General features: G+C 36.2%; 2 protein-coding genes across 6 annotated transcripts; both read left to right on the forward strand.

Moving 5' to 3' along the window:
* Nucleotides 1-15,823: 15,823 nt before the first annotated feature.
* pot1 (protection of telomeres 1 homolog) lies at nucleotides 15,824-49,990 on the forward strand. Of its 5 annotated transcripts, XM_026202820.1 has the most exons (23): nucleotides 15,876-15,894; nucleotides 18,516-18,617; nucleotides 18,757-18,818; nucleotides 22,981-23,117; nucleotides 24,344-24,422; nucleotides 24,839-24,936; nucleotides 28,869-28,976; nucleotides 29,124-29,168; nucleotides 29,672-29,777; nucleotides 30,735-30,865; nucleotides 32,030-32,323; nucleotides 32,410-32,565; nucleotides 44,183-44,352; nucleotides 44,735-44,826; nucleotides 44,922-44,945; nucleotides 45,066-45,092; nucleotides 45,264-45,420; nucleotides 47,558-47,748; nucleotides 47,827-47,962; nucleotides 48,117-48,199; nucleotides 49,170-49,264; nucleotides 49,515-49,620; nucleotides 49,739-49,990. In XM_026202820.1, the coding sequence occupies exons 4-23, from the start codon at nucleotides 22,998-23,000 to the stop codon at nucleotides 49,843-49,845; spliced, it is 2,325 nt and encodes a 774-aa protein (XP_026058605.1). In that variant the 5' UTR covers nucleotides 15,876-15,894; nucleotides 18,516-18,617; nucleotides 18,757-18,818; nucleotides 22,981-22,997; the 3' UTR covers nucleotides 49,846-49,990. The 5 variants fall into 5 exon arrangements, with proteins under 5 accessions (XP_026058604.1, XP_026058607.1, XP_026058605.1 ...); XM_026202819.1 differs by lacking the exon at nucleotides 18,516-18,617 and having other exon boundaries at nucleotides 15,824-15,894; XM_026202821.1 differs by lacking the exon at nucleotides 15,876-15,894 and having other exon boundaries at nucleotides 18,516-18,651.
* Nucleotides 49,991-50,127: 137 nt separating this feature from the next.
* Nucleotides 50,128-55,623, forward strand: gpr37a (G protein-coupled receptor 37a). The gene is made up of 2 exons (XM_026202824.1): nucleotides 50,128-51,441; nucleotides 54,258-55,623. The coding sequence occupies exons 1-2, from the start codon at nucleotides 50,548-50,550 to the stop codon at nucleotides 55,080-55,082; spliced, it is 1,719 nt and encodes a 572-aa protein (XP_026058609.1). The 5' UTR covers nucleotides 50,128-50,547; the 3' UTR covers nucleotides 55,083-55,623.
* Nucleotides 55,624-65,575: the final 9,952 nt, after the last annotated feature.

A 65,575-nucleotide genomic window follows, 5' to 3' on the forward strand; every position in this document is an offset into this window, starting at 1 on the left:
AATGGTGGAAAGCAGCTTTGATCTTAATGCAGGCAAGTTATGAGGTGCTCAGAGTTATTGTTGCTTGACTGAAGGATCCTTGTCTAGACACCTAATATTAATAATATCAAAGCTTTAAAAAAATAAAAAAAACATGCTTCCCACCTGTTCAAGTCAAGTCACCTATAGTTATATAGCACTTTTTACAATACAAATAATATGTGTTAATAAAGCAAAAAAAAAAATAAAGCTCAAATAGTATCCGTGCAACCAAGGACTGCCGGAAACCTGTCCGTGATTACAATAACTGCTTTGAAGGAGTGACATTGGTTTGCTTTTTTATTTTATTTTCAGAAGCCAAGCACAGGTTTCGTATTTATTGTTTTGACGTTTTTGTTATTAAAACTGAATGGATGTAGATTTCTCAGTTAATTTCATGAATACTGGTTAAAACATATTAAAATCCTTTTTATATTGTAAATTGTTGGCATGTAAAGCATTAATAAGGTAATCTGAGGCTGCAACTGTACAGCAACTGGATGTATTGACACAAAACTTTCTATATATTATTATTACAATGCCTAAAAGGAGTTGATTTTCAATGTTTCCTTTCTCTTTGGAGTGTTACAAGCTCTTGGTGCATAAATAACATCTGTAAAGTTAAAAAGACTAAAGTCTCAAATCCAAATAGATCTTCTTTATAAAAGTTAAGAGTCAACTACACCCTCCTAAAATGGCTAATTTTAACATGCCCCCACATGTCTACATCACTATGTGGGAAGATTTGCATAACGCTGCCCAAATGTTCATGCAAAGAAAGAAAGCGTTACTTTTATTCTCGCTGTTGCCACCGTCGCCATGTTGTGGAGATGCTGTGTGTTTCATTATGAAAGAAAAACTACTTTGTTTGGCGTTCCGAAAGGGGACACAACTAGAAATCGGTGGATGAAATGTATTTACACTGTTTCAGAACAGTTCAAGCTAAATATACAGATGTGTGCAGGACATTTTACAGAGGACGAGAAAGGTTTCCTGAACCAGTAGCCTACAATGCTTCTGTGCTCAAAGGCTGTTATAAAGTGGGGCAGTTCCAACTGTGCAAGGACAGTCTTGCGCTTCAGACTCACAGCCTGTAAGTACGTTTTCATATTTAAAGAATTTGCTAATGATGACACGAACATGAGATTTGAGCAGTGTAGAGTAGCGCTTGTTGTTCACCGTTTCTCCGATCTCAAATGCAGACATGGTTTTTAGTCATTATAATCAGTAATTATGTCCCCACTGGATGCAACAAATGCCTCGTTTGTAATGGGTTTAATTGGTTTTGTCTCGTCGCTCGGGAATCTGCCCTGCTGACTATGCTGTTCGCTGAAGGCCATGAAGAAAAGCGTCCATGCATTTCATGGGGCAGCTGTGGCCTAATGGTTAGAGAATTGGACTTGTAACCCGAAGGTCGTAGGTTCGAGTCTCTTTGCTGGCAGGAGTTGTAGGTGGGGGGAGTGAATGAACAGCGCTCTCTTCCACCTTTAATACCCATGGCTTAAGTTAGTCAAGTTATATGAGCCCTTTAACTCATTTTTTATGGAGTCCATATTGAATAAAATGTTAAGGCACAATTTCTTTCTTAAGGCATAGCATGTTCTATAAAGTGAAAACCTTTTTAACCCTGTTATCTAAACATCTTGTTTTTTTAATGTTACCATTTTGTTTGGCAGTGGAGAAACAATTCCAATAACGAGTTTGAATTTGAGTTTTTATAATAAAATACTCGAGACTGTTTTACATAACATACCATATGGTTTGTGGTTCATTTTAAACACATTCATTGTCAACTCCTGAGAATGTTCTAGGAAGCAGCACCACACTGTTCAAATGTTCAGTGTGAATAATGTAACCTGTTATGTGGGCCTAAAATTACACAGCAAATGCAGAAAGTGTTAGATGATGATGTGTCTTTTATTTTCATTGAAAGACTTGCAAAGGTTTGATCAGCATCACTGCAGCACAAGTATTAGATTCACTCATACAGAACTCATTCACTTGTACTGTTTGTTTTGTATATTCCACCACTCTCCCTGGTGTTTCTGAATACTAATGAATCCTAATATTTGTTTGAAACTGTTGCCCAGTTTTGATTATGTGAACATCATTCTATATGACACATCATTCATCTTTATTGCTTTATTGCTGATGCATCAGGCTTCCGGAAAGTTTCAAATAATTATGTTAAGAACTTCAGTTCAGATAAATCTTGCACAAAATGTTTTCTTGTACAACTGATGACTTTTGCATTTTAAGACTGAGTATTCATTTTGTCATCTTTTTGCAGACCTTGGCCTTGAAGTTACTTTTTGTGCTTCTCTATCCGTCATTCAAACCTGTGTAACCTTTTACCACAAAAGCATTCAGAAGAATTGGAAGACAAATGAAGACCCATGGACCTTTCAAACCCTTGAGCGCTATGGACTACAGATGGTCTTTACATTAAAAAGGGGCTTGAATGAGCTCATGTATTTCAATACCACAGAGAGAAAGAATGGCAGATGAGATAAAGAGGTCAATTCTTGCCTAAGGTAAGACAAATGGAAGCCGTTTTAAAGTTTGATTTGTCCTCATATGACAATCGCTCTGTGATTGAGCATATATGATTTTTTAGAGCACTGGATATTTCTTCAACCAACATTTATTTTTTTTTGGATTTCCAAAAAAAAAAAAAAAAAATTCTAGTGAATGTAAATTCTGTGATTCATGTGCTATCATTATGTTGCATCATTTTTAAAAGCACATGCTTAGGTGTAAAAAAGAATGTGTCTAAATTGAGGTAATTATCAATATGTGGTCCATAACTGGAGAGAAATGTGATTTTCTGTTCTATTTTTTGATGCTGACTCTGTCTGGAGGTTCTCAGAGCTTCAGTTCCCCGTGAAGAGATCACCTCAGGCAACCCCAAAACCAAGAGGAACATTGCTTTGAATGAAAAGGAGATGTTAGGTATAAAATCCCTTAAATGTGAAGTTTGTAATTCATGTGCCACTAGAGGCTCCAACTGTTTTCAAACAGGTGTCCTGAATTCCCCCATCTGCTATTGGTCAAATAAACCGATAGACCTGCCCCCAAACCACCGCCATTGGTTGAGTTAGTGTTGCTATGCTGAGCTAGACAGAAATTTCAAATATACAGAGAAATGTTTTTTTTTAAAACACCACAGAGACACACTGCGCCCATATATGTCAACTTCCTTGCTATATAGTAAGTGAAAAATAGTATATAAAAATAGTATTCTTTAAAAATTCATAGTGTTCATAAAACAGTAGGTAAAAAGTACCTGGATGACCTACTGTACTACTTCTGCCAAAATCCAGAAGTGTGCATCTGATGGATAATTTAATATCCCATGAGGCCTTGGAAACGGAGCTATGGATGGCAGTGAAGTGGGCACGACTGATGCTGTAAGTCACATGACTACAACAACATTGCAAATGTAGTACATCTATTTCATTCACACTACACAGAACATATTAACTGTCATAAAGTAAGTTCTTCATCGACTATAGTACCTAGTACTCAGACACTATATGCAATTTTGCAGTTAGACTGTTTCTTGAGGAAATCAACTTATTTATAGTTATCATAAGTATATTACACTGGGAAAGGAAAAAGTAATTTTACCTAAAAAAAAAAAAAAGAGAGAGATGAGAGCTAATGTTAATTAGTGCCGCTTACTTGTTTTTTGTCTTCGCATTAACCAGAATCACACACCAAACTTCATACATTTTGATTCAAATAAATGACTTCTTGTCTGCGCTTTGTGTTAAATCTAACTGAGCACTGGTACAGATATCCCACGCTTGTCTGCCTTGTACTGCATCAAGAACTATTGTGAGCACGAGGAGAATATATTTGCATGAAATTAAACAATTGGAGGACAGATCAAAACATATTACACTGCTAGCGGTTAGTGTTAGGTAATTACTTTCAAGAGGATGGGAGGGGGATGAGGGGCAGGTGGTTATGCTTTTAATTTGAATGAGACTGATTAAGTTTCCGTTACTTTAAATGAAATGGCTTGTTTAGTCATCGTGCAGAGTGAACGTATCAGTCAATGTCATCCCATATAGTCACACCTCAAAGTAATAATTACAGATGCTATACTTTACACACTCACGATCCTTAGCTTATGATGCTTAAAGTCAACATGAAACAATATTCACAACCAAGGAGGTCAGTAATATTTGAAGAAAGGAACCCAGAGACACTGGAAAATCATACCGGTGGTGACCTTTCTGCAAAGTTATTTTACGCTGTTTCGTTTTAGTTTTATCTGAAACTGATGAACATCTTGCCATGTTTTATCATGTTGATTGTTGAATGTATTGTGGCAGTTTGAAGTGCCACTCAAATATTAAAGTTTTTGAAAAAAAAAAAACATCCTACCTATAGTAACCTCTACCCTAAACCTATTGGTTAATAGTGTTTCACCGCTCTGCATTACAAGTGCATGGTTGTACCAGGTGCGCTACCAAGCAAGTTTACCTCATCAGAAAATCCATACATACTGTATATAGAGTTGGTTATGTGATGCAAATGTCACAATATATTAGTTTACAAATCATATACTTCTACAGTTAATGTGTTTTGAGATCAGAACATAATAGTGGAAATTTACAAAAATAAGTCTTTATTTAATAACCCCGTAGCCAAAATTAGTTTGAACAGGAATAAAGTTTTTGGTGTTTCGCTGCCGTTGTTCCGGTTGGATGCTGCAGTTAATTGTTGTTGTTGTTGTTTTTTTGCAAAAAAAAATAAGTATAGAGGCACGGTTTTCCACTGAGTCTTGGGAGAAAGTGATCTGTACGCATTCTGATTCATCTCAATGGGAGTTGCTCTGCTTGACACCTTGTTTGCAAGCAATTTTGCCTCTGTAATTTGACATATTTCTGAGTGAAACAGGGTATTCAGGCTGGATTTGATTTCATCCACTGGAATTTATTGCAGGGGTTTTCTAATGCTCAATGCTAATGACCACCTAATATCATGATCCCTTTGTGAGAGACCTCCATATAACAGGTGGTTGGAGGGGAGGGGCTGGCCTAAAAAAAAAAGGAGCTTGTTGATGTCAGCTGAACTGTAAAGTCGTTTCAGAGATGGAGAAAATGATTACATTTTAATAAAAGATTGTGAACACAGCTCTTTCATAATCGGACCAAGCAGGTGTATATTTTGATTTGATTTCACATTGACTTTGAATGATGATGAATAAGTAGGAACACAAAGATGGACCAGGGTGAAGCCATTTAGACCTTGTTTGGGTGGTATTAGGCATTCTTCAGACCTCACATTCATGATCACCATAGTTATGTAATGATGTCTTCAACATATTGTGATAATATTATAGCCCGAAAACGTCTTACATGGAAAGCACAAGTTAATTTTCCTCGCAAAGTGTGGAATAATGAACTAGTCAGAGATCTTATGTCGCTGAGAGTGATGCTTCATATTTTGTCTGTCTAATGGGCTCCTGTTGCTGTGGAAACAACATTCTTTTTATCCGGATGAATGGAGTTCCATTATATACGTCCCCTTGGTTAGAAAGTCCACCAACACCAAGAGAGAGGTTTTACAAAAAAAATAAGAAGAAAGAGAAATATGAAGAAAGGAATCGCAAGGTTGAATTCTTTTCTGCCTCACTAGCTAAGGCCACTGAAATATGTCAAAACAGGGCTATAAAACAAGAGCTACAAAGTGAAAAAGACAAGGACAAAGAAAACGAGAAAAACAAGAACCTATTGAGTCATTAACGCCAAGCTAAATATAAAGCGCTATATCTGTCCATTTTTCAGAATCACTTTGGCGTGGGAGCAAAGGTGAGTGAACGTGTAGCCGGGGGCATTCTATGAAACAGCTCTCATTTCAGAAATGAAAGGATAAATCAGTATTTCCTTTCTTTTTGTTCAGTGCGTACTCAGTTGAAGTTTCTCAAATCTCTGATGATGCACAAGGGTGAACGGCAGTAAATCATTATCTGCTGCATGGGGTCATTTAACTGTTGAAATGTTTTCACTACAGGTTTGATCAAAAATAAATATAGCTTGTTACTCATACATACATTACGAAAATTATAATGTACAGTCAACCGGCAGACTGAATTAGAATTTAGCATGGGAAGGTACATGGCAATGTAAATGTGTTTGGTCTTGGCAAAATAAATCTACGCTGCTGCAGCAGAGCGAGTACTGAGACTTGCTACTGCCAATACAGACATAGACATGCTGCTGTGAGCGTGTACTGTAGGACATACTGCTGCTGCATATATTTCATACATGAAATAACCCCCACATATAACATACATGAAATTATCCACAGGCAGATCTACACAAGTGGAGCTGGGGAAGGAGGAGGGTTTCTAAAGCACTCTGCAACTGCTACAGCAAGCACTAAAATAGCAACATCTGAATGATGAAGTGATAATATTAGATCAAGTTAGAACCTTCCGGTCTGCGCCATCTAGAGTTTTATGATCTAACTTTTCATAACTTTGCCACTGGAGACATTTTACCAGATTAGCAAACTACAAAACATCATCCCAAAGGATGGCATTATAGACCAGTCAGAATGGAGTATAGCAGACCGTTACATTACAACAAACAAAACGTAATGAATTATTGCCCTGCATCAATTGAACCTGATGGATTGTGCATACTTGAGTGTAAGATTTAACAGCTGTTAAGGGATCTGGTAACATGGTATTATAACAAGCATATTAAAATAACTTTGAGACAGTATTGACTGTTCATTTGGATAAAAATCCCAATACTGGTATTATCTTGTTGCATGAGTTGATTTGCGTGCAAATCAATAAATTTAAGGTAAGAGTAGATTTTTATGTTTTGGTTATATTTAAATGAAGTGCTGCTGTAGTATGGTTGTAATGTCCATTTTAAGCCAACTTTTCCTGGAAAGCTAATTTCACTGGAGAAAGCAATATGATGGATAGACGACTCATATTTTATCTGGAAGCAGTGGTGTGAAGTCAAAAATGCCTTGATGGATTTTTTTCTTACAAAAATGCAGATTTTCTGCACTTGAGTGGTGTGGATTACTCGTGGATTATTGTGATGTTTTTATCAGATGTTTGGACTCTCATTCTGGCACCCATTCACTTCAGTGGATCCACTGATGAGCAAGTGATGTAATGTTAAATTTTTCTGAGGAAGAAACAAACTCATCTACATCTTGGATGACCTGATGGTGAGTATATGTTCAGGAAATGTTTATTTTCAGGTGAATTGTGCCATTAAGACTTTTTAGAAACTATAGAATTATTATTATTATTATTTTATTTTATTTTTTTGTGAGTACTATTCTTTTAAGAGACTCGGGCTAATTGAACAAGTACATTTAATACTCGAGGCTTAGGATTTTGATATTCTAAACTGGACAATCAATACATCACTGACTTGCAAGTGTGAAGATAAATGTCTGATGGATTTGTTTAAACATGTTACCTTGATGTACTGATTTGAATGTTTTCGGAAAACCAGGTTATGACGTGAAGGGCATAAAAGTGCTATACATTGTTGCAGGGTCAATGTGATGAGTTTCCTCTGCAAGGTTAAGTAACATCAATAATTCAGTTGAATAGGGTGATGAGTTATACATTTTGCAGTGATTAAACTTTTAGCTTGAATAAAATATGAATGAAGCTATATTTTAGGGGTTGGCTTATAAAGGATTTTTGGAAATCTCCTGAGAGCCTCTGGTAAGGGGAAGCCTATCAATTACACTTATGAAAAGACTGAGGAATCATCAGGGACCATGAAAAGACTAGAATATATATTTCTGTAGCCTGTAGAACTTAATCTACAGTACATCATCATTAACATAAATTATATAACAGTTAACGTGTAACAGCTGTTGTGCTCTTTGGGAAGCTCGTGAGGTTTTAGTCTGGCTTGCATCCAGATTTTCTCTCATTGGATCTTAAATATTTATTGTACATTATAATGTGTCACACTTTTAGACATTTTGTTTTGTTAAATGGGGCATAGCCACTATAGCTAAAACGTCTTAATCTCTTCAATGGATAGAGATATTTTTGCCAAACTTTGACCACTTATGTGGAATGAAATGAAAAAAATTGTGGAGTTTGGCCACTTGGTGGCACTAAAACACGGAGGGAAAAACAAACAATAAAATGGCTATTAATATACATTATGTTAATCTGATTGACTTAAAAATTGGTATACTGTGTCTCTGTGTATACTTTCTTTAGTGATGCGTTTCGACACCATAGATCATGACATTGTCATAGATCGATTACAAAACTATACAGGTATTCAAGGACAGGTTTTAAGATGGTTTAGATCCTACCTGTCCAATCGCTACCGCTTTATTTAAATGGGGAGTCATCTCATTTAGTGCCACAAGGATCCGTCCTAGGTTCTCTTCTATTTTCAATATACATGTTGCCCCTTGGTAATATTATTAGAAAATATGGGATTAGTTTCCACTGTTATGCTGATGATACTTAACTATATTTCTCAACGATATCAGATGAGACTTCTAAATTATCTAAGCTAACAGAGTGTTAAAAATGTAAAAGTCCTTAGAGAGTCCTTACTAGGTCAAGAAAATTTTATCATATTACCCCAATTTTACAATCTCTGCACTGGCTACCTATTAAGTTCTGTATCAGTTACAAATTATCATTACTTACATATAAGGCCCTAAATGGTTTAGCTCCTGCGTACCTAACTAGCCTTACACCACGCTACAACCCAATACGCTCCCTAAGGTCACAAAACGCTGGACTTTTGGTAGTTCCTAGGATAGCAAAGTCCACTAAAGGACATGGCTCCCAAACTCTCGAATAGACTTCCTAATAATGTTCGGGGTTCAGACACACTCTCTCTGTTTAAATCTAGATTAAAAACTCATCTCTTTCGCCAAGCATTCAAATAATGCAGCTCATAATTTGTGACTGCTCAAATGCGCATTATTAATCTTTAGCTTAGGTTAAACTAATTCATTTTACTTTTTTGGAACAGCAGCTACGCTAATTATTTCTCTATTTGTTTCTCTGTTTTACCACGGGATGCCGAAGCTCCAGTCTGGATCCAGAACACCTGAGAAGAGATTATGCTAACCCTGAAACAACATACAGAGCAAATATTGTAATTTTCTGTAAAGTTGCTTTGCAATGATTGTATCGTAAAAAGCGCTAGACAAAAAAACTTGAATTTAATTTAATTTAATTTGTCCAAAAGGCCACAAGTGAGATCATTTTGCATCCCTCAAAAAAATCCCCATTACATAAGACTATCCCTCCACCCTCGGCCTATTATTTTTAAGCACCACGCAACTCAGTGTCCAAAAGCCTATCCTGAATGAAATAAGTTTCTTTCTAGCCCTGATTATGAGATAAAGCATTTTATGATCCAGACACACACAGTGTGAACTCATTATTCTGTAACTGGAGGGAGGTCTTGGTAAATAAAAGTGAATGTGTTTGAAAGCTATTTTCTTTCTCTGTTCACTAACTTTGTTTACTTGTTAACTATGTTCCAAGGCAGTGTGTGGCCTCTTGGTTGGGAATGAAGTATTTCTGAATTACAAGGGCATTTCTTCATGTAATAATTTCAGTAATTATCACAATCAGAAATTTTCTCGTTCTGCTCTCTTGTTACCGCATTGTACTTGAGATAATGACGAATTTAATTATGCCCTGCGTAATTGTATATAATTATCAAAGAACTGAACATAAGAACTGGCAGACTAAGCCTTAATGTGCCATCGATGACAGAAAACCATTCAAACTAGTTCTTGCAGCTTTTTCAACGTTTGTGTTCTGAGCTCAAGAGGCTGATTAAACACCCTCAAACTTCACTGTTTAACTAAAGTCCACCACATTTTATTATTAATTAGTAGATGCAGATTAGCATATATTATATGGAAGCAGGTCAGATTGCTGCCAAAATTAACATATTGTTTACTACATCTGTATAATAGTGTTGATTTTCTCTCTCCTTTATTAATGTTATGATTTTCATATGTTCAAACGTCATCCAGACTACATCTTATTTCGAGAAGCTAAACGGTTCGCACATATAGCCTATTGTAAGTTACACAAATTCTATGTTTTACAAAAATAGCTGTGGGGCATAAAAAAAAGCTGAGGGAAATAATTCCCTTGTTGTTCTGTCTAAATCTGTCCAGCCACATAAAAGCCCAGTCTGCATGAAATGGATCATTATCACACCTTCCTTCCAAAAGGGCTCTGATGCAGCAGATAATAACACATTGATTCAAATAAATTTGACAAACTAAATAAATATTATAAATGCAACTCCTTCATTGCGCCATGAAAAAGGAAGTCCTAATTAGTGCCACTGGAACAAACCATGAGCAGAACATGTACTTTCATAGTTTTATTATAGGGTCACAGGGATTTGGATTTGCACTGTGAAGCCCATTTTAACGCATGGGGGACAAGGGGACAACATTATTTTAAATGACTTTCTACATTGAAAAAAAAGGTTGTGTGTGTGTGTCAGAGTTATTTTAGTATTTATTTATTTATTTATTTTTTACCTCCATGTACCTTTAGGGTCTCCATAGTTTTGTCTGTATTTTATTTTTTTCTTGATTAGTTTATTTAGTTTTAGTTTAGTATTCAAGATCAAAAATGTGAAATGTTGCATGCAATAAAATCAATTTAAGTTGTTAAATATTTTACTTGAATTCAATCAACTTTTTTGTATTACAAGAAATGTTTTGTGGTCTTTGTTTTGTTTTGTCTATATATATTTTATTCATTTTTATTTATTAGTTTTAGTTAAGTTTGAGTTATTTTAGCACTTCAAGTTCAAACATTATGCTATAATAAAATAAGTGGATTAAAAACATTTTTATTTAACATTTATTTTATTCCATGCTCATAGATTTAGTTAACTATAATAACCTTACATTTTTGGGTGAACTATCTCTTTAAAATGTAGGCAGGTCACTTGTCTCCAGCATGTCTACCCAATCTGCTTTGGGAATCCTCCGTGTTGGCCAGCTTGGAAGTCAGAGATTGATCTGAACAGTATAGTGATTACAGCCTCATGACTCACGTATCAGTTGGGGCATTGAAAGATTGATTGTGGATTTCATTTAGTTTTTATTTAATCTATATACACTTCTATTATTTGTGCTGATTTTATTGATTTTATATCACAGACATAACATAAACATAACACCCCATAGCATTGTGGAAGCAAGTTTTACACATAAGAACCATTCACATTTCCCCCTTACATTACATCTTTCATAAAATTATTTTCACAAAATAAGAGCTCAGATCAAAAATCAAAGGTTTCTCCATGAATGGCCTTTGCTAATGCCAGCAGTAAACATAGCAGTTCAATCTGTTTGTATTATATTTTCTGAAGGCCAAGAAGTTCCCTGTTTATCTATGTAATGTGTGTGTCTGCGCCATCTGAATTTACTGTCCACAGGAGTCTTGTATCTTTTGTTCTCCTTCTTATTTCTCCTTCGGTCTCTCTCTTTAGTCTCTCTTTCATATTTGCCACATACACACACACACACACAAGCCCAACAGTGACAGATGCCTTGTTCTCCATGGGCTCATTATGACCCTGTCCACCATAGAGTTACTTCCCATAAAACATGTGGCATTTCATCAGGAAAGTGCTGGAAGCAAAGCCTCTGTCCAGGGCCTGCTTATAATAGGTCTCCAAGGCTTTGGTGTTGATGCTGTGAGGAACCCCAAGACATGCCATGCGGTCATGGGATGACCCCAAAATGACAAACTCTTCATTTGTATTGTTTTCGAGTAGGACCCGGGGTCTGTCAGGTATACTAATGTAGTTGCAAGCCATTATGTTGCCTCATTTTGCATGCTTCTGAGTTATCCACGAGAGAGAGAATAACACCTTAGGCTAATTGCCGTAATGGAAGGAAGTGAAAGAAATTTCAACTCTTATATCACATTTATGTCAGACTCCACAAACCCTCACTCACGGGCTGACTCTTTTCTGAAAATGGCCCCTCGACAGCCAGTAATAAACATTCACCTGACCACTTTTGTTGAATCAGAAGAAGCAGAAAGAAATTGCTGAGGAATCCCTTGTCAACTGCATGTCTAGATAATCTCGTGTTTTTAGATGGATTCTTCTTCATTCTGTGCATTGTTGAGGACAGAAAGCCCTGTTTGCAACAAAACCAGACGAGGTGACATGCTGACATTGTCTTTGTAAGCAAAGTCTGCTTCCACAGTTTTTTGATGCTTCTGCTCTCTGCTTCAATGCATCTAAATGGGACAAACAGTGTTTTGATCAGACAGAAGCTGTTTTTAAGTACCGTTGTGATGCTTTTTAATAGTTTTTCTATGTAAACGTGCCATATGGACGTCTGTGGTCAATCAGCACATTGCATATAAGTATAGTGATTTTTAACGCCATGTGAAGTTGAAAAGTTTGCTTGCAAATGTTTTGGTTCTGTATTAGGGATGTGCATATCCATAACTGATGCTGATGCGATATACATCTCATGATGCACAGCATAGCCAACAATATGATACATTAAGAAGCAGCTATACTGATGCGATGTGATACAATACCATATGATGCGATACGATACGATACAATTTGATTCACCACATTATTGCATTGCGATCCCATTTCGTATCTTTTCATCTCAATGTGATTCAATGCAAATGATGCAATGGAAAAACAATATGATGTTCTGCAATTCAGCATGGTAAAGACAGTTTTCCCCTGAAATTGTAAGTTTATATCTCAGAAACTATAAAAACAAGTCAGAATTGTGAGATATTTTGAGATAACTTTTGTAAGCAGAATGTGGAACTCGATTTATGTAACCAAAGAAGAACCAAAAATGGAAAAGGAAGCAGACTACTGGGAGAATTCTGAATCTTTTAATTGGTCCACTTGAAGCCTCACAATTGGCTGTGTCATCTTCAGTACTTTCTGACCTGGAAAAGTTTGTTGAGGAGGGACAAATAAAAGTGTGATACACATAAGATACAGTCATATCCCCAGTGTCTCAGCTTGAGGAGTGTGAGAATATGGGTACTACAATATATAAGTGTGAAATGAGCCAAGCCTGTCTTCACTTGTTTGTCACAAAGATTTATGTCTAAACACAGCACAATGTTCTGACAGACACACTTAGCACATGTCTAGTTTCTTTAGTACTTTTAATGATCTAAGACACATCAACCAAGGGCCTGTGTTGACATGCATTCATTGACCATGACTTAAATAATGAGATCTGAGGACTACTGAAAATAGTGTAATTATTCAATTATAGTGTGCTTTGTGATCTACTTATTAAATATTTGAATTTTTATTACAAAGAAATACCTATAAATGATGCATTGCCATTTTAAAATTTAGTTTCCTCTTAAACTGTAACGTCAAGAAGGTTCTGGTCTGATCTGGTCAACTATAAAAAATAAACACTAAAACCTGGGTTTTCAACCCTGCTCCTAAGGATCCACTGCCCTGCAAAGTTTATCCAACCCACACAAGCACATCGACCTGTGACTTGTCAAATGTTCCTGAAAACCTTGATTAACTGCTTCAGAGGTGTTTGATTGGGTTTCTAGCTAAACTCTGCTGGACAGTGGGTTCCCAGGAGCAGGGGTGAAGGCCTATGACCTAAAAACAAGAATTCTGTCTTAAAGGAACAATTCACCTTAAAATAAACATTTGCTGAAAATGTGCTCACCTTCAGGCCATCCGGTGTAGATGAGTTTGTTTCTTTGTCAGTCAGTACATATTTAGAGAATGTTAACATTACATCCCTTGCTCCCCAATGGATCCTCTGCAGTGAATGGGTGCCATCAAAACGGTAGTCCAAACAGCTGATAAAAAAATCACAATAATCCATAAGTAATCTACACCACTCCAGTCCATCAGTTAATATCTTGTGAATGTAGGTAATTTCTGACGGCACCCATTCAATGCAGAGGATCCATTAGTAAGCAAGTGATGTAATGCTAAATTTCTCCAAATGTCTTTTGATGAAGAAAAAAACTCAACAACATCTTGAACAGCCTGAGGAAGACGTATTTTCCTTTTTGGGTGAACTATTCCTCTAAGCAATTAATACGAATAACTTATACATTTACACATTTATAAAATGCTTCAATGAGACATTACTATAAGCGAAGTACTTTGCGTGCTAATGCCACTTTTCTTTATTTATTTTTTCTATGTATTCAAAAAAAAGTTGAATATAATGTTTAGATAATTCATCAGTGTTCTCTTGCACGTTACTGCAAATGAAAAAATGTGTATCTTTCATTTAACATGCATGCCTGGTCACGAAAGGGTGTAAATTACAAACACATCTGATGAAAAATTGGATTAGTGCACTGGAAAAATGTCTGATTTACACATTATTTGTGCCTCTTAAATGGCAGCCCCTTGTGTCCAGAATCTAACAGGATCATGATCTTGAGTCAGTCAAGGCAGCCAAGAATCTCATAGCATGTTCTTACGTAACCTTAATTTAGTATTGAGCAGGCAGACATCCTGGAGGAAGATCTTTGAGAATCTTTGCTCACTCATACAGGTATCATGTCGTAGGATCCTGCGGGATACAGAGGAAACTGAACCGGTATCAATCAGAACGCTGGAGGGCAGGCGCTTCCTGGCTGACATTTAACAGGATTTCACAGTATCTCTGAGTTTCAATGCATCCATGCCAGGAAAGTAACCAGAGGCGACATCATAGAGCAGCTTTAGCACAGAACTAATTCTCCACGGTGATGTGCCAACAAATGCACTGAAACATGGTTAAATATGGAGAATCCTCAGAACAGATGAGCCTCAGATAAATTACATAAATAATCAGAAACAGAAACAGAAGCAATCTTGTACATCAGTGCAAGTAATGAGCAATACTGTATGAATCATAAAGAATTACTTTACTGCAAGGTGACTAGATTTCTGAAATGTAAACCGGGCACATTTCCTAGTTCATTCTTAAAAAAAAACTCACTAGTTATTATCTATGAATCAAAAAATGAGGAAAATGCATTTGTGAATGTGTGTGTGTGTGTGTTTTTATTGTGGGTTCCTCAAACTGATTCCAACTCTTTTTATTACACAAAATCGCACTATGGTAGTACACACTAAAACTGTAAATGGTAACCACTGCAAATATCGGATTAAAACAAGATTAGGCTATATATTACTGTATATTATGACTTTACATTAAAACAAAATAGAACAGAATTTCACAAACTGTAAACACAAACTTTTTTCACTTTTCAAATGTCATTTTACAGGTTTGCTTATGTTTGTACTTTTGGAAATTAATCTTTATTGTGTCTAAATTATCTGATTATTTTGCTTTTGAGGCTAATTTTGAGCACAAATTAGCTTTATTGATAAAGGAATAATTGTTGAAAGAGTAATTGTTTAGTTTATTGATTTGTAATTTCACCCTACTTTGTGGTATCTGTGTAGTAAGTTAGTTTCTGTTTTTAAGTTTACATTTATTTATCTATTCTGAACATAGTCAAATTCTTTGATCATTTCGTAATTTTATACAATTGTCCGCATTTTGTATGCTATTTTGTATGTTAACTTTTCCCTTTTAATAGTTTATATGAAACAAAAAGCTATATGCTTTAAATATAGCCTATACTGTGGAATACTTTTTGCCTTTTTATTCCATACTACTGTAAAGCATTTCGTTTCAGTAAATACCATTGTCTGAAGGCAAACATTTACGTATAAAGACTAAAGAGTTTACTATTGCTCCCACGCGGTGAGATTTCCGCGGTTTTTTTTTTAAATACGTCAAACAGTGACGTAATGTCCGGTACAGCAAGCGCCTATTCAAACCTTCAGGAGCAGGAAGCTAAAGCAGCGTGCGGTGAGTTTGACATGTCAGAGGAATGCAATATTCCTCATCTGTAGACTGCAAAATATCAAGATGCACGGATGCAAATAGAGCTACGAAATAAATGCGCTAGACAGCTTGTACTCAAGTAACATAAGTGGGAAAGTTCGCTAGAACAGCTAACTTAGTTGTTTACCTCAGTTGTGCAGGTGTTTACATTGTTTTGCTGGCTCTGCAGAGATGCATGTGGCTGCATTCGATTGCCATTAACAAATGTATAGACACAAACATTTACTAACCACGATTAAACGTATGTTTATGATACATTCGGTGCATTAAATACTCATGCAGCCTCAGGACACTTAATATATTGACTTTAATCGTGCTTTTGTGTGAATAAGTGATAGTGTTTACTAAAGTTAGTGCAAAATTAAAACGCGATATGATTTCAGTTTGATGGCTCGTGTAGTACCGCTAGCATTGATATTAACGCAAGCCTGCAATGTATACATGTCAGTGTATAAACTCAATTACATAAAGGCCAGCAGTCATTGCATCTCTCTCTCTCTCTCTCTCTCTCTCTCTCTCTCTCTCTCTCTCTCTCTCTCTCTCTCTCTCTCTCTCTCTCTCTCTCTCTCTCTCTCTGTGCCTGAGGAGCTGTTTTCTCTAACATTTAACATTAGCTGTTGTGATGTTGGCATTATTACTGAAGCCTTTTGTTAACAGGAGCTCAAAGGGTCACATTACCATGTTCCTGAAGCATGCTGCTGTTTTTAAACTCAAATATATCAATTTAAACACAGCAGAGAGCCATAAATGTGTGGCAGGTTTGTTTGTCCAGGCCGGAGATGTTTTAGTTGTGCACAGCCGTGCTCATATCTTTGGGCATTTTTTACATAAGCACCATAGGCTACAAACCAATTTTTGAGTAACACAAATAAAATGTTTGTCCTTTGGTTAGTCTATAATGGGCAATTAATTAATAAATTCATAAGTCAGGGGCTTATTAGCCAGTCAGAGAAGTGGAAGGCCTTTTTTAATTCATTTTAGACTTTTTTTTTTTTTCATTGAAAAAAGATTTAACATTACCATATATTTAAAAAAAATATGTCCACATATAGAGAAGAGCAATCTTTACGTGCATTTAAGAGAGAAAAATAAAACATCAATAATAAAAACAACATCAAAACATACATTTATACAGCTTAACCATAGTAAACTACAAATTATCTTCATTATAGGACAAAATCAGTGGGGGAACTATACAACAAAAAAAAGCTTCTATTTCTAATAAAAATATATTAAATTTTGATATGGATTTCACTTTTTTTAAATAAACATACTATTTACCTCGCAAAATGTAAAAGTTAATTTCATGGCCTACTCAGTCTTTTCGCTGTTGTTTGAATATGTGTGAATAACATCTTTTAAAGAGAGCATGCAATTGACATTTCTTTGAACAAATTAAAAGGCACAAACTTTAGACCAATTCTACAAGACAGAATCACAATTATAAAACGACAGAGACCAGTCTTCCTTGTGTACTGTACAGAAAATGCTGCTATTGTCAGTGTCCATGAATTTAAAAAGATATTTTGCACACTGGCCAATTTTGTGAAGTATTTTCAAGTGTACCTCTTTAACTTTGTTCAAAACACACAATTTGTAAGTATTTGACCGAGATACTTAAATACCAGAAATTCTTGCATTCCAGTGGAATTTTCCTCTAGGGGAGATTTTATGTTTTGACTGAAATATTTGTCTATTATTTGTATTATTATAAGAGAAAGTAAATATTTCAGCACCATCTATTAACTCTGGAATTATCATTTATCGCTTCCAAAAGTTAGACGGCTATTTATTTATCAGCCCATTTGGAATAGCTTTAATAACTTGTCGAAATGCTTTAAAGGGAATGGGGAAGTTGTAAAAATGCCTGAAGTCTCTTCATAAGACAGAATGTTTCCACTATCATAGAACAACAGATCCATAACAAAATATATATTCCTTTCAAACCACTACAAAAATAAAGATTTATTCCTAGAGGCAATGCTATAATTGTTCCATAAAAGCATTTTATGTAAAAGTTCTGATGAAAAACTAATTTTCCAAATCAGTATTGCTTGCTGCATTGTGAAATGTAGATAATCTTCACTTAATACCTGCTGTACCTTTTTTATGTAGAGTTTTCTGTTCACTGTTTGTCCAGTGTTTTTAAAAATCCGACATTTTCTTCACAATTGAAACCTCTGTTTTTATTTTGCTAAGTGAGTGGGGTTTTTTTTTTTTTTTGGCCAGACAATCACTAGAACTCAGTAGTTTCACTAAAATCATCTTCAGGGAAAAAAAAACTCCTTTGCCCTGTAATATACTTCCTTCAGAAGATGCTAGTTCAAGTTTATGTTGTCCAGCAAGCATATTCTGATTATTCAGGATGCAGCTGGCTGTGTGTTATTGTGATGAATCCTAGAGTGAGTGTTTTGAGGTCCTGATTTTAGAAAAGAAAAAAAAAAAACATGATGTCTGGGCTTATTAATTCTTGTTTGGAGTTGAGAAATCCCTTCAGGAATTAATTAGACACACCATGTATTGATTTTCCTGTCTTTTCCTGAATTCTGTGCTTTTAACAGTAAAGCCTAATTCACTTTGTGCAGGCTTAGTTCCTTTCTGTTCCACTTCGGAGGTTTCAATTTCCTTTTCGGAGTGCCTGGGAGAAATGCGTAGGAATATTCATAAGCGCTAACAACATCACTACGGTTCGTCCTGATGCCCTGTGTAATGATGTCTTCTGTACGTCGTCTGGGGGCGAATAGCACAACTATATCAAAATGTGAAAGAAATACATCCGCAGTGCCAAGATGTCTAAATAAGCGTCTTTTTTTCTTTCTTTTTCAGGGACAGTTTGAAAATCAGTTCAGTCACCGCTGATTGCCACGCTTCTTTATTTCTGAATGAAGGTGAGGAGACACATGACAGAGTGAATTTCAGTTCTTTTAAACAACTCTAAGATTCATTCAGTGTGTTTTCGGTGATGTGTAAGCTGTAAATTGCTTGGTTTATCGGCTTTTTGTTGCGATGAGAGGTTGTGTCAGAGGTGGACTTTCCATTCACCCGTGGTTTTCATTTTGAGTGTATTTAAAAACTACTCTTCAAGGTCAGTGAAGATGGAGACACTCTTACCCATAAGCCCACTCAGTTTAGCACACTCGCCCAGGGGCCGCAGACTCAGATTACCTGGAGGCCACTAGTCAGGTGGTATTCTCCACAGATTCATCCAAAGCGAGTCCAGAATTACCGTTTTGCCAGGAGAGTTGAGGCTTAGCCCACAGTTTTGAAGTCCATTGGTTCCGCTTTCAGGTTGCTCTGCTGCTTTTTATGGCCTGTTTAGAGAAGCAAATATTTGTTCTGACATTTTCACTGTGATTTGCGTTTTGAAATCAGAAAATGGATAACTGTTCGGTAAGTTCTGATTTATTCTTAATTACCAAAAGCCTGGAAATACACTTGTGAAAAGTGTGCACTTCAAATGTTAAAAATCATCTTAAAAAACCCTATTTGCAGAGCATATAATGCTATTGAAAAAAGGACACTTAAAGTACACTTTTAAGTAACTTAAAAAGTGGGCTTTATAATAATGTCAAAATAAAATTTGTACTTCAAAGTACATTATAAATTGCTGTTTTAGTAATATTTTGTAATGCTTAAAGGCAGTACACTTATTTTGATGTGTTTACTAACGTATTAAAGCACATTATGTACTTGATTATAATTTTAACTGTAGTTTTAACTCAGTATTATATTGTAAATATATTTTAAATGTGCTAAATTGCAACTTCATAACAAATATATTTAAATACATGACATTTACCATGAATGCTTGATTACATTTGTCAGTAAACTTCAAATTATTGCAGGCGATACATCTGCAAAAATTAACGCAATATTGCGTAGCTTGTCAGTGAACTATTATATAATAATTGCTGTTAATAATGTCCACCGTCTGGTTGACTACGTCTTCTATTAATTTTTCTGAAAATTCCTGTCATATGCACGTAAACTGATAGTCTACTACCACTGATAAGCTACTACTAAATATTGTAGAAACTTAATTTTCTGTAAAGTTGCTTTGCAAGGATTTGTATCGTAAAAAGCGCTATGCAAATAAACTTGAATTGAATTGAACTACGGCTCTGTGTAGTAAATGCTGCTCCTTTTGAAAGAATTGCATTTTACTGACGATATGCGCATGATAATCGCATTCAATTATTTGCACAGTCCTAATCTTACGTAAGAAGCTATTACATTATTTTAAAGTATATTATTACTTAAGAAAAGTGTAAATATGTACTCCTTTCAAAATTGTGTGCTAAAGTGTTCTAATTTTCTTCAAAAGGAAATGTGCATCTATTATTGATCAAGTAAAAAAATACCATTTCACTCAAGCGAACACATCTTCAGACTTGTAAAGTAATAGCATGCTATTGCTAACTTTGAGTGCATAAGATCTAACCCACACTGCGAATCACTCTCCAAATCCACAGCCCCTCCAAAACACACAAACACACACAGGCACACATCTTAAGGGATGCACTGTAAGTTTGGCAAATGAATAAATCGAAAGACAGAATAATATGTACCAAACAATGATGTGACGTGATCAAATAGAGGCCCGCACTAATGCAGTAAACATAAGTATAAAAGGATTTAAATTTGTCCAAGAAAGATGCAAAATCATTATAAGCACCGACAGCGAGAGACAGAGAAGAGGAAGGGTGGCTGTTGCTGTAACAGAGTTACTTGTCAGTTGCTCAGTAACATTTTTATACATTTATTTAAAGGCATGTCACAATGCGATAAACATCTTCGCAAATTCATAGCGAGAATCATTTATATCTGCTGTCAGCTGCACTGAGGTCTTGCGGGAGAAAATGCAAGAACTTCATCAACATTTATAATTAGTATTGTAATTTTACTGTTGTTTTGTAAAATAAATTTTAAAAATGCAGTAATGATAATAATTACAACAGCTCTATTAATGCATTTATTGTAATATTCACACATAGTGTTCAAATTAGCATCTGTAATATATTCTAATGTTTTAAAAGAGTTTTTTCGTACAATAGAAAATACATGCCTGATTCAAATCTCAAATATGGCCCAAAAATATTATTTTATTCACTCAATCCAAATTGTTCATTGTTGGTATAATGTCTGCTAGAATGTAAAAATTTTTTTTTCAATGTTAAGCAAATATTTTGAAATTGTTGCTTTTCAAGACAAAACAGTAAAAAGCCCTTTTTGGCTGTTTAATATATGCCATGGTGAAAAAAAAAAAAAGAGGGCAAAATACATGGAATAATTTTTTTTGGAAAAACCGTGTTCGGTAATCGTCCTTCGCCCCAATGTTTAATTTTTGATTTTTAAGATTTTATTTTGGTGCATCCCTAATAATCCTATCTTAAAAGGAAAAATTTCCTGAACCAGAGGTGCTTTTTTCTTTTTTCTTTTTTTTTTTTTTACAACTTTTGTCATGTTCTCTGCTTCGATTCATCATTTTAACACTAGAACTACCAAGGCAGTCATTTTGACCGTTTTAAAGATTTGCAATGTAATAACTTTGTTGAAATAAAACCCATATAACTACAGTTCCATGACTTTTCTTAAATTAATGTAAATTTTATTTTAACATTGTTATTTTATTAAAATTACAAAACACAAAAGAGTTCTGAGTATTTCTACCTTGAATGGCCATAGCGGTCAATCTGACCGCACATATTACAGGCGTTGTATCTCCTCAGCGCTTTTTCCCGACATTAAAGATGTGCGTAGCTGTTGCCTAGCAACCTTTCTCTGGCAGTTTTGTATGCTTTTGCTAAGCTAAAACTTAGCTTTACCGTCAAAATGGCAACAAGAAAGAAAATGACTGTCACTGAGGTTTTATCCTTGCTTGAGAACACTGATGATGCAGAGTCTGATGGAGGAGCAGAGAGCGATGTCTCTTGGTCTCTTGACAGTTCATCTGACACTGATTCTGAGAGTGATTCAGAGTTTATTATCTGTCCTAATATAACAGAACTATTTATTCATTCTAGATTTCATTAGAGGCTGCATAAAATTGTTTCCGATTCGTGTGGTCCAAACATTTCCGATAATGCTAAAGCATTGTAAACTCCAAAAGTCAAAATGTATTGAATAAAGACAGATGTAATCATTTCCAAAATTCACAATATGTTTTTATCTAACGAAATATTCTGCTTAATTTTATATTTGTTGACATTTTGACTTTCAAAAACAACGTTTTAACTGCGGTGAAAAACTTTGATCTCCAGCTTGCCGGATGCAAATTGCGGAAAGCAAATTGCGGCATGCACTTTTGTGGGAGGTCTAGTAGCTCTTACACAATAATATCACGAACATATTATATTATGTATGCTTAAATTACCCCACATTTTTCATAAAACATGACCATAGAAGCTTTGAAGTAAATATAACATGACAAAAATGACATTCACTGCTGTTTGGTATGAACAGTCAAAATGACCGCTATTGGCAGTTCTAGTAGTTATAGAATTCCGGTAGTGCTAGTGTTAAAGTGATGTGCATCCAGCAGATGTTGTTTACGAGAGGTCGAGCCTCTATAGTGCTCAAGCGCTGCAAAGGCCAGAAGGTCTATAAAAGATCAAGACCCTCGATGGAGCATCTCTCCCAGATGTTCAGCTCCACTGAATGCAACTCCACTTCATCAGGATGGGCTGTTGTACACGTTCATGTTTCAATGGAGCAGCTTGAGTTGAGATGTTTTTCATTTCAGGTTTGCTTCCATTGATTGAAGGCAAGCTACAACCGTAGACTTTTCAGAATTAATTAGTGATCCACACCATTTTCTCAAGATGAGTTTTGGTACATTTTTCATGGGCGCACGCATGTACATGCAATTCTTCATTCTCAATTAGTCAACCGTATGAAGCGTCTATTTTTGTGGCTCGGTGCCATATAGGCTTAATTGTTTCTGAGATGTTGACTGTGGTGCCGTATGTTGCTTTATTCCTGCTATCAACGCATTTTCCTTTTTCTTGGCAACATATACGCATCTATTTTTTTTAATTCTTACTTTTACAGGCTATTATCAAAAGGACATGCCTGTACAAAAAGTCAATGATTCATCTGACCTAGATGCCAAGGTCCCTTCTCATCTCCAGCGCACATCCATAACAAGCCTCACAATGACCTCTGAACCCTCACACAGATGTGTCAAGGTTTGAAGCCACTCTTTACTGATTTCTGCTCCTACGAATGCATGCTTGTATAACAAGCATCAAACTTCTTCTGAACTTTATACTCCGAATTGCAATAAAACGTTTAGTAGTACTTATTTCATGCTCCTACTGATATTACAATTTATTATTATTAAAATGTATAACATTCTTCTTACTTGATGATTATCATTATTAAGAAATAATAGTGCTGTCAAACAGTTAATTGCGATTAATCACATCAAATAAATGTTTTTGTTTACATGATATTTGTGTGTATGTATATTTATGTATATATAAACACGCATACACTATATACATTTTAAATATGTTACATGTATATTTTTATGCAATTTATATTACATATACACATCCATGTGTGTATTTATATATACGCAGCACAAACACATCTGTTAGGTAAAGAAAAACTTATTTTGAATGTGATTAATCGTTTGAAAGCACTAATAAATAATAACAAGTGCCAAGATCTGAATGGTCACAGATTTATTATACATACTGTATATTACATGTTCAGTTAATATAGACATTTTATTATTATTATTATTATTATATTTGTAAATATATGAATAATACTAACAGTTTGCAGAGTTATATTGAGAACTAAATGGTCATATATAATTATATATAAAAATTTAGCATTGCATTTTTATTTGGTTTGGACACTGCATAATTGTTTGGCTGCACATATCTCATGTTAATTTAAAAAAGTTAAAGAAAAAGAAACCTCATTATTGGGTGAAATTCCTTAGAGAGCCACCAAATGGTGCCATAAAACTGACAGCTGTTAATCAGTAATAAATATGGTTAAACCAATTATTGGACTGCCTGTAGTTATCGTCTGATGTTGAGTATCTGCCATCATTTACAAGTGGAACTGCATCTACATTAACTCAAGTCTCACAGATCTTTCATTTTATATGTAAAAAAAAAAAAAACAAATCAAAATAAAATCGCCTTTGAAGTTGTCCAAATGAATTCTTAGCAATGCATATTAGTAATCAAAAATTAAGTTTTGATATATTTACGGTAGGAAATTTACTAAATATCTTCATGGAACATGATCTTTATTAATATCTTAATGATTTCTGGCATAAAAGAAACATCAATAATTTTGACCCACACAGTGTTTTTTTTTGGCTATTTCTAAAGTTATACCCCAGCGACTTAAGACTGGTTTTGGTCACATATGAGTTCTTTTCTCTCAATAGGCTACAGTGGTTCACAAAGGTCCTGTGATATCCTGTGCACAGAAAGATGGCATCAAAATGCTTAGAGCGGAGATCAAAGGTGAGTTTCGCCATTTGAATTTAAATTCAAAGACAAAGATCATGAACAACCCTGCGACGTATCAAGCTGATCTGTTTTGTCAGCAGCGACACTCAATCTGTCTGGCATTCACACTTCGCCTTCCTGTTTAAAGCAGCTCTGCCGCTTTAGGTTTGAAAAGATTTGTATAGAAAGATCTGCTTTCTGGACTGCATTGATTTTCTCCATTAAAATGTTAACTAATATACCGCAGCATATAAAGAAAAGAGGCACAATATGGGATCAATTTGATTACCTGGAGAAGCTTGTTCAAAGCATGCTTCAGATTCACTCGTGTCTGTCATTTTTAGCTCTCAGCCCTGCAGATTTTGAGTCTTGAAATGAAAGCTGTAGCCAGTCTCACTCTGTCCTTGCTGTTTACTTTCTCTCTTTCTCAGAGGAGGACCCCCTTCAGAGAACTGCTGAACATACATCAATCAATGTCATTTTCTTTGGCACGTTGGCCAAGGACTTCTCCCAGTCTGCCAGACAAGGGGTAGGCTTCTATAAAACCTTCAAATATTCATTTGAGTATTGGGGAAATATATGTAGATGTACATATGTTCAAAGCTCCAGGCTGTAAAACGGATGGAGGAGGAGGTCTGGGTGATAAAGCTAAAGCAGGTTTTTATTTTTTATTTATTTTTTATCTATCATCGGTGTTTGTGTATTTTCACTATAATGGCTCACTTGTGCTTTTTTTTGTGTCATTTTGACCAAACAATCATTATAGCTAAAAGTTGTATTGCAAGAAACCAAATGCATTCAAAGTATTTTTTTCAATAATGAGGCATGTTTTCATGCTGTTTTTTTCACGAAATTGCTATTTATATGCAGCAGAAAAACTGTTTATCTATAACAAATGTCAGTATTTATCTACTCATTTTTGACTAAAACATTTTAATATAAGACCAATGCAACAGAAAGACTCTTAAGTGAAAACAGTGAATAATAGTTTTGATTCATTGATATTATAAAACCTTTGTCCTGTAATTTTCTTGAGATAAAAATCACAAAATCTAGTGCTCAATATACAAATAAAAAGTGCATTAAATCTTTGTGATTAGCAACATTACCATGACTATATAAAATAATTTTAAAGGGGTCATATGCTTTTTTAAAGATCATTATTTGGTGTAACAGAATATGTTGACATCCTTTAATGTTAAAAAAAACACAAATACGGTACATTATTGTAGGTCCTCTATGCCCCGCCTTTCTCAAACGCGTAGTTTTCTACAAAGTCCCTCCTTCTGACAAGCACAATCTGCTCTGATTGGCCAACTGATCCAGTTCATGGTGATTGGCCAAACAACCAAGTTTACCATCAGTTCAAGACCAAAAGAGGAACAGAGTCATGTGACCGACACAGTGATGAAGCTCGTATGTGTTTGCAGTACACAAGCCACGGACTTCACTGTGTGTGTTTTGGAAGGGCAAATAAAGTGCTTTTGCTTTCACCTAGATACACATGAACATTTCTTTGCATGAACATTTGGGCAGCATTACAAAATATTTCCACACAGTGAAGTAGACGTGGGGGCGTGTCTGAATGAGCAGTTTTAGGGGGGCATGCCAGTCTTCTTTGATAAAGAATATCTCTTTAGATTTGAGACTAGTCTTTGTAACTTTACAGATCTTCTTTATGCACCAAGAGCTTGTAACACTCCAAAGAGAAAGGAGACACGTTGAACATTGAAGGAAACATTGCAGTCAGTTTTGTTAAGTAACAAGTCATGTTTCCATGTGCTGTTTTTCACTAAAATTGCTACTTGTATGCACCAAAATACCTACCTGTATATTATTGTCAAAGCTTATTTACAAATATTTTGGCTAAAATAAATATGAATATGTGACATGCCGGAAATGTGCTATTATAATATGTCTGTCCTAATGTTCACAAGGATAAAATAATCTAATGATGTTTAAGAGCCAAATTAAAAGTACAAATTCAGCATGAATATACATCTGTCAAATTTCAGTTAACCACATTTTAAATTACTGTCACAAATGTTTGTTTGTTGTTTTTAGGCATTTGGGGCTTGTTTTTTTCTCTCTCTTTCCTAATAAGCAAAATCCTACAATAATCGATTATGAAAATAATCAACAATGAATTTGATTATCGATTAATCACCAATGTCCTGTATACTATAGCACAAGTGCACAAGAAAACTGTCGAAAAAAATGTTTTGTTTAAATAGAATAAAAAAAAGTTAAAAAAAAATTTTTTATCCGATTGATAGGTAAATCAGTTAAATAATCAAAAGATAAATCTGATATCAAAATAATTAATAGTTGCCCCGCTTGTGGTTCAAATTCAGGGCTTTTTCAAGCATGATGTGGCAAGTCACATCTCATCCATTTTAATAGGAGATTTGTCCTAACAAGTGGGAGCTCTGACAAATGATGCATGACAAGACATTTAGTCAGTTGTCTTCTAATTTTTTTTTTTTTGCCACATTGGGTCAAGTAACCTTGCACACACTAAAATGTTTTTTTTTTTAAATCTTCAAATCTTGTCATGCTCTGCCTAGTTAATAAACAAAGTAAAGGTATAGGTTCATATTCCAGAAAAGCCAATTCAAGAACCATACTTTTTTTTTTTTTTTTATCCCTAAAAGCGTCTTCTAAATGAATAATCAGTTTAAAAGGTAATTTACGGTTAAAATATGAATAATTCTCTTAAATGCGGTTGAGAAAGTCAATATATGTTTCTTTCTAGAAGTAGATTAGTTTTTCATCGTATCAAAAAGGCAGTAAAAAGAATCCAAGTACATGAAAGCCCTGTCATATCTATGCTGCAAATATTTCTGCCTGAATTCACTGACTTTGAAAACAGGTCATCTGATGTAACCTCATTTATGTGAAGATGGTTTGAGAGGGTGCAAAGCACTGCGGTTGCATAGCCAGTATTTTTCCGCTTTCCTCCTCCAGCGACACAATGGTCACAGCTCAGATCAGCTCCCCACTGACAGACAATGTCTCCAAGAGAGAAAATCAGCCTTGAGAGATGTGCCTTCAGTCAAAACTCAGCCGTTTACTCCCCGAGGATCCTCCTTTTGTGTCACCTGCAAAATTATCTGATGCTTACTGGAAAACAACATGCCTTGTCATCACCCATATTTCCAGGAATGGTCTAAAAATCAGTTCTAAATCTTCCTGTTCTCAAAGATGGAGGTTGAACATGGTGGTCTGCAATTGTTGTAGTCGTCACATGCAACAGCAGGTGTTTCATAGTACAACAGTTGTTTAAAACAACTTTTGACAAACAGCCTCTACTTTTCTTTGTTGTTGCCAGGAAGAGGGGTTGTAAAACTGTCATTTGGCATGGGTAACAGTGTTTCTTTAAACAATGGCACAAGATAAATCTTTGAATTGATGAGCTATCATGATGCTTGGCAATGTATATATACAGTAATAGAGCTAAACATTATCGGTCTCGTTTTTGGATCCCTGTAAGCAAGGATTAAACTCTTCGATAGGTTAAATAAAAGTCAGCTTAATTTATCTAGAGGCTGAAGTCTAAAAATAATCAAGTTTGGAGTCGTTCCTTAATATTAAGGAATGGGATGCCATTTGATTGGTTCTTTCATCTCAAGTTCACCCATAAGGGTGTTTGTCAAGGCAATAATTGCTATTACTATTCCTCATGTAAGGGTTGGGAAATTGAAAATAAATTATATATAAACTATAAACAATATTAACTATATATTGAATATATGTTTGTGCTACACACATGAATGATATCTCAAATCATGTGGCTTGTTGTGGTATTCATACGTTTTTAAAGAAGTGAATTAATGATCCCCTAGCAAGGTGATAAAATGGGCTTAGAAAATCCCAAATACTTGATCTAGGGTCAATAATGAAAAAAATAAAATAAACAAGATGTCTATTGAACCTTTAGTCTTAAAAAAAATGATGATAAAAACAAACTTATTTTTTTATGGATCATATTCATCAGGATCAGGATTTTCTGGGAACTTTTTTTGAATTTGCAGAATTTTAGTTTTAGTTCTTTTCTGTTCATAATGGAAGTTTTAAATATTATTCTGTGGTAGTCGAAATCGGTCTCAGTGTGAAAGGAAACAGGCTATTAATAATGACATGCTTTTAATACACATAAATATTTAGGGTTTTTGATAAACAATTACACCGCAATCTGCATTTATAAAAAATACAAGTAAAAATAGCAGTGTATGGTCTTACAAAATGTTTAATTAAATAATTTAGCAAGCTATATATATACATATATAAAACTGTATATGAATATAATTTCCCACTCTTATTAAATATATCGAATATATTAGATTTCCATTAGTTTAATTTATGAATTGAATTATTTACTGGAAATTTTTATTATGTTTGGTATAACACAAAATGAAATGCATTACAACAATTGTTTTTTTATTTTGTTTTGTTCTTTAGGATGTTGTCCTTTTGGCAGACTTTACCATTAAAAAGTCTCCATCTTTTCTCAGAGACAAACTACATCCTTGTCAGCTAGAGATGGATGGCCAAGATGCTTGTGTCTATGTGAGTGTCATCTGTTTGCATTTTAAAACCCTTACTACTGTGTTCTTGAACTTTTGCTGAAAACTATATTTCTTACTTTAATATATTTATATTTTTCTAATATTTATTTTGGTTGATTTTTTTTCCCCATATGGATGTGTTTGATAGGTATGTCCCTCGGCCGCCCCCTCCCATGGTCCCTCCAGTTCAGAGGTGCTGTATGCATTTCTTTAAGTGACAAATCTCTCCCACATTGCCGTAATACAATATATGCGGTTTATCCCTCAGAGATCAAGGAGATTCTTTTATCTAAATTGGCTTCTGTCTACTGGCTTTTTTCAACTTGTCTCTGTCTGGTTGTGTGATTGGTTGGTTCTTCACTCGAGTACAACGTCCTTTTTTTAATTTGCACACCTCTTTTTAAATTAGTTTGAGCCAGATCAAGTGCTTCAACAATACATGCCTCCAGACAACATGCAGCGTAGACTAAATGAAGATGAAGTCAGGGAAACTAGCTAAGTGTTCATTTGAATGAATGCATTGGATTTTTTGGCATTGAAACAATGTTTTCAATGTTTTCACTTCAACACAATGCACTGCCATGCATTTGCAATGTCTACAGAAAACAGTGTTGCAATAAGGTATTGTTTGCTACCATTTCTGTTGTTAAAGCCAGAATATTTGTTTTATGGCAATATTCCTCTCTTTCTTTGAAGGCCAAATACACTTATGTTCCCCTAAACGATTTAAAGCCCAAGACAGTGGTGAATGTCTATGGCGTGGTGACCTTCTTCAAACAGCCTTTCCCCTCTAAAGGTTCAGGTCAGTGAATTTCCTTCATCTCTTCAAGGCTGTAATAGGCTCCTCCATTGTTATTTGAGCCCTCTGGAGAGTGAGGGCAGAGAAAAGATGACTTTCTAAATGACTTTCAGGGCCACTTTCGAAATAGACGTCAAAACAAAGAAAAAAAACTCTAATGGATATCAGAATAGTTGAACTATTCTCTCAGAGTATGTCATGACAGAGACTTCTTCGAGGCAAGTTTGTAAATTATTCTTTGCACTTTAGTGATCAAATAACATTTCAGAGGCAACCAAAACAAAACTGAGATCTTGGCTTGTGCTACTGACCGTGAGCTCTCTGCAGTGTTAGTATGAGATTATTTGTACCATAAAGTCTTAGAATGCATCTGAAGAAAAGCTGTCACAAACCAATTATGGCCAAAACACTCTCTCATGGTGCATAACCATACTAACTTGATGCAATTTTCTTCATGTAAATACACTTGGGTCTCTGGCACCCTCAATTGGTTTATTGAATTATCAGCGTTTTGATAAGTGGACAGAATGTAAACACTGCCGTACTGTGTGATCTGTAGAGGGAATTGTGCATCGGGTCCAAAAGGTAACCAATTGATCCTGGATCAATGCTCAGTGAGGCTGCAACTCCTGGATATATTGACCTGTAGATATTCTCATTCTTGAAATGCTAAACATGTCTTAAGCAAAAGCAGATAGAACTCATATAAATGATGTTATCAAAATGATCAAATTAAACAGAAATGCAAATTGTGGTAAGTTGTTTCCATTAGTTTCATGGGTTCAGAACACTGTAAGTGATTATAAAAGGTTGATCGTTTTGTTGAAAGTTGAAGTGTGACTACTTCTGTCTTTTAGCAGTATAAGCAGTACATTGACTTTTTAATATTTGGTCACTTTGCATAGCCATTCATGCTAGAGTGTTTTTTTTTTTTGTCCGTACCTCATTATGTTTCACTAGATTACTGCTCTACACTAAAGATCACTGATCAGTCGGATGTTAAAGTGGGCTGCAACATCTTCTCTAAAAAATTGGAGGATCACCCAGTCATCTTCAGAGTGGGGGACATTATTCGACTTCACAGATTTAAGGTAAGAAGATTTGGCCTATTTATTTGTTCCTTGGAATATTGAAAGTCTGTAGAGTCTTCCTGTAGAGTTCCTGTGGCTCAAGTGGTAGAGCATTGCATTAACAGCGCAAGGTTGTGGGTAAGATTCCCAGGGAACTTGTTAGGTAAAAAAATGTTCGCCTGAATGCACTGTAATTCGTTTTGGATAAAAGCGTCTGCTAAATGCATAAGTTTATTTAAGGATTAGTTCACTCCAGAATAAAAATTTCCTGATAATTTACTCAACCCCACGTCATCCAAGATGTTAATGTCTCTCTTTCTTTAGTCGTAAAGAACTGACACTTTCTGGGGAGAACATTCCAGTATTTTTCTCCATATAGTGGGCTTCCATGGGAGCCAAGGGGTTAAAGATCCAAATTGTAGTTCCAGTGCTGCTTCAAAGGGCTCTACAAGAACCCAGCCGACGAAACAGCCTACTATGTCACATGTGACATTGCCAGTATGACTATATAATGCATGAAGAAAAATCCTGGAATGTTTTCCTCAAAAACCTTAATATCTTTTTGACTAAAAGAAAAAAGACATGAACTTCTTGGATAACTTGGAGGTGAGTAAATTATCAGGAAATTTTAATTCTGAAGTGAACTAATCCTTTAAGCAGTGAAGTCCAATTAGATTTCTGGTTGGCCACCTTCTTGCAAAGTTTAACAATAATTAAATGCACCTGACCAGTAGAAACTTCCGGGGAGCTGTGTTGGAGCAAACTGGTGCCAAACTTTGCAGGAATGTGGCCCTCTAGGAGCAAAAATGGACACGCCTGACTAAAAGTAATCAAAGACTAGCACCTGAAACCTGACGTTCTGTGTTGAGCATCTTCTTCATATAAAACATAAAAAATAGCAGATGTTGATTTGCATTGACAAATATTGGTCATGCGGTTCACCTCCAACAACGCTTGCAAGCAACAACATAACAACTTGCCAACCTACAATGACTAAAGACCTGTCAGCTAAAAGACACTTTAAAATTTAAACATTGCAAACACATCGGTCAAATATAGTTCTAACATTAAAGTAAATGTGTTGGTGACATGTATTAAGGTGATTTCTGTAGTGTGATCAATTTCAAGTCATTCTAACTTTAAGGCTCTAATTGGCTAATGGATTTTCTTCTCATATCCTCCCAGACTGACATGTTCAGGGACTCCATGTCTCTCTTGAACACTTTTGGTTGGTCTACAGTCACATTCGATGGAACAATTGACAGTCCAGTAGTCCCTCGTACCTCCAGCAAATCATTTCACTTTGGAGAATCCGATATACGTACGGTGGAGGAGCTTCGCCAATGGGCTGCCAACCAGTCTTGGATATCTAAGGACCTCACAGTCTCTCTGTCCTTGGTAAAGCCAGGGATGTACTTTGATTTGACCTGCCAGTTGCTAGCCAAGGCTGTCATGGATAGTCGTTGTATCCTACTAAAGGTGCTATTTTAACTAGAATCTGAATCTTCAATATCATTGAATCTCAAATCCAGTTTGTACAACTAATGGTTACCCAATGTGATCAGGTGTGGGATGGGACCAAGTGTCAGCATCCCTTATTGAAGGTTGCAGTTGCATCTGATGCATTAGAAGGAGAATCCACTGTCGCTAAAGACAGGATGAACCTGACAGCCAACGTTCTGGTCTACGATAATCACCTGGAAGTGGCTCGAGATTTAAAGGTGAGTTTTCCCATTGACCTTTCAATGGTCCCATATCAGAGGTGTCCAATCCTACTTGTGGAGGGTCACACTCCTGCAAGAGTTTGGCTTCATCCTTAACTAAACATACTTCAACCAACTAATCAATACTAGGAAGTTCCAGAGCATGTGTTGGCAGTAACCTTTGCAGAATGGACTTCAAAGAACAGGATTAGACAAAAAAAAAAAAAAAAAAAGCAAGGTTATGTCTGTCAGTTGTTGGAAAACATTGTTTTTGAAAAACAAATGTTAAGTTATATTGGGAAACCACTTTGGGTGCTCTTCCTATAAGAAAGCCAGTCTTCCAGAAGCAGTTTATTTCATAAGCCTACAACCACCAACACATGCTTCCTCAGTGTCGCTGTTACTATTAATGCCTGTTAGAACAATCCAGCACAGGAGACCCACGCACCCACTCCAGCACCTTTAATGATGAATTAGGTGTCAGGTAGGACTCTTGTGGGCACATCTTCTTATGGCTTATTTGAGAGGCGTTCACTCCTCTTCAGTCTATTGATTGCGTTTGCTGCTCTCACTTGAATCCTACCCTCCCTGTTTCCATTGCAAAAACCCATCAAAATGTCCTCTCCAATTGATTGTCTTATAACGACTTTTGAAACGTATAATCTCCAGAACTAGTGGCAACATTTCTGTCTTCTGCCGTCATCCTTTCTATGAATATTTAAACAGGAGCAGGGCTTTTATGCTACTTTTGGAAGCATCAGATTCTTTCTTTCTTTCTTTTTTGTAATTTTTTTTTTTTTGTTAATGCGTAGTTGTTCCCATGACAGTTGAGTGGCCAAAAAATACTTTTTTTGACACCTTCAATACATGATTAAAAGCACAATGACTCATTTTTATCATTGTAGAACTACACTGCATATTCAGTTAATTTCAATAGTTTGAAGAGGACGCTGATGTATGAGTGTTATTTTTTGTTTTAAGCAGTAAGCCGTTTTTGTTTGCCTCTCAGCATAATGGTTCTTTTGAATATGTACTGTGTGAATTATGAACAAAGGTGGGTGGAATGAACCGTGTGTTCAAAAGAGGAAACAACGAGTTGCTGACTATGCAAATTCTTGAGTTCCTATGCAGCCATATCTCCTACCGAATTCCTTCATTGTGTTTCTGTAATTAGAATACATATGAAATTGATCTAATTACTTCCTCTACTGTGAATACTGAGAATTTTGTTCTTTAGTTAAAGATCTTGAGTTCTTCATACGGTTCCCCTGTATGTGTTGCCTCCCTGTGTCAGTGCCAAACAACAGGCCTATCCGTCACCTGCTGGCCATGATGTTGTTAAAGCATCTCTTCAGCCACAAACAATCAGTAAGATTGACAGAAAGAATGATATCCCAATACATCAGCTGCCCTTACCTAAAGAAAAAGAGACTGGTCTTTGCAGACAGTTGGAGGATTTGTGGTAAGGTGTATTTATGCCTATGCCATCTCTTATTTATAATTTCATCACGAGCTAGAGCTTTGCACAGATGAATGTTATTTCATAGGGACATTATCTGAGAGAGTGCCAAGCTTTTGACACTGTTTGCATATCACTGCTCTTATAATGTAAATCTAGAGTTCATTTTACATTTTATTCGCTTTACATTAGAAGAGTGAGAAGCATATATGTATAGCTTACTGATATTATCCTCATTCAGCTCAGCAATGCACAAGCCCAGTAGTTTGAGGGTTTCTTTGGTTATAAACTTTTAGATATTTGATATCTAAGAGTTCTTAAAATTATGATCTTCACCTTTAACTCTTGGGGTCCTCCTTTGAATCCACACTTTGGTGGCATAATGCTGCATTGGGTATTAGTCTGCTGTCCAAGGTTGTATCTGTGCAGATTTTGCAAAAAGCCAAAGAGAGACACTCCACTGTCTCATGGACTTCATGGAAATGTTACTGCAACTCCACATCAAAAGCAATTTTTCCACTGTCGGGCCAGGGCTAACAATGAGCTGGGCAGGCCAAATAGCCTTGCATCTCAAGCCTGGAGGCCAGAACCATGCTGTGTTTCCACTGTTGGACCTACACTAAACTCGCCCTTAAAGGGCTAGTTTACCCTAAAATAAAAATTACCATATGATTTACTCGCCCTCAAACCATCCTAGGTGCACAAGACTTCTTCTTTCAGGTGAATAAAAGCCGAGTTGTATTAAAAATGTCCACTTTTCCACCAAAATTACCCAGAACATTTGTACCAGGAACTTTTTTTCCCCCCAGACTTGTTGCTTCCTGCGTTTCCACCGCGGTGTAAAGTATCGGGAAGATTAGGCAAATAGACTGGTTATGTAGGTCTTCTCAATAGTAGTTCAATAGTAGTTCAGACTTTGCGCATTCGACTCCGGAGTGTGATGTCTGCAACGACGCAAATCCGGTAATTCTGTGAACAGCAGCGTACTTGATAACATCAGTCAGCTCGCCTTGACTACTGCAATTTTCCTCACTGTATATTTACAATAAAATGAATTATGATATCAAATACCACTGCCTCCTTTCATTTTCATTTAAACAATAACAGCTGCAGACATGTACTTAGTTCAGGGATATGTGTATATATACAGCAATTCAAATGAAATGAAATATTATATAAATTTGCCATTTTTATTTTAACATAAAGATAAATTTAATACAGACCAAAGATTACCTGTTAGATTTACCCAAAATGAATTATATTTTATGTTAAACCACTAAAGAGACATCAGAGCCAGCAGCACATATCAGAAGGTCTAGCCGAGGTGAGGCTGCTTTTCGGCAGATAGATGAGCACTGAGCTCCCGTTGATCGTGTGGAGCTCACCGTCTCCGAGATTGGCGAAAAACATATTTAAATAGGCGCTGTCTTTATAAATAAACCACAGAATTGAGTTTTAAACAACTACATTCTCGCCTGAAATACCTTTAAAATAATATTTCATGACCCAATAACAGTAATATCTTGAAAATTATCAGAATAAATGGTGGTTGAAATCACAAAGCTGCGTGAACTCAACCAATCAGGATGTTTAGCGCCCAAGTCCCGCCCCCGAAAGTTCCCGAACTTTGAAAAAGTACTACCTCGCCAGCAGGGGCTTTGTGAGGGGCATTTTTTTCCCCCAGAACTTTTAGTTCCTGGTTCCTGCGGTGGAAACACGCCAAGTACTGGCTCAAAGTTCCTAGTTCCTGGGTAAAGTTCCTGCGGTGGAAACGCGGCTTATGTAAATTCATTCTCTGCCAGCAAGAGGCACTTTTAGAGTGGGAGAGATAGAGGTTTCCCTGGTAACGGCTGTACACAAAGAAGCGTTCCACTCACAAATGCTGCTTTATCAGCCATTACAAGCTAGATGAAATTAAAATGGCATCTAACTTTTTCTGAAGACAATCCGTTTCCTTCAGAAATGCAGTGATTATACTGTAAAAACACCCACGCCGGGTTTTGATTTTGAAATGTGCAGTGCTCATGTTTATTCAACGAAGTCAAAGCCTTTTGGGAAATCTATTTGTGGCACTCAGTTTTGATATTGTGGCGGCCCACCACAAATAAATCAATGTATGGGGAAACACTATAGCCTTTAGCATCACATATAATACATTTCTGCCTCATACTGTGATCCCTTAACTTTAAAACTGCTTATTTGGGCCAAAAAAAAAAATACCCTGGCTTTTGGCCCTGAGGAAGTCCCGACAAGGCCTGATCAAGTCCCAGAAGTGACCGTGCAAACACAACTGGCCCTGGCATGCATTTTTCATTACCAAGTTTATTTTTGGCCTGACAGTTGAAAAGTGGCTAATGAGTTGTTTTGCATAGTGCCTATATGGCTACAAAAAAATGGTGTCATCATGAAGCGGCACCGTATTACGTTGCGGTCTGTCTTTGCTCTTTGGGTAATTTTCTCGAGAGCTCAATGACTACACCGTTCAACCCTTATGGAGCTTAAAAGCCAATTCACACCACACCGACAGACCAACTCCAATGGTCACCAGGTTACTTTATATCACACCTAGGCATTCCAAGAGCCAACAAACACCGGTTCAACATGTTCAATAAACTCCAAACACTGGCAGCAGATGCCAACCGGGATAACGCATTGATCTGACAAAACCAGACAAATTTGTCTGTCATTACAGCGTGAATTGGCTCATCTGAATGTGCAACATTTGCCAGACTAGATATTTACCCAGTAGAGTACCCCTTGTCTAGCAGAGCCAGACTTTAGACACTTGGGTCTCCACTTTGCAGTTTTTGCTTGCTAGGAACTGCTGGTTAAGACATGTCTGAACAAGAAGCAAAGCACCCAACAAGTCATTTGGAAATCGAGAGTCAATGCATTAGTATGATGTTCAATAATCAAAGTATCATTAAAATGCTCTTATAATGAAAAAAAAGTTGAAGGAAATTGCTGTTTTTATATGGTAACGTAATATCCAGTGATCAGAAATGCAATTTATCCACTAAAGATTGCAGTGAATCAGAATATTTCCCCACCATTATCAATATCCTGGGCCGTATCATCTTTAATATTGTGTGAAATTGCTTGAGCTCGATGTTGAGGTGGGAGAAAAGTGAATAAAGCCAGCCATTAGGATTAAGTGGTCTAAGAGAGATAGCTTTATGAGAGCGGAGAGAGAAGGCCAAATCAATACGGCTGTCACGGTGGACGAGGGCCTTCATTGTGGAGTCTGCACGCACATACTTTCTTGACTTCGACTTGCATCATAATGTATATCACTCACCCTATAGGTGTAGTGAGGCACACATTGAAGGAGACATATAATATTCTGTTTTATTACAAATCAGCAGGGGAGTATTACTTTAATAAACTTGTGCTTTTTTGACTCAATTTTGTTCCTCATTCTCGGCGACATCAAGTTTAAAGGCCTATTTTAGTGTTAGTCTTGCTGTTGTGGGCTAGAATCTCTTGAGGAATCTCTGAGAACATAGAGGAAACGCCAACCATTTCACCTCTTGGATTTCCTTGGCTGTCTTGTGAAATTGTCTCTGTTGCGTGCTTTTTGTGCTATTTGCATCATCTGAGTCCCAGGCCAGTTGCCAAATGCACTTGTGTCCTCTCGCTAATAAACTGGGGAATGGATGCCTCATGCAATAATAATAGAGATTAAAGTAGTGCCTGACATTGCATGTTTACAATATGGAGGACAAGAATCGCTTTTACTTAAGGATTTGTGAACTCCCTAATCTGGAGTATTTAAATTCAGGGCATCACTTGTCTCAAACCGTTTGAACTACAGAAAGTATGATACCTCTAATCGTGTGGCTTGTTGAGAAGAGGTGAGCTATTACAGTTTTTAGAATGATAAAACAGTTGAATAAATTAAACTGAAGATGGGAAGTATATTTCTTTGATTATTGGTGCTTCCATAGGCTCATTCTCGTGCACTTGCACTGTTTAAAGCACCAAATAGTTATGCTATGACAAGTACGGAGAGTCTCTCTCTTGCCCCACCCATGCACAATAATATTGTGTATCGTCGATCTTACAAGCTGACGATATGACGATTTGAAAAATGACCATATCAACCAGCACTAGTTCAACACCTCCTATAAAGTGGCAATAGAACTCCAATGCTCTGCATAGTTTTCTTGAACAAAATTAGTTCTCTTTCACTGTTAAATGCATCTGAATGGTTTTTAAGCGGCAATGCTTAAACAAAATGTATGCAAACAATACGTTTTTGTGATTAAAGCAAGTTAATCGTGTCTACTGGAATGTCGCCCACCTCTGCATTTTTTTATTTGATCCCATAATGAGTTGCTGTTTATACCTGGTAGTAATATGAATCTCAAATGTGGCTTTTCAGAGCACTTGTCTTTGGATTTCAAGCAAAGGGTGTCCGATCTCCTTGAACATCCTAAATGCTTGAGCACCTGCAGCACGGCTAGAGCTGATGCAGTATACTGTGACATCCTGCCTCTACACATGTGACTATCAATTATTCATAGTGAGAGAGAAATCAAACACCTGGGTTAACTTAACACCCAGACGGCCCCTGCCTGTAATCGCTTCAGACAGCCAGCATATGACACTTATCCACTGAGAGCGAGTGAGTGTGTACGTGTGTGTGTTTGTAAGAGGATGTGAATGAAAAATCATGGCTTTTTTATTTGTTTTGTTGGCTTCATAGGACGTTCGTTCCGCAATATGCTGAATATTTTTTTGGTTTTAATTGGCATTGATGGTTCCATGAAGAATCTTTAGGCATTCTTGAAATCTCTCAATTAAACAGTTCTTTAGTGTTTAAAAAAAAGGGTTATTTTAGATTATTAAACTGTTCTTTAGGATAAGAAAACATTTCATTTTAAGAACTGTTCACAGAAAGACCCAAAAAATGCTTTTTTATATGGCATTGTCACAAAAACTCCCTTTTGGAAACTGGTATTTTTTTTTATTATTATTATTTTTACAAGAATATGCATGCACATTTATCATATTTTTAAATGCTTTGTTATCATTTAGAGATAATCTTTACAAATATTAGTAATTTAATAACACTGTTTAATCACTTTTCATATAGCATAGTATAGTGTTGTGATGCATATTCAACATTTTCAGTTTTAATTGTTTTTATTATATATATATATATATATATATATATATATATATATATATATATATATATATATATATATATATGCGCCAAAACATGAAAGTAATTATTAGTATTACCCAGAATTTTTATATTAACTGTCTAACTGTCAGAATGCATTTTAAAGCATTTTGCTAGTAAAAAATAAATACATACAAATCATCCCTATTTTAAATTAATTCAATAATTCTCATACTGATCTGAAATAATAATAATAATAATAAGCATCCTCAAATCTATAATTATTCCCCACACACACAAAAAAAACTAAAGAAAGTGATATTTTTAGCACTCTTATTAAATATGACTTGTGCAAGCATGTGGTGGGGCACTTCAGGAATTGTCAGCTGTCAGACGATGGAGGGTCTGTCCTAAGCACAGTATTTGCTGACAAAACACAGCGTGTCTTTGAAAGGAGAAGTGAGCGCAGAGAGAATGGCTGCAGAGTTATAGACTCTTTCAGAAATCTGCACAGCTAGTCTGTTTTTTAGAGGCTTGGGAGCCCATATTCCTGGGCTGGAGAAATAAAAAAACAATGCTTTTAGGAGTACAATAATAGATAGTAATGCTCCTAAAGGAAATTTACAGGTCAAAGTCCACATACAATTTTACCCTATGCACCTTTTTAGTCACACATTGTGAAAAATTAATTTTGTAATACATTTTTGTAAGATAAATTGATCTGTACTAAACCAACCTTCTTCTTTTTTCTTTTTTTGCTAATGTCATACAGTAATATGGATTATTTGTGGATGTTTTTCATGTTAACTTTAATACAACTTAAAACAGTACTTTAAAAAAAATGATATTCTAATGTTGATGTCTGCCGATTAACATGGAAAATATTTCGGAATATAGAGAAATTACACCCAGGAAAAAAAAATGCATTGTACATTTTAAATTGTAATTAATTGTGTGTTACATTGCATTCCTTATAGATGACCAGACGTGTATGTTCATCTGGTCGTGTAACACTTCATTAAGCTTTTTCACCCATCTGGTCAGTGCCTTATGTTTTTTCAGTGTGATACTACTACATTTATACAGTACATAAACTTTAGGTTGTAACCTCAAGGGTTTTAAATTATTATTCAATGCATTCACAAAACGCTTTTCTCAGATGTACTCATTGTCTGTATTTGTTCATGTTCAGCAGAGCTTGTTTTACAGGAATTGGTTTGTTTTAGTGAAAGGCAGCTTTTCCTGTTTACGGAGCGTGCATTCGGGGGGAAGGGGGGTTTCTCATATAAATGAGGGTCCGGACAAGGATTGTGTTATTCAGCCGCACACATCAACAAAGCTTTGTGTAATGGAATTTTCCATGTAGGATGAGAGAGTTGCGGAACGCTACAATTTTCCTGCTGCCCTCGCCAGCACCATAAGAGGAGCTTCATGCCAGCGACAGCACACCTGTGCCGAGCAGCCCGGCTCCTTCCCCTGCTGTGCCTAACCAACCGTGCAGTGAGCGCGTGTATTAGAATACCAAGTATATGTAGATTCGTCTCCACCGATGGTTTTATGTTTGAGCCGTTTCTCAAGGAAAATGTTGCAAGCCTGATGGGATGTAGGAATAGTTCATCCAGAAATGGAAAATTCTGTCATCACTTACTCTTTGTCCCATCATTCTAAACCGGAATGACTTTTTCTGTGAAGCTTCTGATTCTCCTACACTTTAGAAATAAGGTCTGTTGCATCTGTGCTTCCATGAAGAACCTTTAGCACTCATTCCACAAAAGGTTCTTTATGATGGAAAAATGTTTTAAGATTATTAAAATGTTTTTCACACTGAGAAAAATAGTTATTTTAAAGAACTTTTCACTAAAACTAAAAGTGTAGAAGCTCTTTTGCATATGTGAAAATGGAGCACAAAACCAGTCTTAAGTGTCAATTTTTAAAAATCGAGATTTATACATCATCTGAAAGCCGAATAAATAAGATTTCCATTGTATGGTCTGTTAGGATCGGATAATATTTAGCTGAGATACAACTATTTGAAAATCTGGAATCTGAGGTGCAAGAAAAACTACATGAGAAAATCACCTTTGAAGTTGTCCTTCTTAGCAATGCATATTACTAATCAAAAAATGTTTTTATATATATTTACAGTAGGAAATTTACTAAATATCTTCATGGAACATGATCTTTACTCAATATCCTAATGATTTTTGTCATAAAAGAAATATTTATCATTTTCACCCATACAATGTTTTTTTGGCTATTGCTGAAAATATACCCCAGCGACTTAAGACTGGTTTTGTGCTCCAGGGTTACACACAGTGAAAGTGAAATGGGACTGTGGCTTACAAATACCAATATGATGTCACAAAAGTATCATACAAGTGGTTCATGCAACTTGTGCTCAACTTGTTCCAAGTCTTCAGAACTCGAACCTGAGAAATGGACTACACACATCATATAGACTAAAAATGGCACATCAGTATTATTTGGTTCTTATTGGATGTGCTGATCAGTCACCATCATCAGTGATAAAAAAAATCTAATCTAAAATTTAAGTATCTACAGTACTTAAATTTGGCCTGTTTGTAGTCAAATTACTTCAAAGTTCTAGTAATAAAGAGAATGATTTGTATCAATCCCGTCTGTTATATTTGAAATGACTTTATTTGTCATTTTGTTCTCATTATGTTAAGAGAAGTAGCAGGTAGCCATTTTTATTAATTGATATTTAAACTTTTTTTTTTGTGAAGAGGTCAACTGACAGTGGAGTTTGATTGAACTGAAGTTTTCAATCATTTTAAAGTAAAATAGTGGCAAACTTTGAAATAATTAACAGTTATTAATAATGAGAAAAATGCTGAAAATAAACTATAAATAGTAGTCAAATAAATAGGAATAAAAAAAACTAATAATAAAATACATAGTAATTGTTGCATACTAAATGAAATTAAAGAATTTTGAATTTGTAAGAATTCAGTTGGTTGAAAAAGTATCACTGAGGAACAAATCAGCGTGAGGCTGAGTGAATAATGACTGAATTTTCATTTTTGGACTATTCCTTTATATTGAGATCGTGTTAGTGTGATGTCTGTACTCCCATTTATTTCCATTCCTGACCAGAAAACAGACTTCTATGTCAGTCATATCTCAAAGTTGTGTGCTGAAACGAAAATGGATGTTACGTGGTGGCACATACTAACATTGTGATATTCAGTTCTTGTCTGATGGTTTGTCCAGAGAAAGAAAGCACAGGTCTGGGAGTTTAGTGCCTGTTGTTGCTGCTAAATATTATGGAAAACATTTGGTTCTATCAATGGATGCTTCTTCAAAGCCATTTTTATCACTCCAAGTTCTCTTTTAAGCTCCAACCTCACACCCCAGTTTTCATTTGTCAGCCTATTCTCCAGCAAGATGCTAATGAGCAGAATCAGATATGCACTCGTGGAAAACAATCGGGTTTTCTTGAAATGTGGTCACCCACCTTGTTGTGTTTATAAAAAGGCAGTTTCAATCAAATATTGATGCTGAATAATTGACGCCATCGTTTGGTTTGCACCTTCACGATGCCTATTTCAGGCTGTATATAGAAGCACTGTCTAGAGGCTGTGTCGCATCCAACCAGTTCTCGTGAATGCCAGCACTTAGGCTTTCTTCAAATCTCTGAACAAACAGAGTCTGGCTGGTAAATTCAGGTAAACAAAGACATGGCTTTTGCCCGAAACCTAAAAGATGACGTCAGAAGCGTACAGCTATAGAAGGACTCCCAGAACCTGATTGTAAATGCAGAACAGAAACCAGACCCAATCTGTTTAGAGGTGTTTTGATATCTTTCCGTTTTCTTGACTTGTTAAAGACCATATTATAAAGACAATCATGCATCTATTGTTGCACATGAGTTCATTAAGTGATTCCAGCTCTTGCTGTCTTCATTTTCCTTCTAGTGATCTCCAGGGACCAGAATTTAGTTTCTTACCATCTTACTGTAATGTTGCTCAACTCTGATGCTGTAGCTCCCCCTACTGTACTGATAATTGAACGCTTGTGTATATTTATTAATGTAACAGACAATAAAATAACTATAGTGATTAAAAAAAAACATTTATTTTTAGATTTTCATATATATCTGCTCTGTCCTGATTCCCTCTTTAATTGCATATGTCTGTCTGAATTGTGTCATATCTTCAAATGAAAATTTCAGAGGAAAACCAATGAAAAGTAATTAGTTTTAGGAGACTGAGCACAGACGGGCCTTGTGTTAAGTGTTAAGTGGCCATTTTAAAGCTTCCACAGGTACATGATGCTGTATTAAAGGAGTTTCCCAGAACAGCTGAGGCGAAAGTTGAGATGTATCAATTCGGAGAGGGTTGCAAAGCCATTTCAAAGCTTCTTGAACTTTGGAGAAAATGTCTTCAGGTTTTCTCCATTCTGTTTTAACTGCCACTGTGGTTCAACAGTGTTCAATAACTCAACAAGGAGAAGATTGCAAAAAATGGACTTTAATGGAGGAGCTGCAAGCCTGAAACCACATCAATACTGGATGATCTCCATGAACTTTGGGATCATGTTCCATTGACAGATACGTTAAAATATTTTCAGAGGATACATTGTCTTATATCTGGATTCTGGAGATTTGTAACAATGTGATGTGGAGTGAAACATATTGGTGCTGCTTTGGGACATTAATGACTTGCTATTATTGAAAGAGGCATGAGTTCTGCTATATACTATAGACTATTCTTCTGAAGCAGAATGTTCAAATATCTGTCCTCGAGATTAAGTGTAACTGGTTGATGCTAGACAATAATCCAAAACATGGACACATTACTATTTGTGAATGGCTAAGAAGAACCCATTTTTGGGAAATGTTCTGGAGTAAATCCTGTGGTGGCAGGACCTGAAAGAGCAGTTTGGACTTGAAGACCTTCCAAAAACAGTTCTGCAAGGCAACTCAAACTTCTATCTAGAACCATTTCTAGGTTCATCAGTTTTTAAAATGGAAAAAGCGAATGTAGTAATGAAAACCACCTTCTGTTTGTGTTTGCGTTCAGCCGGGCACGTTCCTGCAGTTGTACAATCTCCACGCGCTCCTTCAGAGAGCCCCGGACCAGCAGCCAGATCAGCCTGATCACCTCAGTTTCCACCTTCATGGGGGGACGTCATATGGACGAGGTTTACGCAGCCTTCCTGTGGAGAGCCCTGCTCTACAGTCCCTCAAGAGGTGAGAATAGAGACCACAATATCTCTATTTTGCATTTTCCTTCCATTTGCCAAGTATATTGTTGGAATCTTAAAATGTTACATCATTAATGTTACTTTATTTGAATTTTTAGATATTAGATTTTAAATCCCCTATGTGAACTCTTAATATTTAGTCAGTACATATAGTTATTTGCTGAAGTCATGAGCATTATGATGGCAATATAATTGAGACACTTTATAAGTCAAAATCATTTAAGAATGATTCTGTGGCCCCTTAGCTGTGTCTACCTGACATTCATGTGATCGTGTGTCTCTCCTCTTGTTTCTCACTTACTCTCATTCTCTCTCTCTCTCTCTCTCTCTCTCTCTCTCGCTCTCTTTCAATACTGTTCCTTTTTCAGTGTGCTAGAGAAACATGTGGACCTGGATGAGTACGATGAAGTGAACGATGGGACGTTACTGGAGATTTGGTACACGCCGCCAGAGGCTGTAGGTTGGTGGTGCCTCTTTTGGTTTCCAATTTCTGTCCCAATTTTTTTTGTCAAGCTCAGCCCGCCCTCATCTGTATATGCTTATGTTTCCTTGTAGTCTTGCCAAATGATGAAGAAACAGGTATAGATATATATATTATTAAGTTTAAGATCTCCTCGAAGCTTTTTCTGCAACAGATGAATAAAAAGGTAAATAAGCTTGAATGATTAAATAATGTTATTGTTGTCATTTCAAATGCAGAAGCAGATACAGGACCTTCTTATACAGGTAAAAAAAATAAAACTGTCACTTCTTACTCTACATTAAATGTGAAAAGTAAGTCCACAATATTGGATTCATATTTGGAGAAATGGGACTGGAAATGTGCAGATGCAAACCACTAAGCCACAGCTCTGATGAACTAATGTAAATGCTGATATGTCTATAATGATTGTTCAGTGCTGACGTGTGAGCACAACACGCGGCGGCTAACACTCGCCCGGGTGAAGCGCTCCACTCCGCCGCTGTCATGTCACGTCCGAGCCCGGGTGAAGAAATACAAGCCTCAGCAGTTATACCAGTGTCTGAAACTCTTCTGCTCCAACTGTAAAACAATGTGAGTCTGACACTTTACACAACCTGCTCTTGGCTCTCATTTTGTTTTATTTTTAGGTTTAGGTATATATATATATATATATATATATATATATATATATATATATATATTGTGTTATTTTTATTTTTTGTGATCTGTACTGGATCATAGGCATTTTGAACTTGGAAAAGTTTCTGGAATAGCATTATATTTGGTGTTTCACTCTTGAGGAGCAGATTTGAGCTACAGATTTATTGTTCTAGATTTGCTGTTTGTTCTGTTTGCCACCTGGTGGTTGTTTAGTGCAATAAAACCGCAAAGACATTAACTTTGTATATCACAATCCTAATAAATAAATAAATATATATTTTTACATTTACACTAGCATTCAAAAATGTGTTATCAGTAAGGTTTTATTATTTATTGTCAGTTTCAGTTTCTCAGGGGATCTTCCCATCGGCTTGGAAGTCATCTGTTATTGTGCCTATATCGGATATATTATTTCTGCTAGTAATTACAGACCTATTAGTATTTTACCTATCGTCTCAAAGGTTGTAGAGATTTTAAATCACTAATTATTTGAATACCGGTTCATTTGCTTTACATCCAATGCAGTTTGGCTTCAGAGCAAACTATTCAAGATGGCAAACTGTTACTTCACTGAAAAAGTTAAGTCTCTTGACCTCAGGAAAGTTTTTGACACTGTAAACTACATAATTCTTGTCTAAACAATTAAGTTTGAATTTTTCTCAAGAGACTTCAAAATGGATTGAATCATATTTGTCAGGTCACACACAGTATGTCAGAATTTTTTTTTTTTAAGTCCGCTCCCCTAAGTATTTCCACAGGTGTTCCCCAAGGATCTATTTTGGGTCCCTTGCTTTTCACCTAGTATATCAATTATCTTCCATCCGTCTGTCCCAATACTAACATCCAAATGTATGCAGACGACACAGTTATTTATATGCACGGAAGCAGTGTGTCACAAGTTAAAGATGAACTTACAGAATCCTTGGTTCACGTCTCAACTTGGCTAGAATAATTCTGTTTACAGTTAAACCTCTCTAAAACAGTGCATATGTTTTTTTTTACCAAAACTAATAGTTCAAGTTTAGTGCCAGATGTTTTTGTATCAGGGGAAAGGCTACAAGTAGTATCTGAATGTAAGTACCTCTGTGCTGTGATTGTTTCAAGACTTTCATTTAAGGCTCAAGTTAAAGAGGTCTGTAACCGGGTCCAATTTAGTCTGTCAACTTTACATTTATTTGTGATTATATGTCATCAGAGGCTACTTTGATTTATGTGCATTCTATGATTATTTCTCATATTTTATATAAACAATCACTAAAAACTCTTGATAAGAAATCAGTTAAGTTTCATCATTCCTCAATACTAAAAAAAATAAATTCAAAAAATTTGCTAAGCTGGGATACCCTTAGCCTGATCAGATATGTAGATATTTGCCTGATGTTTAAGACTATACATGGCCGGATGTCAGCATTAAAATGGTTTGTGAATATTAAAACAACTCCACAAGGGGTGGGGAAAGAGGGGACTGTATTTTTCCTCTCAAAAAATTTAAATTTAGTCAATCTGTATTCTGTATTCAAAGCTGCAAGAGACTAGAACTCCATCCTATCATAATCAATAATTAGAAGACTGGTTATGAATGGTTCTTTTCATATTTAAAATAAAAATGGTCGCTGACAACTCGGGACTGTCAGCATTGGTACTGTATTCTTAATTTTAGACTTCTCTGCACTAATTGCTCTTGGTTATTAGCTTTTTCCTGTCGCTTCCTCTCTCTTTTTTTTTTTTCCTTATTTTATTTTGTTTTGATAACTTATTGTGTTTTAGTTAAATTTTTATGTGCAATTATTAGCACCAGCTTTGCCATCACAGGAATAAATTACATTTTATATTCAAATAGAGAACAATTAAATTGGCGTATTATTTGACATTATAGTCCTTACATGTTTTTGAATAAATAAATGCAGTCTTTGTGAGTATAAAAGACAGTAAAAAAAAAAAAAAACTTTATTATTCCAATCTTTTAGCTGGCAGTGTGAGTAATTACAGTAAAACCCTTTTTTCGAAAACATAAAAAATTTTACTAACCCCAAACCTTTGAACAGCAGTCTGCTTTTTTGTGTGATAGGGAAGATGTTCCCGATGACAGCGCTGTTGCTAAAGTCTTTCGGGAGTCTGCGAAAGACAACCAAGCTTGCGATGAGCAGTGGGCCGCCACTTCATCAGCAAGTTCTAGAGAGCCTGGCAGAACCATCTCAATGCACATATCCAGAGACATGGTGGGGGAAAGCTCTCACATGCAGCTGATATTCGTCGAAGGTATCTCTACCTATGAAGAGAAGTATTTTTATATGTATATTTGAATATCCATTTACAAATAAGCTTTGTTATGTACAGGAACGACGCTGGATGAGATTTGTGTGTTATCGCGGGATTACAAAAACCTGGTTCCTGTGAGATCAGTGAACGGTAGGATGACTCTGATGGATCTCACAGCTCCATTCCTGTTCTCTGGAGACAAAAGATGTTACGGGTAAGACGACAAGCTTACTGTACCTGCTTCACTGTAAACTCCCCTGGTGGTGTTCAACGTGTGCGTCTATTATCATGAAAACAGTTTATGACAATCCCCAGGGAAGGATACGATCACATACATGTGTAGTGAAACAGATATTTGTGTGTCTCAGGTGTAAGCAGTGCTCGGTGAACACATTTCAAAACCCGGTGTTTACTGGAGTGGAGACATGGGATGAACAGGCAGTCGCTAAAGGTACTTTTTTAAAAAATAAACAATTGCATCATTCATTTTGCCTTTTTTAATGATAAAGCAAATAAAACGGTAATCAAAATTATTTTATTTTGGAATAGAGCTCCACACAGTGTTATCTATAACAGTATTATTAATATACTAGTTTTTATATTTTGAATGAGGTTTTTATTTTTAGATCTTCTGTTTTCAGTTTAAATATAGGTCCATATACAGTAGGCTTTTTTTCTCCTTTAGTTTTTGTTTGTTATTTTTCACATCAAGTTAAACTAAACTAAAATGAAAAATGTTGCTTTAGCAACTTGCTGAATTAAAAATGTATTTTTTTTAATTATATTTAATTTCAGTTAACATTCATTTTAAGTAACAGTAATGTTTTTTTTAATGGTTTTCATTTTAGCTTCAGTTATAGTTAATTATAATAACCCTGTAGTGAGTGAATGTATATTTTAATGTAATGAAATGCATCTAGACTAAGAAGAATTGTAGGTTTCTGAATGCTGGCATTTTTAATCACCGATTCATACAGAAAAATTACATGAATTAATAAATATTATTACAAATTTAAAATACTTCATTTTATTTCGTATTACATCAATTTATTTAAATATTTTCCCTTGTAATTCTACTTATGTTAAAATTATATTTTTGCATCATATTTGCTTTAGAACAAGGGCTAGGCTAAAATCAAAATAACATGTCAGTTTTAAAATTATCAGGAATTAATTTGAGGTATTTTGTTGTTGTTTTTATGTTATTATTTGTTTTTGTTAATTTGAATGAGCCTAGTTCTGGTCAGACTTTTGCAGGTGTATTTTTTTAAAAAGCTATCCTAGGCATCACCGCAATTTTAACCCCCTTTTTATATCTCATGAGATGGTCCTAGTTGGCCTAAAAAAATGGACACTTCAGCCACTCTTTAAAATGTAGGAGTGTATATTTAGCCAGTTGATCTGTGTCTCTTGTCACACAGCTCTGGGAGTTCAGCTGATGCAGTACAGATTGTTAATCCAGTTTGAACTGGAGGACCAGACTGACACGTTAGAGGCTGTGCTGTGGGAAAACGCTGTGAGTGTTAATTACACATATTTATGTTGCATATAAACATTGTGTATATAGATGTTTTGTTGTAGTGCAAAACAGGATGCGCTTTCAGCATTTGATTTAAAGAACTGCAATTATTATTATTTCTAAAAGCAAAAACATTTCAAGTTCAAAAAATCTTGTAAAGTAGTCTCTCAAAAGAGTAGAAATGCTGCATACGTTCATCAGCAGAGGGTGCTGTTTTCTGTACAGTGTTCTGTCTCATTCTGTACAGGAGAAGTTCTTCCATGTTTCTGCTGTGGATGCTTCAGGCAGTCAGGATTTGCAGGACAAGATTCAGACCGTCATGGACACAATTCAACCACCAGACAGCAGTTTGGGTAAACATTACATTTTCTAAGAACATTTTCTGTAAATTCCTACATTATTTGGCATACAATAATGTTTCTCTCTCTCTCTCTCTCTGTGTGTGTGTGTGTGTGTGTACTGTCCTTGTAGAGGAGCGTCCTTTGCTGGATCTTTGTCTCTCTGTCTACACTGTTAAGGACAACGACAGAAATAAAGTTTGCTATCAGATCACTAACACAGAAATTAAAGAAGAATAGAGAAGTTTTGATTTAAAAGTTAAGAAATCATAGATGACCACCTGTGATGAACAAGAAAAAAGAGGTTGCAAGGAATATTTTGTGTTAAGAAGTGTAAATACATTATCCATAAATTCATCCTGCTAAATAAAACAATAAAACGTCTTTATAATACATCTGTCCAGTCTTTTCTGCAGGATTCACATAGATTCCCAGTTAGAAACTTGAAAAGTAATGGGCTAGTTCTGTATAGAGTATACAGAAAACTAATGTACGTGTCACTATTTAACAACCCAAGTGAAGATAACGGAGCAAGAAAGGGGTTGTTGCTGGAAACACATTGCAGTTCTGTTTCAGTCCGCTAGTTCCCTGACAGAGCTTCATATCACAGAGCTGCATCAGGAGCCCGTGAACGCCACTCAAGGACTTTCACTTTATCGAGATGCTGGATATTATTTGTCCTCATACGAAACACTTGGAAATATTTCAGAGGTTCAAGGGCTTCAGTTAGTTTTTAATTGTTTGGATCCCACCTGTTTGAGCAAGTTTTCCCCCTCACAGTTCTTCTGTTATAATATTACTCCTGGGATTTAAAAATGGAAACTGGAGATGCTCATCTAAACGAGAGACCAGCGAACCAAACGAAGCTTGATGTTTGCTCTACAACTTTGCCTTAACAATACTGGGATTAACCGATTTGGATATTTTTGAGGGATATACGCAATGGAAGTGCAATTTTTAACAGTATTTTGTATGCTCGTTTGTTGTGAACTCGCGCGTAGCAATAACGCGGCAGATTTAACGGCAAAAACCGTTTCATCCTATAAAGTGCGTGAAATCATCACAGACAGCCGTGAACGACGTGTAACTTTAAATAAGATCAGTTATGAAACGGGTAAGGAGTCTAAAGATGTGCTTTCATCGAGCAGGACTACCATAAACTTAATTCCGCAGAATGGGAGAGACGACACAACTGAGAGATCATCTTCCAGGCAAAAGTACGAAAAAAATTATACAATGGACAAATATACTAAAACAAAATCATTTCTGAAGGAAACAGAAGGCGAAATTCGCGTTAAAAGGCGTTTTCGTCGACAGGAAAGACGCGAGACGTCGACGCGAAATGATCCTGAAAGGAATCAAACCATCAAATCGCCAGATAATGAACTTGAGCGCGTGGAGTCATTGCCAAACCCTTTAGCGCAGATCCAGCCTACTGACTTTCCCACTGAGATCACGTCTATCCCTGAATGGGGCACCTCACCTGTGGAGGACTATGAGGAAGTCTTCACCCCGTTCATTCCCTTTGATACACGGTCAAAAGCTCCGTGGGTGAAGAACCCGTTTTACCCCGTGACAGGTGAATCGTACGGTGCATACGCTGTCCTGTGCATCTCCATCCTCATTTTCACTGTGGGGATTGTTGGGAATGTAGTAATCATGTGCATAGTGTGCCACAATTACTACATGAGAAGCATTTCCAACTCCTTGCTGGCCAACCTCGCCCTTTGGGATTTTGTCATCCTGTTTTTCTGCTTGCCACTTGTTGTATTCCATGAACTCACTAAGGATTGGCTCCTTGGGGAATTCTCCTGTAAAATCATTCCATACATTGAGGTAAAACTGTGGTTGGTCATGGTCACTTTAAATGGATGATTGAAATGCAGTTTGTGTTTTTGATGTGTGATATACTCTTGCTATTATATCCACTATTTCATAATGGGTATGTTAATGGTAAGAAGCAATAATACTAAAACATTAGTAATATAGGAAATCAGTTTGGATAAAGTTAATATGGGACCATGCTTGATCACATACTGTACTGTACATCACATACTAGAATTTTTTCATGCCATTCCATGTCTAATGGTTTAATGCAACCTACAGTAGCTCCAGCTTTATGGTGTTCGGTGAACCTTGGGTCAGACTTATGATTGAGTGAGCCGGGCCTGGTTTCAGAATTGAGCTTGACTTTATTCTAGCAGGTTCTCAAAGATGATCACACTTTCACAGTAGTAAAGTTGCTGGTTTCCCATTTCAGGTGAATGCTGCACATCTGATATTCACATGTCATTCGGCATTTTATCTGTGTCGGCATTTATTGTATTTCAGCATTAGAAATGATACAACTTGATGTCGTTTGAATATGAAATGAGATGGTGAATATGAATATGAAATAGTATTTGTTGGTAACAAAGGTGAGAATTCAAGGGAAGTGTTACATTTTCCTTCAAATGTCAGTTCTACTAAAGCGTAAGTGTTATTCGCCAAGTAAGTTGCTATATACATATTGACTTAAACTTGCCAAGCAAGATTTTTATCAAACTGTTTCAGGACCGTTGTTGACCCAAAAGAAGAACTGACTATTAAAAGACTATATTTACACCAATAAACCTATGGCATCTTATGTGGCAAGATTGAGATTGCAGAATATTTTTGCGTTTTGTTATTTCAGTCAACCTGCTGGGTTCACGTATTGGTGTACATTTCTCAAAATGTAAGAGGTAAAATTTTTGACTTGCAATTTCTGGATTTTTGCATCAACTACCTAACTTCGTGACTCAGCCTCTTGACAGACTTATGACAAAGCATCTTCCGTACAAGTTTAAACCACTGATTAAACCTATAGCTTGAAGGTTTTTATGCAACTCCTATAAGCCAACAAATTTCCAGAGCTCATTTGTTGGCGTTTTAACAGTGGGAGCTGTTCACACATTTTAAAAAGGAAAAATGCTGTTAAATTAACAGAACGGCTGAATGTGTGAAAGTTTGTGTAGACAACAGGAATTCAGTGCAAATGTACACGTGTAGGACAAGACTGACATCTTGGCTGTGTTTCGTTTTCCTCAGTAAGGGGGACTGTCTGCAGACACAAAGAGATGGTGGTGTTGCTTTAGGGCAGCTTTCAGATTGTATCATGCGTTTCTGAGGAATTGACCTGATTGGTGCCATAGTTGTGACTTTAATCTCCTGACACACTACAGAGCACCAGCGCCGAGACCATAGATTCAGAACAATCCTCTTTGATCACTATGTTTCAACCTAACAATGAAGTCGATGGCCTTAAATGGAAAGGCTGTGGTTTTTATGCACAATGTAGTGGGATTAAATTTCTTTGTTGTTCCACAGGCTTAGAAATTCAATACAAGTTATGCGCAGTTGACAGCCCATTGCTTAATGTTGGCTTAATGTTGCTTATTGTTGATTACTAATTAATTTGAACTTGTTCCTCATTCTTGAATGTTTTTAGAGGATTCAAATGCAGGAATGTTAATATTTTTGGAAAAGCGCTTAAATTTAATTCTTCAGGTAAAACCTTTATTTAAAACTTAAATTGGATTAATTTGAGCATTCTTGAGATTTTAGGTGTTAAGTTGTCATTTACATTTATGCATTTGGCAGACACCGCTTACGTTGCATTCAGTCGAACCCATGACTTTGATGTCATTAGGGCCATGCTCTATTAAAAAAAAAAATTTTATATAAAAAAATAATTTTAAAATAATTTTAATGCACATTTTTTTATGTCTTGTGACTATACTATTTAGTATTTAATAGAATGGACATACTGTAGTACTCGCACTCACACGATTACGGTGGTATTGGCTACAAATGCATATTAAATTTGTTTTGCACTAATCAGTTGTTCCATAAGTGGCAACACTGGCCAAGGCCGCTGTTTCACAATAGAAAACGAAACTAAAGAGATGAAATAACAACAACATAGCAGAGACCGCAACTACAACAGACGCCTGCATTGGCAAGTGTATGTATAACGGGGTTATGAGATTGAAGCAACTTTGGTTTAAAAGAGTTAAAAGGCATTTTTATTGGTCAAAACTTCTGATGAAAATAGAGCAGACGCTAGACAAAGCTTAATCTCTCTGGAGTGCATGTGTCGACTGCCTGTGTTTGCATACACCTTTGAAAGGCTGGGCATTCAGATGTACACACATGCTAGCGTTTACATATACAAACAAAGTATACTTTTGGCTTAACCCAGACTTTTTTTTTATGCCACAAGTTTTATCAATCAAACTAAAAGGGATAGGGTAGTTCCCTCAAAAATAGAAAATTTTGTTACAGCTCAGGTTGTTCCAAACCTGTATGAGTAAGAATGTTGGTAACCAAATGGTAGCCACTGATTTCCATAGTAAGCCTTTTTTTTTTTTCGCAATGCAAGTCAATGTTTATCGTCAATTGTTTGGTTACCAACATTCTTCAAAACATTCTTTTGTGCTCAACAGAAGAAAGAAACTCATACAGGTTTGGAACAACTTGAAGGTGAATGATGACAGAACTTTAATTTTTTTGGATGAACAGTCTAATAGAAACCTGAAATGTTGCTTGATCTGCTTTTTGTCTAGGTTTTTCAGTGGAAGGATTTTCTAAAAGTTCACTTATAATGACCACACATCCCTTTTACTTTGCAGGTGGCGTCTTTAGGAGTAACTACCTTCACTCTTTGTGCTTTGTGCATTGACCGTTTCCGCGCCGCGAGCAACGTCCAGATGTACTACGAGATGATCGAGAACTGCACCTCCACTACAGCCAAGCTGACCGTGATCTGGCTGGGTGCCCTGCTCCTCGCCCTGCCCGAGCTCCTCATCCGGCAGCTGGTGAAAGAGGAGCGTGAGCCTCCGGAGGTGATACCTTGCGAACATTGCGTAGTCCGAATCTCCACGGCTCTCCCAGACACTCTTTACGTGCTCGGACTCACCTACAACAGCGCACGCCTGTGGTGGTACTTCGGCTGCTACTTCTGCCTGCCAACCCTCTTCACCATCATCAGCTCGGTGGTGACCGCGCGCAAAATCCGCAAGGCTGAGCGCACCAGCGTCCGAAGCAACCGCAAACAGATCCAACTGGAAAGCCAAATGAACTGCATCGTGGTTGCTTTGGCTATCCTGTACGGCTTTTGTGTCATACCGGAGAACATCAGCAACATCGTATCAGTGTACATGGCTTCAGGCGTGCCACGTCGTACACTGGATATCCTGCATCTGGTGAGTCAGATGATGTTGTTCTGCAAGTCTGCGGTTACGCCCATCCTGCTTCTGGTGCTCTGTCGGCCCTTCAGCAAAGCCTTCCTGGATTGCTGTTGCTGCTGTTTCGAGGAGTGCGGCCCGCCAAAGTCCTCCGAGCCCGACAGTGATGACAATGATCAGGACGGCACCACCGAGCTGGAGCTTTCACCCTACAGCACCGTAGTCCACAGGGATCCATCTACCTTCCCAATAGCGGGAACGCATTGCTAAGGGCTAAACAACACCAAGTGCTTAGATTTATTAAATAAACCAGATGTTATTTTCACAGGCTGTGCAATTTTGTGCAGTTTCTGTTTATACTCTGCTTTGTTTTGGTAGAGATGCCCACAAACTGGATATTTTACTTTGTGAAAATAGGGACAAGACGACACATTTATCCCAGTACTCTGTGTAGTTTTTTGGAAGTTTGTAGAAAGTCTTGAAGGATTATGAATTAACTCACAGTTATATTTGCACAGTTTTCTTACCCCTGTATCTTTTTTTTTTTTTAATGTTAATCTGACGTATTTGTTTTTGAAAGTGTCTCTGAAGCTTATGGAAGGTATTAGAAAATGGCTGTTCATAGTATGTTTTGGTGTTATGGAAACTGGCGATTCTTGTGAATCGGTTTCATGTTAAGCCTAGCTCCCTTGCTATGTAAGTATTGAACTCACTGTATTTGCTAGAAGAAGAAGTTGTGATGCTCTTCAGCCACTGGAAAGCACTGAAGAAGCTGATTAGTCAAGACGTGTCACTTTAATAAAAAACAACAACAAATTACAAGATCTTAGTATTTTCTTACAAATGTTTGAGAAACAAATGCCAGGTTCCTCTGAAACTCTTCACCTCCCCAGCTCCACCTTTATAGATCTACTACGGGTTATTATATATGCTGTTTGCGCAACAGCAGTGTCTTAAAAACTCTCAGCACCATGTTGCCCTATGAACTCGCAGTAGCAAGTTCCTGTATTGCTTTGCAGCAGTGCCAATAATGTACAACAAAACCAAACTGCAGCAATAAACCAGCAGCAGCGTAGCACATCTGTTCTGCCAAGACCAATTACATTAACATTGTCACTTTTATGAAGTGAAACTGTGAGTGAAACTAGATATAGTGTTTATCATTTTGAGATTTTTTTTTTCTTTTTATTCAATTTATGGTAAATTGAAAACCTGAAGATCCTAACAAATCAGTTTATCAGTTCATAGGCCTTTGGGTCATTACAGTGTTTTCCTAGCACACAGAGGCTATTGTTTAATGCTGTGACCAGTTCAACGTTAGGCATTCATAGTGCAGCGGATTCCATGACCTCACGGACAGAAGTGCGGACTGGACTGGGAGTGTGGGGAAAGATGTAGGAAGCCTGTTTGGGCTAACAGGACAGCTGGAGTTTCGTTATTGTGGTCTGGTTGCTTATTGGCTGTTTAGTGTCAAAGGAAAGTTGTACTTTTGCGCTGCTTGAGGAACAATTTCATCTCTTTTACTATACCATTAAGCTCAGTTGCAAAACTTAGTAAGTCACCTTCCTTCCAAGACAGCATTATAACAGAAATAGAAATCAGAAATAACTGAATTTGGGAAGAATGCTTTCTGGTGGATAATGTGACACTGAGGACTGGAGAATTTTTTTTCTGTGGAACACAAAAGATATTCTGAAAAATGTACAGTGATTTGGACCCCATTGACCAGAAACATTAGAAATTTTTCAAAACAACATATTTGGTGTTGCATGGAAGAGAATCATTAAAAAAAAATTGGAACCATGCAAAAGTGACAGCATTATTTCCTTCTTTTCTGTATCGTCAACATTTTTCTTGCATGACTTACAAAATAAGTTTTCTATCATGATCAGCTTGTATTTTATTTTGAGTGACTCTGACATTCTCATGCATATTTAAATATATTGCATCATTAAAACCCACACTTCGGCCTAATAAATGATTCATAGGCACCAACAAACAGTCATTCTTTTGAATTGCATGTATCATATTAATATTTCATGAATGACGAGCACTTCGTTCCATTACAATGCATACTTAAGAAGAAAGGGCTAAATTCATTGTTTGTCTCATGTTTCTTTGTGTTTTCTAACTCCTCTTGAATTTTATTAGGGCAATTTATCAATTTCTTATGCCAGATTTACTATGGCATGTCTTCATTTTTTTCAAGTTATACACAGTTTCTTCCCAGACCATGTTTGCACTGATTGGAACATTTTTAGGTGTTTAGGCAAGGATGGTACCCATCATTATAATGGCTGTCTGCTTTCAGCGTCTCTTCTAATTGGATCTATCTGATTGAGAGGATGCCATACATGGAAAAGAAGGGCTGTATTGTCTTGTTATTCCTTTTGTGGAATTGTCCCTCATTTCTAGGTCACCGCCTGTGATGGATGCTTGAATGCGTTAATGAGTTCCCTGTGAAGTCTTCCCTGTGTGTGAGCAGCTCTCGTCTTTGTCACACACACACTGTATCTACTATTTGCAGTGCCCCTCCTTAGCTGCCCTATGAAGGGGAATTACGGGATTGTTGGCACTGCCAAATTACTGTTTGTTGAGAATGTGAAAATCCTTTGAGTTTGTTTAAAGGTTGATTTTGTAAAACCTAATTGAGCTTTTCTGATGTTCACACAACGGAACAGCCCACATCTCCTCCTGTTGCCCTGTCATCAGCATTATCCTCAACCTTTGATTTCATCCAGATTTCAGGGAAATCTCAATAACTTGTCAACTTGAAAACTCTATTGTCGCCATTAAATTAATAGACCCAGCCTTTTTAAATGGATACTTCACCTAAAAAAATTTAATTACCTCATGATTTACTCACCCTCAAGTTATTATAATTTTCTTCTTTCAAACAAATCCAGTCTATAGAAAGTTCTATAGTTCTATAGAAAAAGCTTGGTTCTTCCAAACTTTATAATGGTAGTAAATGGTGGTCGCGATTTTGGGGGTTAATAAAGGTCCCTTTAGGCAAATCCGATGTGTTTGTGTAAGAAAAAATACCATATTTAAAACTTTATAAACCGTAATCTCTTGTTTCTGCTGACTGTCATATAGATGTTCACAAGAGAGTGGCTTTCCAGTGGATGACGTAGGAGGCATACGTATATAAGCTCCGTTGAGAACATGCTTGTCTCACGAGAACCAACTTTTTCGATTACAGCATAGGAAAACCAGTCTCTTCCTTTGACATTTTTTATTTGTGACCGGTGTTTTGTTTTGTTCTCTCTGTACTTCCCCATTCATCTCTTCTCACCAGAGCTTATGTTATGCTACACCTGCATTCTACGTTATCCGCTGGAACGCCACTCTCGTAAATGCAAAGCACAAGTTAGAGATTAAAAGTTTTAAATATGGAAATGTACTTTATATATATATATATATATATATATATGTATGTGTGTGTGTGTGTATATATATATATATATATATATATATATATATATATATATATATATATATATATATAAACCCCCTGGAGCTGTGTGGAGCACTTTTTATAATGGATGGATGCAGTTTTTTGGGCTTCAGTATCTCAATGCCTACTCACTATAAAATTCTGAAGAGCTGAGACATTTTTAATAGGCAAAGCAAGGCAAGGCAAGTTTATTTATATAGCACATTTCATACACAATGGTAATTCAAAGTGCTTTACATAAAAGAAAGTAAAAATCGTGAAGAAAAATAATTTCAAAAATAAAATTTGTAAATTTTTATTACAAAAAAACTTATTTAAAATGATTTTTAAACATTTTAAAATATAAAATGATTTGACATAAAATACAGTGAATATGTAAAATGATGTGATAGGCAATTTGGTTCTTTCTCATTATGTGACTTAGTCGGAGCATATACAGGCTAAACAAGAGCGGTGCAAGAATTTACCCTTGTGGGACTCCGCATGTCATGGACGTCCACTTAGACTTATGCTCTCCTAGACTCACATAATAGCCTCTCCCTTCTAAGTATGACCTGAACCATTTGAGTACCATCCCAGAAGGCCTGACCCAGTTTTTCAGTCTCTCTAGTAGTATGTTATGATCGACAGTGTCAAACGCAGCACTGAGATCTAGCAATACCAGCACCGATATTTTGCCAGAGTCACAATTTAAGCGAATATCATTTATCATCTTAATGAGTGCTGTCTCTGTGCTGTAATGCGGTCGGAAACCAGATTGAAAATTGTCCAGGTATCCATTTGAGTTTAAGTAATTTGTTCAGCTGATTAAAAACTAAATTTTCTATAATGTTGCCTATAAAAGGAAGATTAGATATTGGACTATAATTGCTCAAAATGGTGTTATCAAGATTGCTCTTTTTCAGGAGGGGCTTAACAACTGCAGTTTTCAGAGTGTTTGGAAATGTCCCAGAAAGAAGTGAGGTGTTCACCACTTCTAAGACATCTGCTTCTAAACAGTTAAACACACTTTTGAGAAAAGTTGTGGGAATTGTGTCAAGATAGCAGGTTGATGATTTTTAGATGCTGCACTATTTCTTCCCAAATTTGCTATCAATTTCTTCAAAAATAGACATAGTATCCTTTTGATATTGCTGCTGAATCTGTCTGTCTACTGCATTACTTGAGCATGTGCTAATCGCCTTCCTGATTTTGATGATCTTCTCAGAGAAGAATGAAGCAAACACATTACATTTGCTGTCTGAGAGCATTTCACTGGGAATCTGGCTTAGGAGGTTTGTCAGTCTCTCAACAGTGGCAAAAAGAGTACAAGTTTTGTTTAAGTTACTGTTTATAAGGTTTGAGAAGAAATTCTGTCTAGCTATGGCTAGTTTCATATTAAAAGCATGAAGGCTGTCTTTATAGATGCTATAGTGAATTTCAAGTTTCGTCTTCTGCCACATCCGCTCAGCTTTTCTGCATTTTCTCTTCATAGTCTGAACTGCTGTTGATCTTCTTCAAACTGATTACTGTCTGCTAATTTTCTTACTGACTATACAACTCTGACTGTATTCTTCTGAAAGAAGAAACACATAGGATGGCTTGAGGGTGAGTAAATCATGGGGTAATTTTCATTTTGGGGTGAACTATTTCTTTGATATCAAACAAATATGATTTTTGTGAATGGGCCAATTAAAATGATCATATCTAACAGTATATTTTATTCCCTGCTCAATATTGGATGATTATCTAATACAAAAATGGGTCACCAAACCTGTGGGATGGTGAAATGACACCGGATGGGAAGTGACCTTTGCTCATTACATAAAAATGATTGTCTGATTAATTATTAAAATCTTTTAATCTCGAATTGGCAAAGTAATTTAACCCGTGACAAATGCTTTAATTAAAGTACTATTAATATTTATAAGGATTAATGGGCAATTTTTTTTTATAATTGCTATTTGCATATAGAATTACAAATATACAGAAGTCTGAGATCACTTGTGCAAATGGTTACGTTTTACTTTTTAAAGAAAATCAATATATTATTATCAGGTGCAATTAAAGTGAAACTAATTACAATTCTCGGAGTCTAAAGGCCTAATTAAAACAATAGAACTAAGAATAATGAAAAACTATAACTATAATTATAGCCATATTAGCGTCCACACAAACGCACAATTCTGTTTATTAAGTACACAAGTTTTGTCTGTCACTTTAAATGATTGGGTGCTTCAATGCAGGATGATTTCTAATTGGTTGTCAATGTTTTTATTGTTCGTCAAATTATTCCTTGTCCTGAAAGTGATTAAAACGATATTGTTCCTCAGAACTATTTTCATTGTAAATATGATGTGGACTTGACTATTTGCATGGAATTCGAACGATTATTAAAACTTTATAGGCCAAGTTATCAACTTGCAAATGGTCCTTAAATCTTAATTCTCAAAGTGAAAATGGGTAATTCATACATTTGGAAAGTATCCAAACGAACTAATGTTTAATCTTTTCCTCTTCATCTCAGTGCTTAAAATGAAAGATTGATCCTCTTCAGACTTCCAGGTCAACCTCAGGTCCACACAACTGAAGACTTTAGGAAAACGTACAATAGTCTTATCTGAAAAATCCAGAGCTCACTTGAAATGTCAGATTAAATAAACATAAATAATAAAATGTGCTACCGGAGGCATAGTGGCCCACAGGACTGAGTAGATAGTAGTTAATGAGCATTCTGAGTCAACACAGTTAAAAACAAACGGCAGACAAAAATACTGTTCTTCAGGCATGTAGCCGTGTAGCCTGAATGCTAATGCTGTACATGTGAATAAACAAGCATTTAATGAACCAGAAAATAAATACTGACAGTGCTCCCAAAGGGAATGTAAATGTATAGTTTAAAATGGGAAATCCTGATGTTTTATACTAGTCTCAGACAGTTAGAACGTTATTTGTAACAGATCCTGAGAGTGGAGGAGGGTTAAATATGTGTCATCATTCACTGGCATAATAATGCTTAACTGGGTGTATATGTACAATCTCAGCATTGTTTCCATCCCTTGTTCTCTCTCTGAAATAGAGAAAACATCCTTTTTCAACCATCTCTGTTCTTTGGTACTCGCATGTAAAGCTCTGTTTTCTTTAACGTTCGCAAAAACAAGTCATTTTGTTAATCTGTTTTTCGTTTTGAATCAGTTTCCATTTCCCCTTTCCTTTTCCATAGAGAATGTGCGTCTCTGTGAGCTTCTCAGGGAGCTTTGTGTCAGCGTATCAAAACAAATACTAACATCGACTTTTTAGCAGAAAAAAATTTGCAGAGTTTTCATTTGGACAAAGGAAACTTTTTGCGTCACTGTGGCATTCGGGGCTGAAAGGAAACAATCAGTGCCCTGTGTGGACTTTTTATGGTTTGTGGGAGAAAGCCAAATGAGCATTACTGGCCTGCGACTCAGTGGTCACAAACAAAAGGACCGCAAGAGACACTGAGGTGTTATAATTCATTTTAAGCATTCCAAGGGCCACGAGTCCAATAAACCACATGTGAAATATGTTTGCTCCGACACGCATTGATATCCAAAATCATGCTTCCACACGCATTGAATTCATTTAAAAGTTGACAATATTTTGCTTTTCTTTATTGGTCCTTTTCAACTTTTCTAATGCTAAACTCGTTTCTTTTAAAACATCTGCTATCTTGTCCTCAAAATCCATCAAAGTGATACAATCAGAAAGTGTCTCCGCTCCGTTCAGGCGGTGAAAAGCTTCCGAATGCCACTTTTTTTCCATTGCAGATCCCACATGCTTTCACATGTATTGCCGGTTTTGTGAAAAACAAGGCAGTTTGCGTTTAGGGATTCCCAGAGAGAACTGTTATGGAATGACATCAAAGGGGATATTGCATATAATAATAATAATGGTCTTGTCTTTTTGATGGGTTCAGGAGGCCTGAGATAAAGCGCTTCTTTAAGTCACATTAAGCTGAAGAAGCGGGAAAGGAGTGGAGAAAGTGGAGAGAGGATGATGCTGGATATCACCCATCTGTGCACAGGAACGACAAGGCATTACTTCTGGGCCGTAGCTGACAAATGAATTGAGTAATTGCCAATCGTGGCAGGCTTGTGCTAATGAGATTTCATTCCTGAGCCCCGAGCCAATCTCTCCTCATGCATGATGGAGTTTAATTATGTGTGTGTGTGTGTGTACAGAGATGAGCGAGATGTTTATCAGGACCATGTCTATGGCATGACGTTGTCCTACATGAACTTCTCTTTCACTCACACCGTTCATGCCATCATGCCAAATTTCCTCCATGAAAATATTGGAGGGGAAAATGTCATGCATATTCATTTCATGCATAATTTACAAAGCTAGACTGCCTGACACTCTCTGAAAAAAAAAAAAAAAAAAATGAAGGTTTTTTTTTTTTGGCATCAACAATATCCATAGTACCATTCCATTCTATGAAATAGGTTCTTTATATTGGTAAATGGTTCTTTAGACTAGGTTCACTTGAAGGTTCTTGAACCAAAAACATACTTTTGGGAACTTTAAGATTTGTCATTCATTTCTGTGTCATTTCTAGACCTGGAAGTCACCTTTGCACCTTTCCTTGTATTTCCAGGTTTTCCAGGATCAAGGAAGAGCTGCAGGTCCACCTGATGGATGCAGGTTGGGGTGATTTCTGTCGTGGAATGACACATAGGTGGTGTTAGTGGGTTCAGTCCAGTAGTCACTGACTAGTGCTGGCAAGCCTCTGGGTCACCGCATGATCTGAGCCCTTTATAGACGGTCACAAAGAGCTGAATGAGTTGATTTATGGGAACACTGACAAGCTATAGTCTTCAAACACTGCATGCGGCTGTCCTAACCTATAAATCAAAAGAGTAATGATATCAGGGCCATCCCAAACAAATAACAGTCATCTTCAATATCATTTGAATACAGTGGTCTGGTAAAAGAAAGATGAATCCATTAGAAAGGTCACTTCTGAGCAGTCATCTGTTTTTTTATTTTCTATTTAGCACCTTTTCGAGAAGAAATGACTAACAATAACATATAAAAGGAGATTTGAGAATGTGGACTACTCAAATGGAACCAAGAACGTCAAACTGGAACATCCCAAAAGTAGGTCAGCGGTAACCTTGTGTGTGATTACTCAGAGGTGTTTTAGTCCACATTTGTGTTACAGGCATTATGAATCACATAACTCAAGGGCAAACCTCTGTCCATGTGTCAGCATCCATTTGTACAAGAGAGCATAGATAAAAAATGTATGTTACAGAAATTATATCAGGCCAGCACTTTATTCCATGAGTAAACACCTCATTAGCTCACAAAACTGACTCCATCCTTAAGCTGGAGAGAGATAAATTACTTTTTCTGAACTGAATGTCTCTTCATTTGCTGCCGTGTTTTGGTCCACGTAGGTCAAGGACACCCTCGAGGGCACTTGAGGAGAAGTCACTTTTGATGCACGTCTACAAAGCATTTGGTCAAGATGAGTGCAAAAGCACTGTGCTCTAACTACTGTGTTCCTCTGTGTCCTCGTTTTTATACAGGAGCCTACTGTAAGTACCCAAGTTTTCAAGCTCCAAAACGAACACAAAATTATCATCTACTATACATCCATAAAACGTAAGTGTTAAGTTGTACAATAGATTTTTGTGAGGAACAGATGAAAAACAAAATGAAATTGTCGATTGAAGTTCTTACCTGCCAGAGAAATGTTAACTGATTCACTAAGCTGAACCCGAGAACCAAAAAATCAGATTCACTAGCGAATCATTCTCTGTATGCTATTTCAGATGCACGCATTGTGGACCGAATCAACCAATTGATTTAAAGTATCTGATTCATTAACGAATCGGACATTGTTTTCTCGTGAATTTGATTTTTGGTGTATTCTTCACACAAAGATACCCATGTGACAACAGGAGATTAAATAGGCATTATTTGGAATAGGGCTCTACTTTTATCGATATTGTATTCTAAATGCATTCAAGAAAGTACATTCTGTAAAATTACAAATTTTGTTTTTCAGAGAAGAAAGTCATCCAGGTTTCAAAAGACATGAGATGGTTTTCATTTTTAGGTCAAATATTCCTTTAATGTTGCTATATATAGTCATGTGGGAATTCACATGTGTTTTGGGGAGGTTTAGTCTGACAGATGGCCTGAAAGTCAGGGTTCAGAATGTATGTCAGTAGGTCGACATAAAGGGGAGCCATAAACACTACCAATCCTTGTTAGAGCAATTACAGCCCACACTTTGACCTGAGGCATCAACATATTCACAGACATTAGTCTCTCTAGTCTTACTAAACTACAGCAACTGACAATGTCTTCTGGCAAAATCTTCAAATAAGCAACTGCATAGAATGCATTTAAACTGCATCCATTCAAACCACATACACACGTACATAGGCTATATATTACGAATCTAAGTTAGTTTGTTAAATACATTATTGCACACATTTAATGGACAAAAATGTATATTTTGTATGTTATAATTTGCATGTTAATGCATGCCAACACATTCCCCAACAGCTGACTTGCATTTTCTCACCAGTTCCTTTTAGTTGTATGTTTTCCTTTATTTTATAGAGTCACTGTTGCCGTCTCTGTTTGGTTACTGAATAGTAAAAGCTGTCTTTTGTCTGTCTAGGGACATTTGCGTCATGTCACCCTGTGGAAGCGAGGACCAGCCCCCCTTCAGAGTCAGAACACTATGCCTGTCACAGGCGGTCACTGCAGGGTCTTTTGTTGATCATGTAGATGTTAGTTTCAGCTGAAAACATACCTCAGGTCTTACTGTATGCCATACACATTAAAGAAACATTTTTGGTGAGGATTTTTTACTAGCCCAGAAATTTGAGGAGTGAATCAGAAACATTACTGTGGATGGTTTGGTCTTTAGAGACTTGTTTGTTCTGTATTGAGTTGTATTGTGTTGATCTTTGGGTTAGCTCAGATTCAAAATAAAAATACATTTTATATATATATATATATATATAATATTATTATTATTAAGATTAATATGAATGGACTAGCTGTAGTGCCGTGACGTAGCAACACTGCCATCTACAGTCAATGATATGTAACAAAATAAGGTATCTGTTATGCATAAGCTATTTTTTAATGTTATGAATATCGTTTATTTAAATATTGTGAAAATTTTTAATATTCATAACTTAAACATTATCATATAAAGTTTCTTAAATCAAAACTAAACATTTTAATTAAAAAAGAAAAGTTAAACAAAAAATTAACGTCTTTCCGTATCAATGACCAATCATTGTCAAAGGTGAACTTTTAAGCGAATCAG

The sequence above is a fragment of the Carassius auratus genome, chromosome 25 (genome assembly GCF_003368295.1).
Source record: "Carassius auratus strain Wakin chromosome 25, ASM336829v1, whole genome shotgun sequence".
Classification (NCBI taxonomy): domain Eukaryota; kingdom Metazoa; phylum Chordata; class Actinopteri; order Cypriniformes; family Cyprinidae; genus Carassius; species Carassius auratus.

Bases quoted from the DNA above. Each gene is read 5' to 3' on its own strand.
- pot1 (XM_026202819.1), top strand. From the start codon at position 22,998: ATGCCTGTACAAAAAGTCAATGATTCATCTGACCTAGATGCCAAGGTC. The intron at 44,946-45,065 runs GTATAGATATAT...TTTCAAATGCAG, and splicing joins GCCAAATGATGAAGAAACAG to AAGCAGATACAGGACCTTCT. The intron at 48,200-49,169 runs GTACTTTTTTAA...CTTGTCACACAG, and splicing joins TGAACAGGCAGTCGCTAAAG to CTCTGGGAGTTCAGCTGATG.
- gpr37a (XM_026202824.1), top strand. From the start codon at position 50,548: ATGGAAGTGCAATTTTTAACAGTATTTTGTATGCTCGTTTGTTGTGAA. The intron at 51,442-54,257 runs GTAAAACTGTGG...TTTACTTTGCAG, and splicing joins AAATCATTCCATACATTGAG to GTGGCGTCTTTAGGAGTAAC.